This window comes from Triticum urartu, chromosome 4A, assembly GCF_056163025.1.
Source record: "Triticum urartu cultivar PI428250 chromosome 4A, HENAU_Tu73, whole genome shotgun sequence".
NCBI classification, from domain to species: domain Eukaryota; kingdom Viridiplantae; phylum Streptophyta; class Magnoliopsida; order Poales; family Poaceae; genus Triticum; species Triticum urartu.
In genome coordinates, this window is record NC_141876.1 from 18,621,102 (window position 1) to 18,693,190 (window position 72,089).

General features: G+C 47.1%; 2 protein-coding genes, 1 non-coding gene and 2 pseudogenes across 3 annotated transcripts; 1 reads left to right on the top strand and 4 right to left on the bottom strand.

Moving 5' to 3' along the window:
• Positions 1–22,240: 22,240 nt before the first annotated feature.
• Positions 22,241–22,702, bottom strand: LOC147974507 (uncharacterized). Its single transcript, XM_087520060.1, has one exon. The coding sequence runs from the start codon at positions 22,700–22,702 to the stop codon at positions 22,241–22,243; it is 462 nt and encodes a 153-aa protein (XP_087376186.1).
• Positions 22,703–23,048: 346 nt separating this feature from the next.
• LOC147974508 (putative B3 domain-containing protein Os03g0621600) lies at positions 23,049–23,523 on the top strand (annotated as a pseudogene).
• A 1,365-nt stretch (positions 23,524–24,888) lies between these two features.
• Positions 24,889–31,673, bottom strand: LOC125554542 (uncharacterized). Its single transcript, XM_087519490.1, has 5 exons — positions 31,274–31,673; positions 30,489–31,121; positions 30,245–30,411; positions 25,601–25,674; positions 24,889–25,522 (listed from the first exon to the last, which is right to left on the bottom strand). The coding sequence occupies exons 1-5, from the start codon at positions 31,665–31,667 to the stop codon at positions 24,889–24,891; spliced, it is 1,902 nt and encodes a 633-aa protein (XP_087375616.1). The 5' UTR covers positions 31,668–31,673.
• LOC125555142 (small nucleolar RNA Z161/Z228) lies at positions 26,563–26,649 on the bottom strand. The gene has a single exon (XR_007304570.1). It is a non-coding gene; the product is annotated as a small nucleolar RNA Z161/Z228 (small nucleolar RNA).
• Positions 31,674–61,575: 29,902 nt separating the features above from the next.
• Positions 61,576–62,880, bottom strand: LOC147974509 (uncharacterized; annotated as a pseudogene).
• Between the last annotated feature and the right edge of the window lie 9,209 nt (positions 62,881–72,089).

Below are 72,089 nucleotides of genomic sequence, written 5' to 3' on the forward strand. Positions count from 1 at the left end.
CGGTATTTGGCTCGATCGCCGCTAAGAATGCAGCCTCCGTGGCGGAGTCTATCCACCCGTCCATGGATGGCACAATTGGCTCCGAATTGAGGGTCAGAGCGGTTGCCGGTGCGATCTCCTGAACACTGTCCGGTGGCAGAGCTAAATCATGCTCATCGTGACCGTGCGGCGCACTCGGCAGGGGCTCGAATCCGTCGAAGATCAAGTCTCCGCGGATGTTGGACGTGTAGTTTAAGCTTCCAAACCTGACCTGGTGGCCAGGGGCGTAACTCTTGATCTGCTCCAGATGGCCAAGCGTGTTGGCCCGCAGTGCGAAGCTGCCGAAAACAAAAATCTGTTCGAGGAGAAAAGTCTTACCCTGGACTGCATTGCTATCGATGATCGAAGGAGCCATCAAGCCTAACAACGACGACACAGAGGAACTCTCAATGAGAGCACCAATGTCGGTGTCAAAACCGGCGGATCTCGGGTAGGGGGTCCCGAACTGTGCGTCTAGGCGGATGGTGATAGGAGACGGGGGACACAATGTTTTTACCCAGGTTCGGGCCCTCTCGATGGAGGTAAAACCCTACTCCTGCTTGATTGATCTTGATGATATGAGTATTACAAGAGTTGATCTACCATGAGATCGTAGAGGCTAAACCCTAGAAGCTAGCCTATGGTATGATTGTTCTTGGTCCTACGGACTAAACCCTCCGGTTTATATAGACACCGGAGGGGGCTAGGGTTACACAGAGTTGGTTACAAGGAAGGATATCTACATATCCGTATTGCCAAGCTTGCCTTCCACACCAAGGAGATTCCCATCCGGACACGGGATGAAGTCTTCAATCTTGTATATTCATAGTCCAACAATCCGGCCAAAGGATATAGTCCGGCTGTCCGGATACCCCCTAATCCAGGACTCCCTCAAGTTGCCTCCTACGGTGGTGGCTAGTCCTATTTATAGAGGCCCGAGTCCTCTTCCCAAATATCAGGCGGGAAGGGATCCCACAACGGCCAATTTGAAGGGGGGCAGCTAGTACAAGCTATCCTGACAAAAGATGGTCTTCACCTGCCAAAGGCTCTGGTGGTGACGCCGTCGTGGGCTCCGTGATGACCTCCGTCCTGCCGTCCTGCTGGTCTTGGTCTCGTTGCACCGATATGGAAACCTTTGCGTGATGCCTCGGGACCCCTTGCCTGCGCCTGCTCCTTTAGCACCAAAGAGGAAATGAGTACTCTGCGCCCGCCTGGCCTTGGTCGTCATGGCTCACGTCACGGGAACCTCATGAGGTGCCCCTTGCCTTGATCTCTCCGCTCCTCGCGAGCCAACCTAGTGAGGCCGCCCCTGAGGAGGTCTTGTGTTGTCCGCCTCGCGAGGCTTGGCCCCTCGCGAGGGTCTTGAGCGTTTGCTGGTGAAGATGGGCTGTACAGGGCCGCTGGTGGAGCCACGCTCCAGGCCACAGGCAGGCAAGTCTGGGGACCCCCGTTCCCAGAACACCGACAGTAGCCCCCGGGCCCAAGGCGCACTCGGACTTGGCTTTGAGGCGAAGCCAAGGGGCAAGTGCGAAGCGCCGCAGCCCCCAACCGCCTGCGGCCTTGATTGATGCGTGGCGACTGACGGGACTTGGGCGTCCCCGCTTCCCCACGCAGCCTTGATATCCGCCTAGCTAGGCGGCCACCACGACCTGCACAGTTGCTCCTTCGTTGCTGGCGACATGCTCCGGAAGAGGAAGGGATCTCCAAGCTGCGGCGGTGATGCCTTCCGGCCATTGAAACAGAGGAAGTATATCGCCATAGACGAGTGAGTACCTTATCTTTGTAGTTTCTCGAGTGCTACTTCCCCTCATGAGCAGGATTCCTCAGGGTCCCTTCTACTAAGGCGGCGAAATCTCCCGAGAAGCAGCCTTCTCCTACCTCGAGTCCTCTGCTAATCCTGAGCACCTCTAGCCAGCCTGCCACACTCAGTGCAAGGTCGGCCGGAGAGGTGCATGCGCCGGCCTGGCATCTTGACCCCGCGTTCTTGCCATTCCCCCTTTGCGGTGCTGCTTGGGGTGCTGAAGGTGTGCCAAGGGCTCCTCCTCTGGTTATTGACCACGGCTGGGTGACCTCGGCCCTTGGGTCTTCTTCACGCAACGAACCTCCGCCCTTCCGGGCCTCTGTTGAGACTCGAAGGACGACTGGAAAGGGGAATGCCTCCAGCCCCCTGCCGGGGGGAGGCGTGCCTCTTCGGATTTCTTCAGCGACTTCCGGCGCGGAGGACGGGCCTGGTCGTTCGCTCGAGCAGGCGCGCAAGAGGGGCGCTGTCCGTCATGAGCTTTTCCGGGAGACGATGGGTGCGCTGAGTCGGCTTGGGGAGGAGCTTGTGGATGTTGACGCCGCCTTGAGACCGAGGGCCTTCGGCTGGTGGACGAGTGGCGTCAACTGAAGGTGGCCATCAACCTCGGGTGCCTCCAGCACGAGCACGCCAACGCAAAGGCCGAAGCATCCCACACAACCTCACGCGAGGACAGCGCCCGAGCCTTGGAGGAGGCCAGGGAGGCAGATCACCGCCGCGAGGTTGCCGAAAAGCGCTGGCAGGAGCTCCAGGCCCTGAATGCCTCCCTGGAGCAGCAAGTGGAGGCACATAGGGCTGCCTTGGCGTTGATGAAGGGGGCGCCGTCCGACGAGGAGGAGATCTTGAGGTGCGAGGAAGCGCTGATGCTGGAGGCCACGGAGCGCAGCCTCGAGCTTGAGCGATTGGAGACGAGGGAGCGTCAAGTTGCCCAAGCGGGAGATGCTGCCAGCGCGCGCGAGGCGAGGACCCAGGAGGAAGTTGATCGCAGGGTAACCGAGGCTCGCGCTGATCTTGCCAATGTGTACGAACTGAAGCTGAAGCTGAGGGCAGGACCGCCGCCCTCAGGTCGAGGTTGGCTGAGGCGGAGCAGCGCGAGAAGGCCGCCGCGGCTACCTTGATCTCCGTGCAGGCCGAGTTGGCCTCCTCCCAAGCTAAGCTGCTCCCGCTTCAGCAGCGGGTTACCGTTGCCAAGTCCATCGCGCAGCAGAGCAGGGAGGAGGCGATCCGCCGACAAACATTGCAGCGCGAGCATGCCCCATGCTCCGGGACCTCAGGACGAGGGCCAACCTGGCGCTCGGCGCCATCTGCGACGAGCACGCCCCTCATTCCCACACCGAGGACTATGCCGGCCATCTTCGCTTCTTCACAGATGTCGTGACGCGCCTGGAGGACTGGGCCGAGAGGGCTCACGAGCTTGTCGAGGAAAAGAGCCGGGGCCTCCTTGGACGCGCGTTCTCCCGCGTCTTTAGCCATCTTCAGAATGTCGATCCCAACATTGACTTCGGCGCTCCCATCGCCCCCGTTCCCGGAGTTATCCGGGACAACCTGGCACGTTGGGTGGATGATAACATGGATGCTCTGGCCAGAGCCTTCGCTACCGAATACGACGAGGCCGTGGTCGTGGCGGACGAAGGTGGTGTGGTTGATGATGGTGAAGACGACTCTAGCAAAAGCGCCGGCAGCGCGCATGAGAGCGACTCGGATGACGTTGCGAGCGACATGTCCGACTAAGCTCGCACCCCTCTGTTTTCACCCTACACGCAAAGACTTGGAGATGGCCCCGTGGGGTGTGAGAGTGTTTTGATGGGGAGATCCCCCTATGTGTATAAATTGGTGTTCTTCTCTTCTCTTCTCGTCTTAAAGCCGAACTTGGGACGTGCTTCCGCGAGTTGGCGGGCTCCTGAGCAGGGTCGCCACCGCGACTCATCCTGACCTACCTGGTCTTGTGTTGGTTGCAGGGCAGTTGGCACGCCCTTCTCCTGAGATAAACCGCTAGGGGTCCGCGGCCCTGAGCCTCCTGAGCAGCATGCGGCCCTACTGCAGGGAGCTTGGCTAGGGGCGTCCTGCTGACCGCGGCAGGATGCGTACGCGGCGCATACGCTCTTGCCCCAAGGGGGGTCCTGCCGAGGTGGAGTAGACCTGCCTGGTGGGATCGACCGTCCAGCCCCCGAGCCGGAGGGCCTGAGGCGCAAGCCTTAAAAATGAGGTGCATGACCAGAAAGCGATAGAACTAGCAGAAATCAAAGGAAAACTCCCGCCACTATTTGCAACGAGAAAGACTTCAAATTCAAGCCGAAAGGGTGACAAACCAGGTTACAAAGAAAATGGGAGAGGAAAGCAAATAGCCGCGTCCGGCGCCTAGCTAGTCTTCTTGTCTTCCACCAGCGCGGAGCTAAGTGCTACCACTGGGACGTGGGCGGGAGCCCCCGAGGCCCAAGGGTGGCACTCGAAGACTCCGGGGCGTGTACAACCCCACTCATTATTACGTGAGAGTTTCACGAGTGGAGACCTTCACAGGCGTGAGCCTTACTTCATATCGCCTGAAGAGGGCCCCGCCTTGCGCCACCCCCGACCACTATTGGGGCATCCGGAAACCAGGACGAGACCAAGGGACAAGGGGGACGCCAGCGGTGCCCCCGGTGACCATGGGCCCTCTGCCGGGGGGAAGGGCTCGCCAGCGCTCCGCCGGTAGAGGACCTACCTCTGTCCGGCGCCTTACTCTACACGGCATGCGGGAGGCCGTGGCTCCAAGCCCCCCATGCACAGCCCCCAGCGCTCTGCTCCTGTCGGGGACAGAACCGCCGCCCTTGGGTCCTCGACCACCGTCACGGCCTGGTCCACCTCCAACCCATGGTTAGTGCACGCCTGCTCCTGCGATACCTGATGTACCCCGTCGTCGTCACTGAAGGGATCGGCGGAGCCTTCAGGCGACTCGTGGAAAACTCCTGCTTCCAGCGTTCCGCCGTCCCATGCCAGCCCAAGGAGTGTATTGGGGCCCTCCCCGAGCTTGTACTCCAGGTTCACCATGCGGGGCACATAGGCATCGATGGCTGCCCCTCGGGGGCCACCGCCTGAGTGCAGCGCGTCTTGAGCTCCTCGCCGTGGCTCCAGGCCCTGGCGGCCGCTGGGTCACACTCCAGCATGGCTTCATGGTAGGCCACCAGCGCTTGCCTCGGCCCGTGACAAAGTTGCTGCAGTAGGATAGGCGGCGCCGGTGCCCACGCTGGTGTATCCTGGCTCCTCCATTGCTCCGGGGGGTGCACGAGCTCGCCGGGCCCTTGCGCGTGCCTCAGCCACAACCTGAGGAGTGGACAAGGAGTAGAAGGGCGGCGTGCCCCTGCAAGCACAGTCTATCAGTTCGGCAACGCGTTCTAGTAGTGCATCGCGGCTGCTCCCGGTCAGCCTGCACCGTAACAGCTCTCGTGCCATGATGAGCGTGGCCCGCACATTCGCCTGCTCCCGCCGGGTGTGCGGTGATGTCACCGCTGCGTAGCTTGAGGCCCTCGCGGCGGCCCGCGCGCACCGCGGCGTGAGGGTGGAAGATGCCGGTCCGCATCGCCCATGCCCCGCGGTGTTCGGCAGTATGCGGGCCGCCTGGAGTGCGGAGTTGAGGTCTTCCTGGGCGGACGGTGCTGCCCTGACGGGCCAAGCTGCCCAGCTGTCAGCGTTGGTCCTCGGGTCGCCGGATATCAGAACCGCGGAGTGTTGGCGGGTCAGCTGATGGAAGAGAGGCTCCAGCGCACCCTACCTGGCGCGCCAAATGTCGGATCACGGGTTCCGGCAAAAAAACCTTAAGGTTCAAACTCTGGGGTGCGTGCGAAGATCTCTCTCCCCCTAGCTCACGATCTCACCGCAATCTCGAAGCTCGGCCCGCCGAACCCGAAAAACAAGGGACATAAGAGTTTATAATGGTTCGGGCCACCGATGTGGTGTAATACCCTACTCCATTGTGGTGTGGTGGATTGCCTTGTAGGATATGGATGAACAAGTACAAGGGAAGAACAGCCTCCTAAGGAGAGGTGTTCTTGAGCTCGGTGAGCTTGCGTGTGTGAGGATGGAATGGATCCGATCCCAGATGAGTTGCCTCCTACGGTGGTGGCTAGTCCTATTTATAGAGGCCCGGGTCCTCTTCCCAAATATCAGGCGGGAAGGGATCCCACAATGGCCAATTTGAAGGGGGACAACTAGTACAAGCTATCCTGACAAAAGATGGTCTTCGGCTGCCGAAGGCTCTGGTGGTGACGCCGCCGTGGGCTCTGCGATGACCTCCGTCCTGCCGTCCTGTTGGTCTTGGTCTCGTTGCATTGATATGGAAACCTTTGCCTGATGCCTCGGGACCCCTCGCCTGCGCCTGCTCCTTTAGCACCAAAGAGGAAACGAGTACTATGCGCCCGCTAGCACCCGCCTGGCCTTGGTCGTCATGGCTCACGTCACTAGAATCTCACAAGGTGCCCCTTGCCTTGATCTCTCCGCTGCTCGCGAGCCAGCCTAGTGAGGCCACCCATGAGGAGGTCTTGCATCGTCCGCCTCGCGAGGCTTGGCCCCTCGCGAGGGTCTTGAGTGTTTGCTGGTGAAGATGGGTCGTACAGGGCCGCTGATGGAGCCACGCCGCAGGCCGCAGGCAGGCAAGTCTGGGGACCCCCGTTCCCAGAACGCCGACATGTATAAGAATATGTATACATAAAATACTAACCATGTTTAAAACGCGCCCTGTTAAGAAAGTAGCATTAGGATGTTGACAATCCACTGATGCATCAGTTATCCGCATAAATGATTTCTGCCTCATCATCAACCCACTTGATCAAAAACTGGTGCATAGTAGACGACACGCATTGGTTGCATGAACCCAATCACGGCCTAGTATGACGTTGTAGTTACCTTGCACCTCGGCGACAAAAAAAGCAGTAGCCAAAGTTTTGCTCCTGACTGTAAGCTGATGGGGAATGTTGCATGAAAATCAAATTCCTACTAACACCCAAGATCTATCTAGAAGAAGCATAGCAATGAGAGGGGAGAGTGTGTCTACGTACCATCGTAGACTGTTAAGCGAAAGCTTATATAACGCGGTTGATGTAGTCGTACTCTTCGTGATCCAATCACGATCCAAACTGATCTAGCACCAAACGAACGACACCTCCGAGTTTAGCACACGTGCGGCTCGGTGACATCTCCTCCTCCTTGATCCAGCAAGAGAAGGGAAGAAGTAGATGGGATCTCAACCAACATGATGACGTGGTGGAGATGGTGGTGGTGGAGCAATGGCAGCACTTCGCTAAGTGAAAACCGTGGACTAGAACTATGCTGGGAGGGAGAGACGGGGCAGTAGCCAATGCCAATGTGTTGGGGTGCCTTGCTGCGCCCCCTCCCCTATACTTATAGGTGTGGGAGGGCTGGGAGTCTAGCCCTACTCCTAGTAGGACTGACACCAAGGGGGAGGAGTCCTACTCCTAGTAGGAGTTGGACTCCTAGTCCCTTTCCACATGTCTTAGCCACATGGGACTCTTAGGGGTTGGTGCGCCTGGCCCATGAAGGCCAAGGAGCCCCTTTCATCCCATGCTGGCATGTGGGACTTGGTGGACCCACTTGTGGACTTCCGGACCCCTCCGGAACCTTCTCAAAGCTTCCCGGTAAAACAACGAAAAACTACACCTTTTTCCAGAATCCCGAAAACGACTTTCCATATATAAATCTTTACCTCTCGACATTTCCAAGACTCCTCGTGACGTCAGGGATCTCATCCGGGACTCCATATAACTTTCAGTTACCAATCATCAAATATCCCAATACTACTGTAGCGTCAACGAACGTTAAGCGTGCGACCCTGCGGGTTCGGGAATCATGTAGTCATGACCGAGACACCTCTCTGGCCAATAACCAGTAGCGAGACCTGGATGCCCATATTGGTTCCTACATATTCCTCGAAGATCTTCATCGGTTGAACCACGGTGTCAAGGATCCGGGTAATCCCGTATGCAATTCCCTTTGTCCGGTGATATGTTACTTGCCCGAGATTCGATCGTTGGTATCTCCATACCTAGTTCAATCTCGTTACCGACAAGTCTCTTTACTCGTTCTGTAATACAAGATCTCGTGACTAACTCAAGGCGAGGTTGGTAGCCAAGGGCTACGTCCAGTGGCAAGGGATTGACTTTGAGGATGTGTTCGCGCCCGTGGCGCGGATGGACTTGGTGCGTGTGTTGATCACCCTCGTCGCTCACCATGACTGGAAAATACACCACATGGACATCAAGTCAGCATTCTTGAATGGTGACCTGCTCGAGGAGCTGTATGTGCAGCATCCGCTGGGATACGTGAAGACAAGGTGTTGCGCCTCCGCAAGGCCATGTACGGTCTGCGCTAAGCTCCAAGGGCGTGGAACACGAAGCTGGATGACAGTCTGAGCACACTCGGCTTCGAGCGTTGTCCGTCGGAGCACGCGGTGTACTGACGAGGCACAGGAAACTCACTGCTACTCGTTGGGGTGTATGTGGATGATCTCTTCATCACCGGCGTGAACATGGAGGAGATCGCAAGCTTCAAGCAGCAAATGACCAAGCTGTTCTGCATGAGTGACTTGGGCAAATTCAGGTTCTACCTTGGCATCGAAATCCACCGGGAGCGTGATCGGATCATGCTCTGCCAGACGGCATATGCCAAGCGTCTGTTGGAGCGAGCTGGGCTGTCAGACTGCAACCCAGTCAGCACACCAATACAGGCAAGATTGAAGCTAAGCAAGGACGGTGTCGGGGATGCTGTGGATGTCATGTACTACAAAAGCATCATCGGAGGTTTGTGGTATCTGACCCACACAAGGCCAGACGTAAGCTTCGCTGTAGGCTCTAAGGAGGTTCATGGAGGCCCCTGCTGCAAATCACTATGCGGCGGTGAAGAACCTGCTTTGTTACATAGCAGGGACGCTGGAGCACGGATATGCGTTCAAGCGCGGGAAGGGCGAGCTGAAGCTAACAGGGTACAGTGATTCAGATCATGTCAGGGACATCATCGATCGGAAGAGCACGACGGGCACCATCTTCTTCCTTGATGAGAACCCTATAAGCTGGTAGTCGCAAAAGCAAGGAGTGGTGGCCATCTCTTCATGTGATGCCGAGTACATTGCAACCACCACAGCTGTGTGTCAAGGGATTTGGCTGGCATGGCTGCTCGACGAGATGCTGAACAAGGAGACAGTGCCGTCGAAGCTGTTCGTCGACAACAAATCAGCGATCTCTCTGTCGAAGAATCCCGTCTTCCATGACCGGAGCAAGCACATTGAAATCAGGTTCCACTTCATCCGGGAGTGCATGGAGGGAGGGAAGATCGACATCGACTACATTCGAACCAGTGATCAGCTCGCTGATGTTCTGAAAAAGGGACTTGGACGTCTGGCGTTTCAAGAGCTGAGGAGGAGGATCGGCATGACTGGAGTTCTTAGGAAATAAATCAGCAACGACAAGATTAGGGGGTGATTTGTTGACAACTTAATCTAGTCATTGGTAACAGTAGTTAATTTCCATTTTTCAGTTAAATTCAGTTAGGCATGTGTCGCGACTGTGCGTGCCGTGCATGTAGGGCTAGGACCCGGTCTTGGTGCTCGTGGTATGGCACGGGCGTGAGCCAGATCATGGCGCCGAGGTAGGATCTCTACTGGCCACCGTTTCTTCCTTGTACCAGAAAAAATAGCGAATGAGAAAGTCAGAAAAATCGCAAGATTTTACGCGACGCTAAACACCAGTGTTCATCTCTGTCGGAGCGAGTGTCAGAGAGCGAATTCTGATAGCTGCTGCCTGCGACCCAGCTCAGGATGTACTTCACTGCCATTGTAGCGCATCCGGCAGTTTTTTGGCAATTCTAGAGCTTTGGTTTCTCCTTCGCGGAGTGCAGCTACAAGCGGGCATGGAGGATACTATTTTGTGGAAACACACGGCCTGTGGGAGGTGTTGGGGAACGTATTAATTTCAAAAAAATTCCTACGCACACGCAAGATCATGGTGATGCATAGCAACGAGAGGGGAGAGTGTTGTCTACGTACCCTCGTAGACCGAAGCGGAAGCGTTATATCAACGCAGTTGATGTAGTCGAACGTCTTCACGATCCGACCGATCCAAGCACCGAAAGCATGGCACCTCCGAGTTCTGCACACATATGGCTCGGTGACATCCTCGCCTTCTCGATCCAGCAAGAGGGGCGAAGTAGTAGATGAGTTCCGGCAGCACGACGGTGTGGTGACGGTGTTGGTGAAGAACAATCTTCGCAGGGCTTCGCCTAAGCACTACGAAAACTATGACGGAGGATAAACTAGAGGAGACGGGGTTGACGGCACACGGTTTGGTGTTTCTTGATGTGTCTTGGGTGCTAGCCCTACCCCTCTATTTATATGTTGAGCCTTGGGGTCGAAACTTGGAGTAAAAGCCTCCACAAAGTCAGTTTCACCCGAAAGGCAGGAGTCCTTCTCGGACTCTAGGGCCAGACCCCAGGGTTCCCGGCGTCTGGACCCAGACGCCAGGGACCCTGGCGTCTGGCCCCTGGACTCCGCAAAACTTCCTTTTGCGCTTTCCAAAAACCTCGTGGGCTTTCCCCTTTGGCCCAGATAAAGTGTTCTCGTGCCCAAACATTTCGGGAAACATCCGGAACCCCTTCCGGTGAATTCCGGAACCCTTCCGGAGATCAAACACTACTATCCACATATCAATCTTTACTTCCAGACCATTCCGGAGTTCCTCATCATATCTGTGATCTCATCCAAAACTCCGAACAACATTCGGTCACCAACATACATAACTCATAGTACTATATCGTCAATGAACATTAAGCGTGCGGACCCTATGGGTTCGAGAACTATGTAGACATGACCGAGGCACCTCTCTTGTCAATAACCAGTAGCGGGACCTGGATGCCCATATTGGCTCCTACATATTCTACGAAGATCTTTATCGGTCAGACCGCATAACAACATACGTTGTTCCCTTTGTCATCGGTATGTTACTTGCCCGAGATTCGATCGTCGGTATCTCAATACCTAGTTCAATCTCGTGACCGGCAAGTCTCTTTTCTCGTTCCGTAATACATCATCCCACAACTAACTCATTAGTTGCAATGCTTGCAAGGCTTAGGTGATGTGCATTACCAAGAGGGCCCAGAGATACCTCTCCGACAATCGGAGTGACAAATCCTAATCTCAAAATACGCCAACCCAACAAGTACCTTCGGAGACACCTGTAGAGCACCTTTATAATCACCCAGTTACGTTGTGACATTTGGTAGCACACAAAGTGTTCCTCCGGTAAACGGGAGTTGCATAATCTCATAGTCATAGGAACATGTATAAGTCATGAAGAAAGCAATAGCAACATACTAAACGGTCGGGTGCTAAGCTAACGGAATGGGTCATGTCAATCACATCATTCTCCTAATGATGTGATCCCATTAATCAAATGACAACTCATGTCTATGGCTAGGAAACTTAACCATCTTTGATCAATGAGCTAGTCAAGTAGAGGCATACTAGTGACACTCTGTTTGTCTATGTATTCACACATGTATTATGTTTCCGGTTAATACAATTCTAGCATGAATAATAAACATTTATCATGATATAAGGAAATAAATAATAACTTTATTATTGCCTCTAGGGCATATTTACTTCAGTCTCCCACTTGCACTAGAGTCAAAAATCTAGATTACACAGTAATGATTCTAACACCCATGGAGCCTTGGTGCTGATCATGTTTTGCTCGTGGAAGAGGCTTAGTCAACGGGTCTGCAACATTCAGATCCGTATGTACCTTGCAAATTTCTATGTCTCCCACCTGGACTAGATCCCGGATGGAATTGAAGCGTCTCTTGATGTGCTTGGTTCTCGTGTGAAATCAGGATTCCTTCGCTAAGGCAATTGCTCCAGTATTGTCACAAAAGATTTTCATTGGACCCGATGCACTAGGTATGACACCTAGATCGGATATGAACTCCTTCATCCAGACTCCTTCATTTGCTGCTTCCGAAGCAGCTATGTACTCCGCTTCACATGTAGATCCCGCCACGACGCTTTGTTTAGAACTGCACCAACTGACAGCTCCACCGTTTAATGTAAACACGTATCCGGTTTGCGATTTAGAATCGTCCGGATCAGTGTCAAAGCTTGCATCAACGTAACCGTTTACGATGAGCTCTTTGTCACCTCCATATACGAGAAACATATCCTTAGTCCTTTTCAGGTACTTCAGGATGTTCTTGACCGCTGTCCAGTGATCCACTCCTGGATTACTTTGGTACCTCCCTGCTAAACTTATAGCAAGGCACACATCAGGTCTGGTACACAACATTGCATACATGATAGAGCCTATGGCTGAAGCATAGCGAACATCTTTCATTTTCTCTCTATCTTCTGCAGTGGTCAGGCACTGAGTCTTACTCAACTTCACACCTTGTAACACAGGCAAGAACCCTTTCTTTGCTTGATCCATTTTGAACTTCTTCAAAACTTTGTCAAGGTATGTGCTTTGTGAAAGTCCAATTAAGCGTCTTGATCTATCTCTATAGATCTTAATGCCCAATATGTAAGCAGCTTCACCGAGGTCTTTCATTGAAAAACTTTTATTCAAGTATCCCTTTATGCTATCTAGAAATTCTATATCATTTCCGATTAGTAATATGTCATCCACATATAATATCAGAAATGCTACAGAGCTCCCACTCACTTTCTTGTAAATACAGGCTTCTCCAAAAGTCTGTACAAAACCAAATGCTTTGATCACACTATCAAAGCGTTTATTCCAACTCCGAGAGGCTTGCACCAGTCCATAAATGGATCGCTGGAGCTTGCACACTTTGTTAGCTCCCTTTGGATCGACAAAACCTTCCGGTTGCATCATATTCAACTCTTCTTCTAGAAATCCATTCAAGAATGCAGTTTTGACATCCATCTGCCAAATTTCATAATCATAAAATGCGGCAATCGCTAACATGATTCGGACAGACTTAAGCATCACTACGGGTGAGAAGGTCTCATCGTAGTCAATCCCTTGAACTTGTCGAAAACCTTTCACAACAAGTCGAGCTTTGTAGACAGTAACATTACCGTCAGCGTCAGTCTTCTTCTTGAAGATCCATTTATTCTCAATTGCTTGCCGATCATCGGGCAAGTCAACCAAAGTCCACACTTTGTTCTCATACATGGATCCCATCTCAGATTTCATGGCTTCAAGCCATTTTGCGGAATCTGGGCTCACCATCACTTCTTCATAGTTCGTAGGTTCATCATGATCTAGTAGCATGACTTCCAGAACAGGATAACCGTACCACTCTGGTGCGGATCTTACTCTGTTTGATCTACAAGGTTCAGTAGTAACTTGATTTGAAGTTCCATGATCATCATCATTAACTTCCTCACTAATTGGTGTAGGTGTCACAGAAACCAGTTTCTGTGATGTACTACTTTCCAATAAGGGAGCAGGTACAGTTACCTCATCAAGTTCTACTTTCCTCCCACTGACTTCTTTCGAGAGAAACTCCTTCTCTAGAAAGGATCCATTCTTAGCAAAGAATGTCTTGCCTTCGGATCTGTGATAGAAGGTGTACCCAACAGTCTCCTTTGGGTATCCTATGAAGACACATTTCTCCGATTTGGGTTCGAGCTTATCAGGTTGAAGATTTTCACATAAGCATCGCAGCCCCAAACTTTAAGAAACGACAACTTTGGTTTCTTGCCAAACCACAGTTCATAAGGCGTCGTCTCAACGGATTTTGATGGTGCCCTATTTAACGTGAATGCGGCCGTCTCTAAAGCATAACCCCAAAACGATAGCGGTAAATCTGTAAGAGACATCATAGATCGCACCATATCAAGTAAAGTACGATTACGACGTTCGGACACACCATTACGCTGTGGTGTTCCAGGTGGCGTGAGTTGCAAAACTATTCCGCATTGTTTCAAATGTAGACCAAACTCGTAACTCAAATATTCTCCTCCACGATCAGATCGTAGAAACTTTATTTTCTTGTTACGATGATTTTCAACTTCACTCTGAAATTCTTTGAACTTTTCAAATGTTTCAGACTTATGTTTCATTAAGTAGATATATTCATATATGCTTAAATCATCTGTGAAGGTGAGAAAATAACGATATCCGCCACGAGCCTCAAAATTCATCGGACCACATACATCTGTATGTATGATTTCCAACAAATCTGTTGCTCTCTCCATAGTACCGGAGAACGGCGTTTTAGTCATCTTGCCCATGAGGCACGGTTCGCAAGTACCAAGTGATTCATAATCAAGTGGTTCCAAAAGTCCATCAGTATGGAGTTTCTTCATGCGCTTTACACCGATATGACCTAAACGGCAGTGCCACAAATAAGTTGCACTATCATTATCAACTCTGCATCTTATGGCTTCAACATTATGAATATGTGTATCACTACTATCGAGATTCATCAAAAATAGACCACTCTTCAAGGGTGCATGACCATAAAAGATATTACTCATATAAATAGAACAACCATTATTCTCTGATTTAAATGAATAACCGTCTCGCATCAAACAAGATCCAGATATAATGTTCATGCTCAACGCTGGCACCAAATAACAATTATTTAGGTCTAATACTAATCCCAAAGGTAGATGTAGAGGTAGCGTGCCGATCGTGATCACATCGACTTTGGAACCATTTCCCACACGCATCGTCACCTCGTCCTTTGCCAGTGTTCGCTTAATCCGTAGTCCCTGTTTCGAGTTGCAAATATTAGCAACAGAACCAGTATCAAATACCCAGGTGCTACTGCGAGCTCTAGTAAGGTATACATCAATAACATGTATATCACATATACCTTTGTTCACCTTGCCATCCTTCTTATCCGCCAAATACTTGGGGCAGTTCTGCTTCCAGTGACCAGTCTGCTTGCAGTAGAAGAACTCAGTTTCAGGCTTAGGTCCAGACTTGGGTTTCTTCTCCTGAGCAGAAACTTGCTTGCTGTTCTTCTTGAAGTTCCCCTTCTTCTTCCCTTTGCCCTTTTTCTTGAAACTAGTGGTCTTGTTGACCATCAACACTTGATGCTCCTTCTTGATTTCTACCTCTGCAGCCTTTAGCATTGCGAAGAGCTCGGGAATTGTCTTATCCATCCCTTGCATATTATAGTTCATCACGAAGCTCTTGTAGCTTGGTGGAAGTGATTGGAGAATTCTGTCAATGACGCTATCATCCGGAAGATTAACTCCCAGTTGAATCAAGTGATTACAATACCCAGACATCTTGAGTATATGCTCACTGACAGAACTATTCTCCTCCATCTTGCAGCTATAGAATTTATTGGAGACTTCATATCTCTCAATCCGGGCATTCTGCTGGAATATTAACTTCAACTCCTGGAACATCTCATATGCCCCATGACGTTCAAAACGTCGTTGAAGTCCCGGTTCTAAGCCGTAAAGCATGGCACATTGAACTATCGTGTAGTCATCAGCTTTGCTCTGCCAGACGTTCTTAATGTCGTCAGTTGCATCAGCAGCAGGCCTGGCACCCAGCGGTGCTTCCAGGACGTAACTTTTTTGTGCAGCAATTAGGATAATCCTCAAGTTACGGACCCAGTCCGTGTAATTGCTACCATCATCTTTCAACTTTGCTTTCTCAAGGAATGCATTAAAATTCAACGGAACAACAGCATGGGCCATCTATCTACAATCAACATAAACAAGCAAGATACTATCAGGGACTAAGTTCATGATAAATTTAAGTTCAATTAATCATATTACTTAAGAACTCCCACTTAGATAGACATCCCTCTAATCTTCTAAGTGATCACGCAACAGAACCAGTTTTCAATGGTGAACATCACTATGTTGATCATATCTACTATATGATTCACGCTCGACCTTTCGGTCTCAGTGTTCCGAGGCCATATCTGCATATGCTAGGCTCGTCAAGTTTAACCTGAGTATTCCGCGTGTGCAAAACTGGCTTGCACCCGTTGTAGATGGACGTAGAGCTTATCACACCCGATCATCACGTGGTGTCTGGGCACGACGAACTTTGGCAACGGTGCATACTCAGGGAGAACACTGTTATCTTGAAATTTAGTGAGAGATCATCTTATAATGCTACCGTCAATCAAAGCAAGATAAGATGCATAAAAGATAAACATCACATGCAATCAATATAAGTGATATGATATGGCCATCATCATCTTGTGCTTGTGATCTTTATCTCCGAAGCACCGTCCTGATCACCATCGTCACCGGCGCGACGCCTTGATCTCCATCGTAGCATCGTTGTCGTCTCGCCAATCTTATGCTTCTACGACTATCGCTACCGCTTAGTGATAAAGTAAAGCATTACAGGGCGATTGCATTGCATACAATAAAGCGACAACCATATGGCTCCTGCCAGTTGCCGATAACTCGGTTACAAAACATGATCATCTCATACAATAAAATTTAGCATCATGCCTTGACCATATCACATCACAACATGCCCTGCAAAAACAAGTTAGACGTCCTCTACTTTGTTTGTTGCAAGTTTTACGTGGCTGCTATGGGCTTAAGCAAGAACCAATCTTACCTACGCATCAAAACCACAACGATAGTTTGTCAAGTTGGTGTTGTTTTAACCTTCGCAAGGACCGGGCGTAGCCACACTCGGTTCAACTAAAGTTGGAGAAACTGACACCCGCCAGCCACCTGTGTGCAAAGCACGGCGGTAGAACCAGTCTCGCGTAAGCGTACGCGTAATGTCGGTCCGGGCCGCTTCATCCAACAATACTGCCGAACCAAAGTATGACATGCTGGTAAGCAGTATGACTTATATCGCCCACAACTCACTTGTGTTCTACTCGTGCATATAACATCAAACCATAAAACCTAGGCTCTAATACAACTGTTGGGGAACGTAGTAATTTCAAAAAAATTCCTACGCACAAGCAAGATCATGATGATGCATAGCAACGAGAGGGGAGAGTGTTGTCTACGTACCCTCGTAGACCGAAGCGGAAGCGTTATATCAACGCGGTTGATGTAGTCGAACGTCTTCCCGATCACAGCACCTCCGAGTTCTGCACACGTACGGCTCGGTGACGTCCTCGCCTTCTTGATCCAGCAAGAGGGGCGAAGTAGTAGATGAGTTCCGGCAGCACGACGGTGTGGTGACGGTGTTGGTGAAGAACAATCTTCGCAGGGCTTTGCCTAAGCACTACGAAAACTATGACGGAGGATAAACTAGAGGAGACGGGGTTGCCGGCACACGGCTTGGTGTTTCTTGATGTGTCTTGGGTGCTAGCCCTACCCCTCTATTTATATGTTGAGCCTTGGGGTCGAAACTTGGAGTAAAAGCCTCCACAAAGTCGGTTTCACCCGAAAGGCAAGAGTCCTTCTCGGACTCTAGGGCCAGACGCCAGGGTTCCCGGCGTCTGGACCCAGACGCCAGGGACCCTGGCGTCTGGCCCCTGGACTCCGCAAAACTTCCTTTTGCGCTTTCCAAAAACCTCGTGGGCTTTCCCCTTTGGCCCAGATAAAGTGTTCTTGTGCCCAAACATTTCAGGAAACATCCGGAACCCCTTCTGGTGAATTCCGGAACCCTTCCAGAGATCAAACACTACTATCCACATATCAATCTTTACTACCGGACCATTCCGGAGTTCCTCGTCATATCTGTGATCTCATCCAAAACTCCAAACAACATTCGGTCACCAACATACATAACTCATAGTACTATATCGTCAATGAACGTTAAGCGTGCGGACCCTACGGGTTCGAGAACTATGTAGACATGACCGAGGCACCTCTCTTGTCAATAACCAATAGCGGGACCTGGATGCCCATATTGGCTCCTACATATTCTACGAAGATCTTTATCGGTCAGACCGCATAACAACATACGTTGTTCCCTTTGTCATCGGTATGTTACTTGCCCGAGATTCGATCGTCGGTATCTCAATACCTAGTTCAATCTCGTTACCGGCAAGTCTCTTTTCTCGTTCCGTAATACATCATCCCGCAACTAACTCATTAGTTGCAATGCTTGCAAGGCTTAGGTGATGTGCATTACCGAGAGGGCCCAGAGATACCTCTCCGACAATCGGAGTGACAAATCATAATCTCGAAATACGCCAACCCAACAAGTACCTTCAGAGACACCTGTAGAGCACCTTTATAATCACCCAGTTACGTTGTGACGTTTGGTAGCACACAAAGTGTTCCTTCGGTAAACGGGAGTTGCATAATCTCATAGTCATAGGAACATGTATAAGTCATGAAGAAAGCAATAGCAGCATACTAAACGATCGGGTGCTAAGCTAACAGAATGGGTCATGTCAATCACATCATTCTCCTAATGATGTGATCCCATTAATCAAATGACAACTCATGTCTATGGCTAGGAAACTTAACCATCTTTGATCAATGAGCTAGTCAAGTAGAGGCATACTAGTGACACTATGTTTGTCTATGTATTCACACATGTATTATGTTTCTGGTTAATACAATTCTAGCATGAATAATAAACATTTATCATGATATAAGGAAATAAATAATAACTTTATTATTGCCTCTAGGGCATATTTCCTTCAGGAGGTACTCTGCGTCTTTGGCTTATAACGTGCACTACTTGACCATCACCCGTTCTGCCATGTACAAGGTTGTTTGGAGATTCTGCCCCCCCCCCCCCCCGAAAGTCAATTTTCTTGCATGGCTTGCCATCCAAGACAGGTTATGGACATCCGTTTGCTTGGCCAAGCGAGGGTGGCCAAACAGTGGTCCGTGCACCCTCTGTAGGCGTGAACAAGGACGGTCGAGCACATTTTCTTCCAATGTAGATACACTTTGAGAGTTTGGGAGATGGTTAGAGTTTGCCTTCAACTCATTGATTTGGATACTTTTGGTTGGGCGACTTACACGAGCATCCATGATTGATGGTGTGAATCGGCTTCCGCCCATAGTGCACACAAGAAAGTGATGCCTTCTATCTTTATGCTCGTTTCAAAAGCAATTTGGGATGAGAGGAACGCACGGGTTTTTCGAGGCCGCTCCGCTCCAACGTTTAGCACTCTCCAACCAATCAAGCACGAGGCGAAGCTATAGATCCTAGCAGGGGCGAAACATTTGGGTCTTCTGATGCCGGGAGAGTAACGGCTTGTATTTTTCTTTTTGGCCTTTGGCCGGTGCCTGGATACCTTGTTAAACCTCCTTCTCATTTAATGAATGGGGCGCATCTGGCAGTAATGACGACCATGCTTAGCTATTTCAATTTTTCTTGCAAACAACAATTTTCAGTTTGCTTAGGTCGCGGACATCTCCTGGACCATCTCATATATTATCTGTGTACGAAACCTGCTTCTCCTCTTTTTTTTACCAGGAACGTTTCCCTTTTCTGATCAAGAAATTGTTTGGCTTTCAACTCCATGGTACTGTAATAAACTGATGCTGAGGATGCTTCATTTTACATGCAGACATATTTCAGCTGTATTGGGCTTGTATGCTTGCATGCACCAGTTTGATGCGCACTGCATGGATTTGAATAATCCCCATCGGGAAGGGATTAAGTGAATTAACCAAAATGATAGGAATTAGAAGGGATCACGATTGACTAGAGGATTGCCCGGTGGCATATGACTTGTATAAATTGGGTCGATGGCTTAGGCCAACTCCAACGCACGACCCCAAATGGCTCGTCCATGTCCGTTTGGGGGTAAATGGACAAAGCAGGACCTCCAACACGTGACCGTAAATAGACCATCGTTCGTTTTCTGTCTGCTTCCGACCCACTCCTGGCCCAAGATTGAGACGAGTTTGCGGCAGAACGGACAGCACGCGCATGGGCGTGACGCGTGCCCTTGTCCTCTTGGCCCGCCCGTCGGTGGCACAGGCGGCCACTTTCCCTCCCTTTCCTCCAAAACGCTCCCGGGCCTCACCCTCCACTCTCGCGCATCCTCAGCCTTCCCCCTCCCTCCATCCACCATGGCCGATGAGGCGAATCCCGGCAACCCACCACCGGCCACCCACCCCGTGGCGAAGAAAACGAAGCCTGTGAAGAAGCTTCGGTCGGAGCTCACATCGGCGGAGGCCGCCAAGCTCGATGCCGAATCGGCCAAGAGGAGGAACCGGCAAACTGTCGCGACGGAGAAGAAGGCCGTCGTCGAGTATGCCGCCAAGTGTTCCCTGCGGCGTGCGTTGCAGCACCAGGCCAACCTTGACGACAAGGAGTCCACCGTCTCCAAGGCACACACCCTCCTCATGTTGGGCATTGTTGGGTGCTCATCAAAGATTGCCCCAAGTTCAAGGACCAATACAATGCTCTTAAGAAGAATATAGGAGAGAAGGCGGCCATGGATGATGAGGGAGACGTGCTCAAGAGGCCGAGGGGCAAGACAAGCTCAAAGGCCAACGAGAAGCGTGATGTGTCTTCTATAGCCTTGCAAGGAAATTCGGAGAACATGATGAGCCAAAAGGAAGTGCGGGAGGAGAGCAGGTGCAAAGGGAAGGAGGAGCAAATGAAGATATACCTAGATCTTCAAACGAAGAATCTTGACATGGAGGAGGCCGTGAAGAAGAGGAAGCTCGACATAGAGGAGGCCGCTCAACTCAAGAAGCTAGAGATCGAGGCCACCAATGCCGGCACAAAAGCCAAGGAGATGGCACTAGTGTTGATGAGCGTCAACAAGAACAACATGTCACTAGAGAGGAAGGCTTGGTTCATGAACCGGCAGAAGGAGATGTTCGCCCGCGACGGCCTGAACTAGGTGAGACCTCGGCCACGCTGGCCGCGATGGCGGTCCTTTCTTAAGGCTGGCTGGTGTGTCGGCCCCTGGCTTTGTTGCCGGCGTGAAACATGTACTTTTTAAAGGCTGGCTGTGTTGCGGCATGAGACTATAGGCCGCTGGCTGTGTTGCCGGCCAACGTGAACTAGTGCGAACCGTGGCCGCGACTTAAATCCTTGGTTTCTCATGTTTGCATGCACGGGGACAAGATGCGTCAAAGATGCGACCGCTCGTTGGGCGTCCTGCCGACGCAAACTCAAATCCGGGTGGATACGACCCAATTGTCACCCTCAAACGGACGAAATCCAGACAAAACGGACGTCTGTTTGGGTCATGCGTTGGAGTAGGCCTTAGTATGGAGCAGACCATGTGCCACAAGCTCCGGTCCAGAAAAAGTAGAAAGTAGCGTCGTTAGAACACCATTGTGGGCCACAACATTAATGGACAACCGGCAAGAAGCACTGGCGCATTGAATATTGATGCAATGAAAAAGAAATGCATCATGCAATACGCCTGTGTTCACTGATCCCTATGTGGACCAACGGCTCGGATAATGATACCATATGGTAATATGACCCATGTTGAATTTCCGCTATTCCTATGCATACAACAAGGAGCGATTGCTCTAACAAGATTCGAGACACGAACCAACCTGTAGTTGGATGGTTATGTGAACAGTGGTATCCCCAGCCCACCAGGGTTCAAGTCCTGGTGCTCGCACTTATCCTACGGTGACTTATTCATAAAATCTCAAGATGATATGCCGGCTCGATCTCTCAGAGATGCTCATAGGGATAGGATGTACGCGTGTGTGTTATAATAGTACGAGCACTTGCGTCTGTACTGTGTTTAAAAAAAGCAAGATTCGAGATGAGGAGGCGTTTCCGCTTTGGAGCTTTTTTAATTTTTTTGAGCTGGAATACTCTTTATTCCATTAACCAGAACGGCCAGTCAAATTGCTGGCAATTAACGCATGAACAAAGACTGGAGCCCCATCCGGCCACAAGGCTGAGGATGCATGGCTCATACGTGCACCGTGAGCAGCTAGGGCGTGTTTGGTAGCCTGCATGAGGCCCGGCCTGGCTCGCGCGGGACGAAAACGGGTCGATTGGTTGCCTGCTTTCACTGTTCGGCCCGCATGACACGAACCTTAAAGCACTCCTGGGCCTGGCTCCCTGGGAACGCACGAATCAGCAGTTTCTCCAAGGCCATGCCTGAGCGGTGCACGTGGGCGGCGACGGCTGCACGCGCGCGGCCACGCTCGAGAAGCCACGTTGCTTCCCGAAGCGCCGGCAGTTATTAGCCTCACCGCCCCTCACTGCTCCCTCTCCCCACTCTTCCCCACTCTCCCAACTCTCACCGGCGGCGGCGGATCGGAGCAGAGCAAGAAGACCACCGGACTCCATCACCGGCGAGCGGATCAGCAGTTGGCCCGCGGCAATGGCGGTAAGCACTTCTCTTTGTTCGACATGCAAAACTTTTTCCTGTTTGATCCGGCGATAGATTCGATCCACGGCGGAGGGGAATGGGGAATAGAGGTAGATAAGCATAGGGGTAGTTCATACTAGTTCATACCAGTTCATACGAGTTCATATATGCAAGATCGGAATAGAGGTAGATGCGGATGCAGAAGGGGGATTGGGGGATAGGGGGTACACAACGGACACCGGCTCACCGCGGCGGCCGTCACCGGCGTGCGGAGCGGTGGGTCGAGCTGCTGGCCTTCATCTTCTTCTTCATCGCCGTGCGGGCCGGCGGGTCATCGTCGTCGTCCTCGGCGGAGTCGGGGTCGATCTGCCAGGTACGACGGCCTGGCTCCGGCGCCCTTGCTGGCATCTGCATTGCTTCTTCTTCCTCCTTAGGCTCCCCACCGATGACCGCCGGTGGCGCGATAGCCGTCTCCCAGTACACTGCGGCACGGCTGTCATTAGGAGCCCAGTAGTTCTTGTACTTGCACCACTTCTTCCTCTGTTTACCGTCGTCGGAGACGGCCTGATTCATGGCCCAGCGAATGATGTCAACTGCCATCGCACCCTTCGCTGTGTCAGGAATCAACGTCTTCAGCTCTTCTGCAATGGCCTTCATGAACACTGCATTAGATTCCTTCTGCATGTCAAGCATGGAGCCGAAGTTCGAGCACACCTCCATGGTGTTCTCGAACTTGGTGCGGTCACCAGCCGACCACCCGAGGAAGAAGGCCCTCCAACCAATACCCCAAGGGAAGGGGTTGGCTTTGGAGCTGGAGCTAGAGCTCATGGCGATGGGGAGGAGGAAGGTTGACAGTTAGAGAAGAGAGGGAGTGGGTAAGTAGTGGTGGGCAGGGTGAGTAAATATAGGGGCGATGGAGAGGAGGAGAAGAGTGACAGTCATGCCGTTTTAACTACTTGCTCTTCAATAAGCCATGAAATCTGTGTTGTGCCTGACTCCATGAATTGTGTGTAGATCGAGGAGAGCAATGAGATGGGGCAACAAGGGCAAGCAACCCCTTCACCTAATGCCCGACGAGGTTTTGCTGCCGCCCACCACCGAGGAAGACCCGAAGACACCTGAGGGTGGCGACGATGAGGGCATGGAGGAGCCCCCCTAGCAACAAGCGCCGCAACTACGACCACTACCATCAGGAGTATGGCCCAACTCACTTCTGCAAGGTCATCCTTGCACCGAAGCTTGAGTGCATCCCCATGCCCCTGGACTTCACCAAGCACTTCATCGCGGTGCTGACGGAGTTCAAGCTCAGGAACAACACCGGCTGCTCCTAGAAGGTGACAGTGAAGCTGATGAATGGCAGGGTGACCCTAGATCAGGGTTGGGCCACCTACGCAGCCGTTCATCAGATCAAGATCGGCTACATGGTGAGGTTCAAGCTCCTCACTCCGGACACCCTCAAGGTCACCATCTTCGACGACGATTGCATTGAGGTCGTCAACAAGTGCGGGAAGCACGACGAAGCCTTCGCCGCCAAGGAGTAGAGTCGGGGCCTCCCTAAGTACTATCGAGTCTGCTTTGAACTGTTTATGTTTATGGTTTATGCATAGAACTGTTATGAAGTGTGGTACTGCTTATCAAAAATATGCTCTTAAGTAGTTGATCCTCTTTTTATACTCTGCTCTGCTTATGATGTGTGCTACATGGTTGTGCCGAAGTGTGCTGGTAACATCACCAACTAGCCAAAGAGGTTACCACACACCAGACGTTGCATACAACCAAACACCATGCCTTGGGTTTGTCCACTAACATGCAGGCAACCGAACACCAGTAGTGTGGTTCTGCCCATGCAGGCAACCAAACAACATGCAGATGATGCATTTGAGGCTGCATTTACATAGCCAGACTGAGTTGAGAAGGCTATGCAATGCAGCTACTGTTAGCTACATCAACCAAACACGCTCCTAGAGAATCAGCTACAGTATTATAGCCCCTTGGGCAAAAAACAATCTTAAAAAAGAAAAAAGTTTAAACTAACAAAGATTTTAATCTCTCTGAAGACAATACCGATGGAAGAGCGGTACTGGTCTGTCCCTTTGATTGCATGCATAAGGAAAAGCCAACGGCAGCCGACCCAATTTTCGGCCGGCCACCATGCAACCATTGGATAGGGCGTTCCCCCATTGGCGTCTCTGTCCCGGCCGCCATGTGTGCCCATTCGGCGAGGGAGGACAAGCGTCCCGCCAGCAAGCGCTCCAGCATCGATCGGAGTAGCTGGAGAACTTGCAAGAAACCGGAAATGGTCAGTTGCTTGACAAAGTCCTCCCAGAATCTTCCCAACGGTAAACAAACCATGCAAGTAGACCTCACGTAAAAACATTTTTTTGTGTTCAGTTGCGCTCCTGCACATGCAAGACCTAGCCGCAACTATGCATAATCGGCTACGGTGACACTTATCAGGATTATTAAAGACAAAGCCAAAATCTCGATCAGAATTCACCGAAACAAACAGTATTTTTTTTCTTTTTTTGAAGAGCTACGATACAGGCCAGAACAAACAAAGGTAACACAAACACAAACACTGGAAAATGAACAGGAATGACGTAGAAAGACATCTAACAAAAATAATAAACCAACCGGAAATATATGACAACTCACACAGCCAGAAAAAGAAGCAACACATGTATGACCTGAAGCTGCTTTCAACGAGATTCCACATTTACCAACCAACCATTATGCACTCATTGGAGCAACAAAAAAACTCGCAGATGGGGAGGGACTGGATTGCGACATACCCACAGGCTAGGTTATTACATACTCTGTAGTTCTATAATAACAAAATGGCTCCCAGACTTCCACATTGCCCCTTCCCTCTCCTGACCTCCCAGACTTCCACATATGCCATTGCCTCAATCCTCTCGGTGTCCGCGTGGCCACCTCCCTGCGCCCCTGCCCCTGTTGTTCAAGTTCCTCGGCTGGTAGTAACCATCGTCGTTGTTGTAGTACCCGCCGCCACCACCACCACCCCGGCTATTCTGGTACCCGCCGCTGCCACCACCACCCCGGCTGTTCTGGTACCCGCCACCGCCACCACCACCCCGGCTGTTCTGGTACCCGCTGCTGCCACCACCATCCCGACCATTCTGGTATCCGCCACCACAACCCCAGTCATTCTGGTATCCACCACCACCTCCACACCCATTTTCGTATCCGCTGCCCATGCCACAGCCACCACCACCACCTCCACGCCCATTCTCGTATCCACTGCCCATGCCACGGCCGCCACCACCACCACCTCCACGCCCATTCTCGTATTTGCTGCCCATGCCACGGCCGCCTCCATGCCCGCTGCGGCCATTAGGGTAGGCCCCCCTCCAGCCACGATCACCACCTCGCTGGTTCTGACAAGATTGCCGAGGGTGCTGAAACTGTCGCTTTTTTGGCTCGGCATACATCTGATCTTGTTCTTTCACATCAAATTTCTCCTGCTCTGCCTTAGCCACGCGATATTCCACATGAGGGTTCACGAGGGTTTTACCATCATGAAGTTGGCATGTTAGTATCAGCCAGATATATATTATATACACAAAAAAACACTCCATAGGTCATCCAGTCATTACCACATTTTGCACATCGGCTGCATTAGACTGATGATCATTGTCGATTTCTGTGGCATGTGAGGAATCTTCCTCGTCCTCCTGTCAACAAGTAAACATACCAACAAGATCAATATAAGCTTTAATCATTTCTACTTTCAGAGGTCAACAAACAAAATACTTGACCCCTCAAAATGTCTCCAATTAAAACCGTGTAAATTTTAAATATAAACACTCATCTAATAATTACAAAATGTGTACCATTTTTCAGTCTATCATAGCTCAGCTTCTGGGTGTTAGAACAAACACAAAATGAATAACCAAGCCAACACGACTAAGAAACAGTAGAAGCACTTCACAGTAACCAAAATAATAAATCTAGCAAGATATCTTGTTTTAATCTCATCTGCAGAAAACACTTCGTACATGGTAGTGCTTTAGGTGAACATTCATAGTCATGACTGATCACATATGCTAGTATCAGAAAATTAGTAGTGCTTTTGCTTTCTGGATATAGTGGTTGATTATTTGCATCCAGTGCAATTAAAAAAGGCATCCCTGAAAAGAAAATACTATAGCTGGCAGCTTAGCCTCCTAGCAAAGTGCAACTGCTGTCCTGCTTGAGATATATTTACTTATTATACGACTGACCCTACAGAGGCAAGGAGTCCAATCGAGTAAGTTAAGGGCATTGAGTTTGGAATCAGACTACGGCTAACCAGGAGGAACCATATAGTCCTCTAGGAAATGTGACCCTCTCATCAAGAATAACAATTACATGTACCTATATTTTCTTCTCTATATCAATCTACACCAACTACCAAGACACTAGCATGGGCATGGCTCACAGGGCAACCACCAGCAAATAACGCCAAAAATCTTCAGTGAAGACCGAGGCAAAAGTTTCAGGAGTTCGGGTTATTCTAAAACTTGCATTAACACAATGCTCTCCGGGAAATCAAATCCTTTATGCATAAAAAACCGAAATGCCATCAGCAAAATATGTATGCACCATTACACACTAAGTGTCCAGACGACCGCTGTGAGTTGGATAAGGTCTCTCATCATATGGCACAAAATAAAAACAGTACTTGAATTCCCAGCAACCCAAAACAATGGGAAAACACCACAAAAGTTAAACTATAACCCAAGTTCATGATTGGCTATTTGGAAAATGCAAGACAGCACAATTTATCCAGGAGAACTACATAATTATTAATGCATCATTTCAAATGTGTACCCCACCTCAGTGATTTATCATAGGTATGTACTCCCTCCGTCCGGAAATACTTGTCATCAAAATGGATAAAAAGGGGTGTATCTAGAACTAAAATACATCTAGATACATCCCCTTTTATTCATCTTGATGACAAGTATTTCCGGACGGAGGGAGTATGTAGGTGCATTTTAATAGTACTCTACACCAAAGAACTGTGATATTACCAAAGGTGTAGTAAGGTGATGACAGTGCTGTCTAGCTTTTGTTCCAATAATCATAATACTAAAAGGTGGAGATGGACATTGTACAGTTTCTAAATATAATGTCTGAGGCAACATGCAGTAGGTGATGCTTGGACGATTTACAGTGAATATACCATGATTTTTAGTTTTAAAAGCATAAAGAACTGTACACGTACACACAGGTTTAAATCTAGGGAAATCAATGCAGAAGCGATGCCAGCATAAAATTGTTACTAAAAATATCACAATGTTGTTATAAAGAATGGAGAACTGTGAACGTGAACTCTTAGGTTAGAAATCCCATTTTGCAATTTAGGAAAATGACACTACCTTTAGTGTTAGCACACACAAAAGAGCAACACTATAACTTCTATACATATTTAAATTGCAAGTGATATTATGATGAGCCCTAGAGGCTGGAGCTTTACCCATGTCATATTAATGCTGAGTAAATAATTACATACTATCTCAACAATCAAGCTTGCGCAACGAACTGCAAAACTGGCAAGAACAATAGGGCTATAGATTCTGCAACTAGCAGCATTGCAATGCGCCTAGGAGATTGCGTCTAAAAATAATAAGAATTCCTCAAATGGAAGTCAAAGAAGATCCCTCGAGACTTAACAAAGATTACGAATGATCTATAGTTATGAAAGAGAATCTGCAACTCAGAAAAGTAATCTAGCAATAATATCGAAGTACACAGCTAGGATGCCAAAGAACATATATTACCAGACCCAAAGAATATACAACTATTAAGTTGTGTTATCAAAGTAATGTTGGTCACAAGTCCTAGACTTGTAATCATAAAGTAGATAAGCAACAAGAAGTAAGAATGACAGATAGGAGTAAAATGGTCCTCAGGTCCCAGGAGCATGTGCTCCTTAAGTGGACGGTAAATAAATAATTCTGAGTGTCTAAAATTCAGGTAAAATTGCACATGCAAATGTTTGAACCATTCAGATTCCAGTAGGTTTTCTTGGAAAAACGAACACTTTTTTGCGCCTGGGCAAAAGAAACAAATCTGGGCTCTAAAATGTAATCTTTAGAGGCACAAAACTTGTACAAAAAAAGAGACCCGGTGCTAGAAGCTCCTACGCCAGGTGGGGCCTGGGCAAGGATTATACGAGGCAAGCCTTACCCCTGCACACTGCAATGCAGAGAGGCCGCCTCCAAACTTGTTTTACACAATGGGTACAAATATTGTCAGAGCGCTAAACTTGGTTTCTCCACTCATGCTGCAGAAATGCCAGCTTTTTCCGTTAAATTTACAAACGTAATAAAATACAAGAGAATTTACATGTGTATCCTTTTCAGAATGTTTTGATATCAGGGATTGGGATTGCTATTCTTTTCAACCAGCATTTTAAGTAATGGCCAACAAAGTAAAAAAGGAACAAATGTACAATAAACAATCATGTTATTGCATGACTGGAATATGATGAATTCTAGCACGTGATATTTATAATCTTTAATACAACAAAAACTCAATTACTATGTTTGCAAATTGCGAAGACCCATCAAAATAGAGACCATCCTGTACCTAGATAGTGGTAGCACTACACATAATATTATACAAAGATCATAGTGTAGGATCGAAAGTATGTCTAGAGGGGGGTGATTAGACTACTTGACCAAATAAAAACTTAACCTTTTCCCAATTTTAGTTCTTGGCAGATTTTAGCTATCTTAGGACAAGTCAAGCAATCATCACACAATTCAAGCAAGCATGCAAAGAGTATATTGGCAGCGGAAAGTAAAGCATGCAACTTGCAAGAATGTAAAGGGAAGGGTTTGGATCTGGTGGAAAGAAGATTTGAGTGGAAAGCAACTTGGGGAAGGCTAGAGATCAAGATTCATATGGTTGGAATGGAATATCTTGGTCTCAACACATGAGTAGGTGGTTCTTTCTCAGAACATATGAGTTGGAATGGTGTATGTGTTCTGATGGCTCTCTCCATGAATGAAGAGGAGGTGGAGGGGTATTTATAGCCTCCACACAAAATCCAACCGTTACACTCAATCTACCAATCTCGGTGGGACCGAATCATCAAACTCGGTCGGACCGAAAAGGTAAACCTAGTGACCGTTAGAGATTTCGGTGGGACTGACATGCAACTCGGTAGGACCGATTCGGTTAGGGTTTGGGCATAACGTAATCTCGGTGAGACCGATTGCACAAACTCGGTGAGACCGAGTTTGGCAATAAGCTAAACAGAGAGTTGGTCAGGTAAACTCGGTGGGACCGATTTGCTCTTTCGGTGAGACCGAAATGTTACAAAAAGGAAACAGAGAGTTTACATTGCAATCTCGGTGGGACCGATTTGCTCTTTCGGTGAGACCGAAAAGTTATGAAAGGGAAACAGAGAGTTTGCAATCCCATCTCGGTGAGACCGAGATCCTTATCGGTAGGACCGAATTGCTAGGGTTTGGCAGTGGCAAATGACAAGTGAAACTCGGTGGCGCCGGATTGAAAGAATCAGTATGACCGAGTTTGGTTTAGGGTTTAGGTCATTTGTGGCTATGGAAAAGTGGTTGAGGATTTTGGAGCATATCACCAAGCACATAAAGCAAGAGGCTCATTAAGCAACACCTCATCCCTCCTTGATAGTATTGGCTTTTCCTAAAGACTCAATGTGATCTTGGATCACTAAAATGTAAAATGAGGAGTCTTGAACTTTTGAGCTTGAGCCAATCCTTTGTCCTTAGCATTTTGAGGGTTCCACTTTCACATCCATGCCATGCCAATCATTGAGCTTCCCTGAAATAATCATCTTGGAATAGCATTAGCTCAATGAGCTATATGTTGTTATCAATTACCAAAACCACCTAGGGATAGTTGCACTTTCACATAGTTTTTAAGTTATTATTTTCAGCATTTTTTCCAGAACACCAATGCACAGGCACTGTCTGTTATATCTAAGCAACGGCGCACAACATCCATATGAAACAGCATAATATACACCCCAAATGGATCGACCTTACAGTTTTCCAATTAAAGCTATAATCCACATTGATCATTACTACTGAATCAGCACAAAAAGCACCAGCAGCAGCAACAATGATGATAATAATAATACTAGGAGCACTGTGCACTATAGCAGATCAATCGTTGACAAAGATCAGAACAAAGTTTCAGGGCAATGATCACTTCACCATGCTAAGCATATACTATTAAATTACTAAAGAGTGCAATTTGCTATTTCACCTTGTGATTTTCAGCAGCTAGGGTCTCCTTGAGTGATGGTGCCTCTGGTGAGTCGGTCATGCTCATCTGTGCCTGCAGACCTTCAGCTCCATGGTTCCCAGCAACTGCAGGTGCTGTGTAGTAGTCTGATGCCATGATCCTGTCTAACTTGGACCTCACCGCAGCATCTACAGCAAAAGGCCACAAATTTCAATCAGCAATCACCTCAAATCAAACCAAATTACAAACCTATATCAACCCTCACATGTAACAGAGGAGCCAGGGTGGATCGGCGCATCAGCACGGGTTAGCCATAGGCAGGCATGATGGGCACAGTCCTGGAGTGCGTCATGGTGGGAGACACCATCTGCGGAAGAAGGGCGAGCCGCGGCAAGGGCCGCCACAACAGACACTGCGTCAAGGTCGTTCTCCACGAGCAGGTCCACGGTATCATCCCATACGTAGCCGTGGGTGATGCAGCTGCTCCGTTCGTTCTTGCACGCAACCATGGTGGCGATGAACTCGTTCGGTGACTTGACATAAAAAAGGGAGCCGAAGTAGATGAGCGCGAGGAGGTCCTGGATGGACAAATCGGAGCCAAAGGATGAGGAACCGGCAGCAGGTGCAGGGACGGTGGAGAGCTCCTTGGTGAGAGCAGTGGAGAGTGGTACGCGGAGGCGCTCAAGCTCGTCAATGAGCGCGGCGATGACGGGCTTGGAGTGCATGAGCTCCTTCTGCTCCTGGTTAAGCATCTTGCCGGCAGCGACGGACTCCTCCATCTGCGCGATGCGATTCTGCTTCTTCCGCAGCACACGGAGACGCTTCGACACCACCGAGAGCACCGGCCCTTCCTTGATTTCAAATATTGTCCCTTTGGTTTCAAATTCTTTAACCAACTCTGCAAAAAAATGCAAAGCATAATGTAAGGCAACAGTAATGTTTTCATCAACAAAAAAGCAACTAATTACATGTGTTATCAGACTACCATATTAACTAGTGCTTTTCCGGTTATTACAATTTTTTGTTAACTCGTTTATTAGGGACGAGTACCTGAAGTCGTGCCAAAAGAGCTAAAAAGAACACACGGTTCATATGTTGGTTCGAACCACGCAGTCTTTTGAGGAGCACACTGCGCACCAGACTCGAGCTTCAAACTTTTGGTGTCCACAGTAAGTACATATGCTGTCGGATGGCACATGCTCTCCTTCGCCATAATGTAAATAACATTGTCATCAAGCAAGCTTAATGTAGGACCAGCACTAGTCAATTTCTTCCAAGTCAAATTGTTTTCCTCATCAAACATCCCAGGCAACAAATTCGGCAAACTTGAGTCGGTGAAAGATATCTCAGACGTATCAATCGTCAAGCCATCACACCAAACATCTGAATAAATTGATCTAGTCCATGTTTTAGCCATCCAGCCATAATCCTTTGCTCGCTTCATGTTGAAGAAAGCATCTTGCACATGAAAATCTAACTCAACACATTTGATCAAATCATTGAATATCGTCACATGACGGTGTGGTCTTGGAGTGAGATTCTCAAACATCAAATGGAACTCAGACGTATCACACGGTTCCGGAACTGGCAACGGAACAAAACGGATGGTAGGCTTTTTATCCAAAACATTGCATAAGAGAATTCCCCACCAAAGATCAATCCAACCTATGATACCCTTTTCTGCATATGCCATGCTCATGGTATTAAGAAGCAATAGCTTATCCCTGGCATTCCTTGTCTCATTATCCTCAGCGATACAAGCGACCTGAGAGTGCCAATCATTCGTGTCAGATCGATATATGTGGAGTGTGTAATGTTTGCGAGACTCAAGACTGAAATATTCAACATGTGGGAAAATGACAGCAAAGTCTTCACTGTTATCACTAACAGGCAAGATGGCAGCCATGTTTGGCGAAAAAGAAGACGGTTATGGCCTTGCAAGAAGAAGAAGAAGAAGAGAGGCGAAATCGGGCCCTGCTTTGTAAACAAAATAGTCAATGAACCGCAAGTAACGGTTGACACTGTCCGAGAAGGTGATAGCCAGCAGTACAAAGCCTCCAGTTACACCAAGTATACGAGGCGGTGCTGCCAAGCGATCCCCGGTCTGATCAACGCAGCTGACCAGGCACAGTGAGATGGCTGGAGGGTCAACTGCTTCAAAAGAAACCTCCAAGTGAACCCCTTTGCTATTCTTGGATTTTGCGGTAGTGGAATTTTTCAACTCGCCCACTAAACATTTTTTATCCAAGAGGATTTGGGGGTGGTGGCCACACGGAGAAGGATGGTCTTGCATTGCCATGACGGAAGTGAAAGGGTGCCGATGAAGATATGGATCGTGGAAGGCGGCGAATGGCCTAGCCCTGGGAATTGACGGGAAAGAAGCTCGGGGGTCGATGTCAGGGAATCAGGGTAGATGAGCTCGGACTATGGCTGCTTGGGAGTCAGGGCAGACGGCCGGAGACGGAGCATCGTGGAAAAGGCCAAAGGTGGGAAGTGCCGGGATGGCGGTGGTGGCGGCGGCGGCAGGCAGTCGAGGTGCGCGGCGGCAGGCGGTCGAGGCGCTCGGCGGCAGGCGGTCGCGGTGCGCGGTGACGGCAGGCAGTCGCGGTGCGCGGCAGCGGCGACGGTGGAGCCGAACCCTAGCGAGGCGGCGGCACGAGGGAGACAGATTGAGCGAGGGGAAGAACCAAAGGAGCGAGACAGATCTTTTTGACAGATCGGTCGCAACAGATCCCTTTAGTTGTATTCCGACCTTGGCCTATCAGTTGATAGTCAAGAGTAGGTGTGCATTCGTGTTTATCGGTGCCTTTTATTCTTGTGGTCCGTCAAGCCATTCTATTTCATAATGACTAGGAGAAGCAAACTCCAGTACCTCATCCATATCTAGGATTGGGTCAAAGTAGTTGTATTTCGCATATCAAAATGCCAATCCAGCTTTTGATTCTATTCTATCCTGAAGTATTACCGTATTATGTCAAGAATGTCATGGGAATTGCACACCATCTTATGAATTCTTGACACAGTGATACTTCTCGCCATCATTATTCATTCCTCGGTGTCGTGTTGTCGCAACCGGAATGCCGACAAGTGAATCATGACGTGTGAAATCAATACTCCTAGAAACTCCGTTGCTTGATAGTTAATGGACAATAATTTCATTCTTAGCATGTTGGCTATTGAATCATCATTCTAAGATTGATCGTGCAACCTAGTCCATTTTCCCTGGTGCACTCCTCGATCAATGAGATAGGATTGTGTCAATCCATCACTCTCTTGATCACATCGTCTTGCCCTGAAAAGCAAGATTGTTCTCGAGCTTAGTAACATATCGGTGGTTCGTGATTTTCCGAATATCTTCTCGGAAGTGTTACCAGGTTGTCACCTGACCGCTATGTTGAGTTCGTGATCAAGTTGGTCTCTTGTAGCCACGCTTTTCTCCAAGAATCTGTGTGGGATACCCCTGAGCTAGTTGGTTAAGCCAAACAACAACTTGGAGAGTTGGAAGATAAAAGCTTGTCTGACTTAGCTCATCACTAAGGGATATCCTTGTGTGTGTGTGTGTGTGTGTTGAAGAAAGATGATATCTTCATCGACTATTCCCCGTGATCAGTTGTTGAACCTATTGTCTTGTCCAAACCTTGATTTGGGTGTGGACTATCATCAAATCAAGTTAGAACCAACGATATTCGTAATGTTGTCTTACTCATAGTTGATTCCTCGAGCATGCACCATTACATCTTTTGGTCTGACCAATACTATCACATTGTTCACATAATGGTGGAAGTCCAGTGATATGGAAATTCTGATGAGTTGCTGTTGAGCCCATCAGCAGCATTTATTCTCCCCCATGATTCATGTTGAACATCAACCTACTGTTGAAAACTTTGTAAGCAATTCGTGTTTCGTTCATGAGGTATATGTTTGGATGAAAGAAGTGAATTCCTCTAGTTCATGTGCATTTGAAGCAAGTTGCCGCCGTGAATTCGAGTAAGTTTGTTTCTACTTCCTCTGGAATCATCCCAAGTCAGTCATGCATGTGCTAAGTATTCTATGGTATGATAGACCGATCATCTTCATTCCATATGTATTCCCTAGCACACCAAGCCACTAATTGATTTGTTCGAGAAAAAGGAGTTGCTGTGCGAATACTAGTTCATGCACAAGATTCAATATCCTCGATGGTGGTTCCCAACCAGAACTCGATAGTGTTTTATTATAAGACTACAATGTGGCCATTATTGTCGTGGACAACATGCTCACATGTATGTAGCAGAACTAGCTCATGTTTTGGAGCTTGCCATCGTAGTTCATTTCCCGAGAATCTCGCAACGTCATCTTGTCGATTTGTGTTGCAAACTTTCTTCTCCAGACATGTTGTCTGAATTATTCCGTTACCAACCAGATCTGAATCTCAGGCAGATATGATGGTTTGGTCATTCCCAGTATTTGCATTTTGTTCCCAGCTTGCACCGTCTTTGTGCCTTTTCACTATGGGCTGCCTTCTTAGTAATTTTTGTTCAGGATCATCCTCAAAAGTGGTCCTACCATGGGTCCCATCCATTTCCGATGATAAGCAAAATCATCCATTGCGTTGTCTTCAACAAGGTAGTCCACATCATCCATCCTAGTCCGAGTATGCCATTTCTTCAAGCTCATTCAAATGATCAATTGTAGATTGCCTTAGGATGATATAAAGAGTTTCAATGATCTCTGAATCAAAAGTAATTCTTTTTGCCACATAAGGGAATAGTTCTTTGAGTCACCTTCCCTGAGGTGCCCCGTTATGGATTCATGGCAATTTTCTCGCCACTTTGAAACCCTCGTCAAATTGTTTCTTCTGTCGCTCCTGATGCAAGTTTTGTCTCTCAGCTCCAGAGATGTTTCTATGTCTCATTCCGTGAGTTGATCTTGTGATCATCAAGATGATCCTAAGTTGCTCGAACCTCAAGAAGATCGATTCCTCCAAGATCCTCCCTTTCTTCTCGTTGTCATGTTGGATGTAGTTCTCAAAGCAAGATGTCGAGATCAAGGCGATGCAATGGATCCACATCCTCGAGAAAGACATCTGGATCGTGAAGATTGTATTAGCTTGTGTCCCTTTGTCTTCTTACCTCACGACTTGAATCTCGGGACGAGATTCTTGTTTAGTGGGGGTGAGTTGTCACATCCCTAGTTCTATTAATGCCTAGTGCTAGCATCTGGAGTTGCATCATGTTTAAATTTCAGTTAAACCTGAAATGGGGATTGCCTAAACCCTAGCATTAAAGGAATTCACTAGGTTCAACCAAAATATTCCCCGTAAATACAAATGGCTTTCAAAAATGTTCATCATTCTTGGAAAATGCTGGAAACAGTAACCAGAGGTGATGCACATTTTTCCATGACATATTTGGGCTCTGGATTAAATCATACTCTATTTGCATTTGGGCATTTAAATGCTATTAAATATTTTAAATGCTCAAATAATCATAAACTATAATGTTTACTGTAGGATATATTCCCAACAGTGATCATGAGTAGTTTCATGATTTTTGGAAGTGTCTAAGTATTTTTAATAAAGCCCTAAAGATTACAGGAAAATAGAAAACTGAAACAACAAAGAGAGAGAGAGAGAAAGGAACTTAGCTAGGCTTACCCCACCCGTGCAGCCACCTGGCGGCCCAAGTGGTCGGCCCAGCCCACCTGGCCACCTCCCCTGCCAGTTGTCTTCCTCCTCTCGCCAGAAGGCAGAGGGGAAGCAACGCACAGCGCTCGCGTGTGCGGGCACGCAGCTGCCTGCCTGGCCCTCCCTGGCCAGCGCGACGCTGGGATCGTCTCCTCGTGGCCTCCGGAACCCACCGACCCCTCGCTCACTCTTTCCCCTTCGCCCGCTCGCTCTCTTCATGCCATGGCCGACGCACACCCGAGCTTGTCGCCACCGTAGTCGCGCCCACAGCCGCCCTCGAGCCTCTCCGACCTATCCTCGAGCTCCGCCACTTCTGCCTCGTCCTCTCCACCAAGCTACGCGATGCCGGACGCCCCCGAACGCCCTCACCGCCATCTTCTTCCACCTCGGTCGCCGAAGATCCCTCTCGGTGTCCCGCTCAGCCTCGACTCTCCCCGGCCTCGCCGACGCCTCTGCTGGATTCGCCGTGAGCTCCTTTTCCTTTCCCCTCTCTCCCCGTGCTCGTCCGCGCCCTCTAAACCACCGCAGCCGCCGTTTCGACCGAAGCCGAAGCTCGTCGCCGCCGGCCATGATGTCACCGTCGTTTTAGCCATCATAGCCCGCGCCTGAGCGCGTCAACGCGCTCGATGCCTTCCCAGGAGCACGCCGCTCCCACCAGCTCCTCCTCCTGTGCACCACAACGCCAAACCCGCAGGTGCCCGAACGCCGGCTGCCTCCACGAGCTCGACTCCGGCGAGCTCGTTCCACCCCGCGCCTCCCGCGTGCCTCCCCTGGATGCGCGCGAGCAAGGGCAACCCTCTGGTGCCCTTGGCTTGGCCCAAAACCGCCCGTAGCGCCACTCCGACGATCTTCCGCCATGGTTTTGGTCGCCGCCGGCAGAATTCCGGCGAAGCCGACGTGGCGCTGTCATTAGCCACTGATGACGCCCTAACTAACCCACCTAGCTCACTAACACCTGGGCCCCACGCCCTAAATAATCTAGGTTTTATTTCTGTTTAGATTAGTTTATAATCACGCGGGACCCACCAGTTAGAGTTGACCGTGCTGACGTGGCTGTTGACCTGACCCCACATGTCTGTGACCCAGACAGCTCTGTGTCACTGACCAGTGGACCCCACTGGTCAGGTTTGACCTGGACCGGGCGTGTTGACCTGCTGATGTCACACTGATGTCATGCCGACGCAATAAGCTATTTTCTGGATTTAATTTAATTCAGCAAATTCCAGAAAATACCCAAAACTTCTAAAAATCATATAAAATCAACTGTAGCTCAGAATGAAATATTTTATATATGAAAAATGATCAGAAAAATGCAATCTATCCATCTGCACCATTTTCATGCATGTTTGAACAACTTAAAGCTGCTGTATAAGACAATTTGAATAAATGGCATTTGAAATGCCTCACATGGAGTTTGAATTTGAACCCATGGTTCAAACCAACTTCATTTAATATGGTTACTAGTTGCATTAGCTCAATCAACAGCATATTGTCATAACATTATCATGCATCATAATTGTTGCATTGCATTGATTGTGTTCCTCTTTGTTCGCCGGTATTTGTCCCCTCTCGATAGATGTGATTCCGACGATGAGTTCGATGACACCGATGAAGAACTATACTATCTTCAGAAGTGCCAGGCAAGCAAAAACCCCTTGTTCATTCCGATACAAACCCACTCTATCGCTCCTGCTCTCTTTTACTGCATTAGGACAACATCGATTCAACTGTTACATGCTGCGGTAGTTGAACCCCTTATCCTCTGCATGACCTGTCATTGCCACAGTAAATAGATGAACCCACTAGCATGAGTAGGAGTTGTTTGAGCCTTGATGTGCCTACTCATTCATGCTTGTTTGTCGTGCCTGCTACTGCTTAGAGTTGAGTCGGGTCTGATTCATCGGGAATGAATTGGAATGGTGGTGAACATGTCCTACTGTGTGTGAGCTAGGTGTGTAAACACGATTTGGTAAAGGTAGCGGTGAGAGGCCATGTAGGAGTACATGGTGGGTTGTCTCATTGAAGCCATCCTCAGGAACTGAGTTCTGTGTTTGTGATCCATGAAATAGTTACTACCACACATTGGGATCCTTAATTGACTCTCTCGGCTTCTTAATCACCCTTGTCCTCTGTCTAGGAGTTGCAAGTAGTTTCTGGTGTTTGTAGTATGCTGGGGGCCGCACGCAGCGCTGACCATAGGGGTGGGCTGTGTTGCGGTAGGCACGTGGCATGGTGTACCGGGCGCCCGTTTGGTGTCTCGGGAACCCTGCTCACATCGTTTGGGGCCGTATATGGAAACCTCAGCCGGACTCCCTGTGGATGGAACCTGAATAGGCGATAAACCTGGACTAGAGACTTGAGTGTTTAGGTAGGCCATGGCCGACACCCTCACTGGGCTTCCGCTTGAAGGTTGCCGAGTACATGTCGTGTAAACGGCGATAAGTGGTGAGAGCGTGTGTGAAGAAGTACACCCCTGCAGGGTTAACATCATCTATTCGAATAGCTGTGTCTGCGGTAATGGACTTCTGGGTTGCGTATAACAGTTCATAGACAAGTGGAAGTGGATACTCTAAAATGCGCAAGATAAGCGTGAGTGCTATGGATGGCGTTCTTGTAGGGAGACGGGAGCGGATCCATAGTGGTGTATTGATATGGTGAATATGTGGACTCGTGTGCGCCACCTCAAAAGAGTTACTTGCAGTCGTAGTTCAGGTTAGCCACTGAGTCAAAGCTGGCTTGCTGCAGTTAAACTCCACTACCCCCTTTGTTGATACCGATGCATATGTAGTTAGTTCTGATGTAAGTCTTGCTGGGTACATTTGTACTCACGTTTGCCTATTTTATGTTTTTGCAGAGAGACTTCATTCTTGCTAGTAGTACCGCTTGGACTTCAACGTTTAGCTTGTTACCTCAGCTACGATCTTGTGCCTCGGCAGGATCTGGTAGATAGTCAGGCTTCTCAGCCTTTTTCATTTGTAGATGTCTGTACCCAGACATGTTAAGCTTCCGCATGTGCTTTGACTTGTATGCTCTGAACGATGGGTCATGAGACCCATGTTTGTAACATCTGGCTCTTCGGAGCCTAACGAATAAATACTTGAGTCGTAGAGTTATGTTGTGATGCCATGTTGTATGTACTCATATCGGGCATATTGTGTGTATGATTGAAATGCTTGGTATGAGTGGGATCCGACAATCTAGTTGTTTATCCTTGGCAGCCTCTCATATGGGGAAATGTAGTCTAGTGCTTCCTGAGCGATAGTAGTCCACTACAGTCCGGTTCACCGGAGTCCTGCTAGCCCAGCACTACTGCTCTGAACACTTGACTGGCCGGCATGTGTTTCACTTCGTTCCTGTGTCTGTCCCTTCGGGGAAATGTCACATGGTGACATCCGGAGTCCTGCCTAGCCTGCTATAGCCCGGGTTACCAGAGTCCTGTTAGCCCAGTGCTACAGCCCGGATTCGCACGCTGCTGACCGACATGCTCGAGGTTGATTCATGTATGCCTGTCCCCATGGGTTAGTGCCGCTTTGGGTTCACGACTAGCCATGTCGGCCCGGGTTCTCTGTCATATGGATGCTAGCGACACTATCATATACGTGAGCCAAAAGGTGCAAACGGTCCCGGGCCATGGTAAGGCGACACCCGTGGGAATACCGTGCGTGAGGCCGCAAAGTGATATGAGGTGTTACCGGCTAGATCGATGTGACTTGGAATCGGGGTCCTGACATCGGGTTACCTCGTAACCATCACATGCATAAGCTTACCATCACGGACATCATACGATCATCTCAGAATCCAATCAAGCTTGGTATTACAATACTGTAGTAATCAATACATGATCACAAGGAGCTTGACCTTTACCCGTGATTCTCGCATAACACCACAAATATCCCACAACTCGGTATCCTCGATACCACGGTGATCCTCTCACGATCACAAACAAACTATTTCTCATCCTCGAACCAAGGTTATTATTAAGCACATTATTATTACAGTTGACCCGTAATGTGACCAACTACAAACTGGCCCCTTATCCATGGACGCGGCTATCGATAGATTTAATACACACTCTGCAGAGGTTAGTACATTGTACCCACACCACGGAACCCATGGCCTCGCACTCCCATTCGAGTGGACCAACGGCGTTCTAACAAAACTGTCCTACTGCCATGACACTGTCTAGGCCACTCCGACCAACTCCCCTTTGGGCTAAGTCATGGGTGGCCCCGTGCCTACCAAAGGCATCAACGGCCACTGTCGTGGCAAAACAATAAACGGTCCCAAACGGGGACACGTGCACATAACCAAACTCGAGCTCACAAGGCTTATGCCGTCCTACCCGGCCAAGGTAGCGGCCGCGCATAACCTTCCCTCGTTGGAGGCAGAGGCATGACAATAGACCCAGTTAGGACCTTCCCATAAAAGGCAAATGTGGCTGCACTGGTCAGCTCGATATGGTGGCACCATGACTCAGCCAACAGTTGTTCAAGTTAATTTAAGTCCGGTTAAACTTGAATGCAAATGATGCTGAGCCATATTAAAAATAACATGATGCACCATAATGCATGAGCATGATATGAACATAAGCATGGAGGTGCAACATAATCATCGAGCATATCCACAACATTAAATCATATATCCGAATGAGCAGGGCATACGGACGAGCATGAATATCACAAGCATAACACTACTCATAGCATAACATGATCACTAGCATCAACGATAAATACCAAGCAAGAACATAGCAATAATACTACCAAGTAAGCATGTAAACAAATAGTGCAACGGAAACATGCATAGCAACGGTTCTCGGTAACCGACATTAGTCATGCACCGCAGGACATGACCAACCCAATATGTACTACTATCAAGCATGACAATATGAAAGTAATACTAGCAAGTAATTCATGATAGCAAAGTGCAAGAAAGCATAGCATGGCAGTGAACACAAATCCATAAGCATCACGGAAACAGCGATAACCGTATCAAAACAAGAAGACATTTATTAAATATTCAAGTTGAAAACCATGGCTACTGCAGGGCCATCATGCAAGTGGGTGTTTTGGCTTGCCTGGGGGTTACGGAGACTCCAGGAAGAAGTGCGGTGAAGCCGCGGAACGAAACGCCGAACGGTTCTCTCTCGGAGGGGGATGATTAGAGGCAAGGGCAAAATGGTCATTTTCACTGTGGGACCACCTAGTGATAATGTTACCAGCAGAAATATCTTGACGAGATGAAGGAGTGAGCGTTGGTTTCACCTCAATCAGAGTTACGGTCGCGAGACAAGATGAAGGAGTGAGGTCGGGCAGGCTCTGGAGCGTCACAAGCAACCTTAAACAGGTCTCTAATGGTGGACAGTGGCTGGGCATGGCACGGGGACGGCTCTAGTGACACATTTATGGCGAAACAGGAGGGGGCCCGAGCACGGGGTGACGAAGTCAAGCACGGGGAAGCTCCTGGATAAGGTTTGAGGTCGAGAAGAGGAGGGAGACGACGGGAACAGCGCTGAGGTCTTGCGAGAGCGCGAGTTTTGGCTGGCACGACCCGTGGTCACTGCGTGAGCTGGTTCAAGCGGCGTGTTCTAGACAGGCCAACCATATCTAGTGGGTAGACCTCAGTGCCCTTAGTATATATGAAGAAAAAAATTGGTCCAGGGGCAAAGAAGAGATTTGCACCTAGCTCCAAAAGATTGCAACAGTAAGGTGTTTGTGCTGAGGTGAGGAGGATACAAGGGGGGATATACTTGGGGCTTTGTCACGGTGTGATCACACACTAAGATGATCACCTCTGTAAATTTTCAGCTCATTAGGATGAATATTAATGGTACTTGCTGTAGAAACCACCATAATGGCCAGAATTAGAGATGATGAAGTTGCACTCACATGAAGAGGAAAGTTGTCTAAAATTGGGCATGGCCTAATTATTTGAAGATATGAAGATGCTCAAAAAGTTTCAGGCCATTTGGATGAACCAAACTAGCAGTTGCTTCACAATGCTTTATTCTGACTAGAAACTTGGAAAAATTGCACAGGGCAAATTGTTTGATGAATTGAGGCAAAACTTGGTGGAGAGAGTTGATATGGATAGTAGAATGCCCTGGAAAATTTTCAGCTTAAATGAAGCAAGATAAAATATGGTTGCTTCACAAACTGAAAATCTGACCAGAAACTAAGATTTGGGGCTGGGCTCACATATATACATTGAATGAGCTCAAATCTTGTGTAGAGATTTTATTTGATGATATGAAGGACCATGCAAAATTTCAACTCATTTGGACCATCCTAGCTAGTACTTCCTTCACAAACAATTCCCTCAAACGGGAATTTGAAATTTTTTCTCAGGAATATTCACTTGGCAAATTAAGTTGAATTTTGGCATGAGGCAATTATTTGGACATTAAAAGGTGTCCAAAAAGTTTGGGGTCAATTGGGCAAAGGTAAATGACACTTGCTTCACAAACTGCCATTCAGGACAGAATAGGAAAGGAATTGATTGAGCATGATGAGGAACATGGCAATTGAAATATTTCGCCATATTTGAGGAAGATATGACCCAAGCAATTTATGAGAATTATTTGGGAATTTTAGGAGTGATGGAAATATAGGTTGCTTCACAACCTAGGGCAAATTGGGTTATTCCTTTAATAGAAAAAGGAATATTTCCAAGGAAAAGAATATTGGGGTTGGGCTAGGATGAAAATGGCAAGGTCTTGGGATGTACTTGAGGATGACAAGCCACTCTGGAAAGAAAGAAGAGGACATCTTCTTCAGTTTCCAAACCACATAGCCACGGAAAAAAAAACTCAAGCAAAAATCTCAGAAAATCAAAAGAAAAGAAAGGGCCAAAAATCAGGGTGTGACAGCCATTGACCCTCTTTCGGAGACCACCTGGCCATTCTATCACGAAGATAGGCACGAAGAAATCCTCGGGATGATGACAGCGTGCGGTCGGTGGGGGGTCATCCCCGAGGGTATGGAGGGCGTGGAGGACCCAAACCCATTCGCCTTTCAAGTGATCCCGAGCGATGCCAGTTCCAAAGACTCCAGAGGTGAGGAGGAGCTTGACGGCGTGGCCAACGAGGAGGCCCCGAAGGGGGATGAAATGGTGAAGCCTCCGCCAATGGCGAAGAAATGCGGGAGGGCTTTGGCGGGGGAGTAATCGGCCCGGAAGGCAGCAAATGGTGCCGCCTAGTCAAGATCATTGGTATGGGTAGGTTAGTTGTCCGCTCGTAGATGATGTCATACGACGCCGGCTCGTCCTTGGCCCGGCGCCCGATCTTCACGACATGGTAGTGCGGGGGCGACGCCGTCTTATCCTTGACACGGTGTCCGATCTGGACGCCGCGGTTGCGTTTGGGTGATGCCGACTCGTCCTTGACCCGCTGGAGCGGGGACGCTGGCCGGAGTTGGTTTCTCGGTGTGCGGTGTCTGCATTGAAGCGGCGACGCCCGAGAGGTCACATTCGTCAGCTTCGCCCTCCCATACGATCAAATTGGGGGCATCAATGTCGCCCACTGCATGCTCTAGGTCAGTATGAATGCGGCGCTCGCGTTCGATAAAAAGCACGGGAGAGGCGGTGGTTTTTTTGGTGGGACAGGGCAGTCAGATAAGGGTGTGGCTGACCACAAAGCCCCCGCCCCTGTTCTTATTGTTTCTGCAAAGGGCGCCTACGGGCGCGCTAGTTGGGCTCCGCCCATTTCCCTTTTTTCTTCTATTTTAAACGTTCAAAAAAATAATGCAGCACCAGACTTCAAACTCGCGACCAGCTTCTTCGAAGAAAACGACGGTAACCCTAGGTCATCGAAGGACTAGTGCTTTCTAAGGTTTTTTTTCCTTTATTTTATTTCTCTCTTCAATCGCGAGAATCCACCGGTATTGGGAAGCTTACACAAGCTTCCCAAACCAGCTTTTTACCGATTCGCTGGTCATTTCGGGGGTGGTTTTATTCCAGTTTTCTTTTTATTTATTTCTTAAATAAATCATGTTTTAAAAAACTATGAATGTTTTTAAAATTCGATGAATTTTTTTTCAAATTTGATGAATTTTTAAATTCAGATGCTTTTTTAAAATCAATGAACTTTTTTTAAATTAGATGAACTTTTTTCGAATTGAATGATTTTTTTAATTCGGTGAACTTTTCAAATTTTATGAACTTTTTAAAAATTTCTTGTGCAGTTTTTAATCACGGATTTTTTTCTAAAGCCAACCAGGCAATTGTTGATAGATCAACCGTGACCAGTCAGCAGCAAAAGCAAGCAACACCGAAGGGACGTGACCACGCGAGCACACTTGCTTGGGCCGGGCCCAAGAGTGCACCTGCCGTGGGTGCCGAAACTCCTAGTTGGCGCCTTTGGCGCTGACTAGGAGCTCCTAGGGACCTTTGTGAAAAAAGAAGGGTCGACAAGAAAGAACAGGGATAATATGGCCCATCAGCCCAATATAACCCAAAAAACAAAGTGTTATTTTTCATAAATCCTTCTTGCACTTTATTTTTTAGAGTAGACGTAGAAACTTTGAAGCTGGTAGTTTAGCAAAGCTTTCCTTACTAGATCTTGGTAGACATGTGTGGCTTGATGTACCCCCACGATTGTTGTCGAATAAAAAGGAACTAGGTTTACTCAACGCGCGGATTACCGATCAAACAGGGCGTTGTAGGCGTCTCATCTAGGAGCTGGCGCACGCAGCGGCTTGGTATGGGCCGACCCAGTTACACGAGTTGGGTGGTCGCCCGCTCGTTGTACGCTCGTTTTACGGTTGTCTGGTCAACGGTTCACTTCGCTAAAAAGAAAAGGTCAACGGTTCACCATTTGAACCAAGAAAAACCATGATTTTAGTTCGCAAAAATAAAAAAAAGTTATGAATTCAAAATGTTCACAGATTATGAAAAGTTCATCAAATTTGAAAAAATAAATGTTTTGAAAAAGTTCACCGAGTTCAATAAATCATAGAATTTGGAAAAAAAACATCAATTTTAAAAAACTTCATTGAATTTGAAAAAAAATCATCAAATTTGGTAAAAAGTTCACCGAATTTGAAAATAGGTTCATCGATTTTGGAAAAAGTTCATTGAATTTGAAAAAAATCGATTCTGGAAAAGGTTCGTTGATTTTGAAAAAAGTTCACCGAATTTGAAAAAAAGTTCAGCAAATTTGAAAAAAAATCATCGATTTCTTTTTGAAAAGTTCATCACTTTGTCTGCAGAAAAAAAAACACATGTCTAGACCGTCAAACGAACTAATACAGGCTCATGTTGGATGGCGGCCTATGCCTATGTTGGATGGCTTCGAAGGTCCGGACGTATGCAAGTGATTTGAGGGTTTAAACCGTCAAGCGGATCAATACATGCTCATGTTGGATAGTGCTCTCCAGCTAGTGCTTTTTAATAAGAGGGTGATGACTCAACATAAAAGTAATGGATAGGCCCTTCGCAGAGGGAAGTAGGGATTTGTAGAGGTGCCAGAGCTCGGTTTTAAAATAGAGATAAATTGTATTTTGAGCGGTATACTTTCATTGTCAACGTAACAACTAAGAGATGGCAATATCTTCCATACTAAACACATTATAGGCGGTTCCCAAACAGAATGGTAAAGTTTATACTCCCCCTCCACCAACAAGCATCAATCCATGGCTTGCTCGAAACAACGAGTGCCTCCAACATACATCAGGTCCCAGGGGGAGTTTTGCTTGCAATTAATTTTGAGTTAGTTTGCATAAAGTATGGGACTGGGCATCCCGGTGACCAGCCATTTTCTCGTGAGTGAGGAGCGGAGTCCACTCCTCTTGAGAATAACCCGCCTAACATGGAAGATAAGGACAGCCTTTGTTGATACATGAGCTATTCGAGCATACAAAACAGAATGTTTATTTGAAGGTTTAGAGTTTGGCACATACAAATTTACTTGGAACGACAGGTAGATACCGCATATAGGAAGGTATAGTGGACTCATCTGGAATAACTTTGGGGTTTAAGGGATTGGATGCACAAGCAGTATTCCCGCTTAGTACAAGTGAAGGCTAGCAAAAGACTGGGAAACGACCAACTAGAGAGCGACAACAGCCATGTACATGCATTAAAATTAATAAAGATTGGATGCAAGCATGAGTAGGATATAATCCACCATGAACATAAATATCGTGAAGGCTATGTTGATTTGTTTCAACTACATGCGTGAACATGTGCCAAGTCAAGTCACTTAAATCATTCAAAGGAGGATACCACCCCATCATACCACATCATAATCATCTCAATAGCATGTTGGCACACAAGGTAAACCATTATAACTCATAGCTAATCAAGCATGGCACAAGCAACTATGATCTCTAATTGTCATTGCAAACATGTTTATTCATAATAAGCTGAATCAAGAACGAGGGACTCATCATATTTACAAAAACAAAAGAGGTCAAGTTCATACCAGCTTTTCTTATGTCAGTCAGTCCATCATATATCATCATAATTGCCTTTCACTTGCACGACCGAACGGTGTGAATAATAATAAGAGTGTATGTGCATTGGACTAAGCTGAAATCTGCGAGCATTCAATAAACAGGAGAAGACAAGGCAATATGGGCTCTTGGTTAGATCAACAATAATGCATATAAGAGCCACTTCAACAATTTAATTATGGTCTTCTCCTACTGACCCCCAAAGAAAAGAAAAGAAATAAAACTATTTACACGGGAAATCTCCCAACAAGCAAAAGAAGAACGGGAAATATTTTTTAGGTTTTCTTTTTTAATTATTACTACTACAGCAGAAAAATAAACTAATACTAATTTTTTTGGTTTTTCTTAAGATTTACTAAACACACAAGAAGAAAGCAGGAAAAAGAAAATAAACTAGCATGGATATTACACTGAAAAAGTATGAGCACCGACATCTAGCAATGAGTGTGTGTGAACATAAATGTAATGTCGGTGAGAAATACGTACTCCCCCAAGCTTAGGCTTTTGGCCTAAGTTGGTCTATGGCCATGGCTGGCCTGGCGGATATCCATAGTAATAGTTGTTGGGGTCGTACTGTGATGCGGAAGAATAGTTGGGATCATACTGTGATGAATAAGAAGACTCTGACTGCCACTGGCTGACAGTCAGCTCTGGATCCCAAGAATAAACAGATTGTCGTGGAGGCTCATCTTGTGGTTCCTGTTCTGGGGCTGGTACAAGATTCTTGTAAGCTTGGACGGCAGCCCACATAACGAGGTAGGGTCCTACAAAATTAAACAAAGAAGGAGCGGGCAGGGTAATAGTCTCAGGGTGATGTTTGTTAAAGAATAATTGATACTTAAGCTCTCCTGCCCTATTCTTAACAAAGAAATCATGTGCCACCATACTTTTATGATCTAGATAAACACGGGGCAGCACATTTTCTTCCTTCTCAGCATGCCTAATAGGTATGTTAAAATGTGCAGCTAGGCGTGTGGCATAAACGCCTCCAAAGATGGGACCCTTAGTACGGTTCATACTTAACCGTCTAGCAATAATACCGCCCAAACTAAAAGTGTTATCACTGTATAAACCGTGGTGAAGAATAATTATATCAGGGATACTAAGGTTTCCACTGTTTCCGTGTCCAATTAAACAACGACTAGCAAATAATGCAAAGTAACGTAAAACAGGAAAATGCATGCTAGTGATTCATGCATCAGAAACCTTTCTAGTTTCTCCTACAGTGATAGTATCAATAAACCCAGCCACATCATCATGATGTGGTTCTTCTGTCTTGCCCTCAAAAGGGATTAAACAAATCCGACAGAAATCATAAAGTGACATCTCCTTATGCTCATCATATAAATGAAACTCCACCGTAGGTGGTGAGTTCCTAGAATGAAAATGAAAGTTTTAAACAAAAGTATTTGTGAGCAAGAGATACTGATCGCATTGGTCGTGGAGGAAAGCGGTGAGGCCTGCATTGTGAGCCAATTCATGAAAATCTTCATAGATACCGGCTGCTCTCAAGAAATCTTCAGAAGGCCATTCACACACCCGAATCTCCGCGGTGCGCGGCAAATTATACTTAGGCTTCGGTGCCTTTTCCTTTGAGCTTTGGCTTGATGAGCCCCTAAAAAAATCTCCTCATTATTTTTCTGAAATAATCTGAAATTCTTAGTAACTTCAAAATAAAAGTAACCAAACTCAATAAAACTGATAGCAACTACTCCTACAAGTGCCTAGAGCCTATATCAAGCATTAGAACTACTTGGAACCATATAAATTTGACATGCAAGCTCAAGAACATGGTCACCTATGCAGCGCAAATTTGAAAAGAATAAAGCACTAGAACAAGAACTAATTGGACCAATGGAGGAGTCACATACCAAGGGACAATCTCCCCAAGCAGTTTTGCGAGAGGTGCTTTGAGCAAGGAGATCGAAAATCACAGCAAAAGTGGCTGGAACTCGTGCTTGAGTTGGTTTTCAGGTTTGTGTGAGATAGAGGAAGAAGATGGGTGCTGGGATAAGTGGAGGAGGGCCACCGTGGGCCCACGAGGCAGGGGGCGCGCCCTATAGGGGGGGCGCCCACCACCCTCGTGACCAGGTGGCAGCTCCTCCCGCGGTACTTTCTTGCACAGTAAATCCTCAAATATTCCTGAAAAAACCATATTAAATTGGCATGTCATTCTGAGGACTTTTATTTTCGAGATATTTTTATATTGTACGGATAAGCCAGGAAACAGACAGAAAAATACTATTATTACTTTATTTAATATAAATAACAGAAAGTATAGAGAGGGTACAGAAGTTTGTGCTTCTAGTTTCATCCATCTCATGCTCATCAAAAGGAGTCCACTAACAAGGTTGATCAAGTCTTGTTAACAAACTCATTCCGATAATCATGAAACCGGAGAAATTTCAAATAACACTAAGTTACCTCAACGGGGATATGCACATCCCCTATAATAAGTATATCATATTTCTTCTTGACAATAGGAAGAGGAAATTCAAAACCTCCAAATATAATCGATGGAATTTTTCCAATAGAGTTGATACTATAAACTTGAGGTTGTTTCCTCGGAAAGTGTAGCATATGCTCATTACCATTAACATGAAAAGTGGCATTGCCTTTGTTGCAGTCAATAACAGCCCCTGCAGTATTAAGAAAAGGTCTTCCAAGAATAATAGACATACTATCATCCTCGGGAATATCAAGTATAACAAAGTCCGTTAAAATAGTAACGTTTGCAACCACAACAGGCACATCCTCACAAATACCGACGGGTATAGCAGTTGATTTATCAGCCATTTGCAAAGATATTTCAGTAGGTGTCAGCTTATTCAATTCAAGTCTACGATATAAAGAGAGAGGCATAACACTAACACCGGCTCCAAGATCACATAAAGCAGTTTTAATATAATTTCTTTTGATGGAGCAAGGTATAGTAGGTACTACAGGGTATCCAAGTTTCTTTGGTATTCCACCCTTAAAAGTATAATTAGCAAGCATGGTCGAAATCTCAGCTTCCAGTATCTTTCTTTATTAGTAATGATATCCTTCATATATTTAGCATAAGGATTTGTTTTGAGCACATCAGTTAATCTCATACGCAAAAAGATAGGCCTAATCATTTCAACAAAGCGCTCAAAATCCTCATCATCCTTTTTCTTGGATGGTTTTGGAGGAAAAGGCATGGGTTTCTGAACCCAAGGTTCCCTTTCTTTACCATGTTTCCTAGCAACAAAGTCTCTTTTATCATAATGTTGATTCTTTGATTGCGGGTTATCAAGATCAACAGCAGGTTCAATTTCTACATCATTGTTATTACTAGGTTGAGCATCATCATGAACATCAGCATTAATATTTTCATTAGGTTCATGTTCATTACCAGATTGTGTTTCAGCATCAGACATAGATATATCATTTGGATTATCAGGTGGTTCAACAATAGGTTCACTAGAAGTTTGCACAGTTCTATCATTTTTCTTCTTCTTCTTTTTAGAAGAACTAGGAACATCAATATTATTTCTTTGAGAATCTTGCTCGATTCTCTTAGGGTGGCCTTCAGGATACAAAGGTTCCTGAGTCATTCTACCAGTTCTAGTAGGCACTCTAACAGCATAATCATTTTTCTTACTATTCATTTCATCAAGCACTTCTTTTTGAGCTTTAAGTACTTGTTCTAGTTGAGTGGTAACCATAGAAGCATGTTTGCTAACAAGTTTAAGTTCACCTTTAATATCAGCCATATAATCACCCAAGCGTCTAATCATATAAGCATTTTCTTTTAATTGTCTACCAAAATAAGCATTGAAGTCGTCTTGCTTAAACATAAAGTTATCAAACTCATCCAAGCACTGACTAGCAATTTTAGTAGGAGGGACTTCGGCTTTATCATATCTATAGAGAGAATTTACCTTTACTACCTGAGTCGAGATATTAGGATCAGGAGGTTCTTCAATAAATAAAGAATTGAGATCATATGTTTCTTCAACAGGCGGTATATTAAGACCATGTATTTCTTCAATAGAAGGTAAATTCTTAACGTCTTCAGCTTTAATACCTTTTTCTTTTATAGATTTCTTTGCCTCTTGCATATCTTCGGGACTGAAAAATAGAACACCTCTCTTCTTCGGAGTTGGTTTAAGAATAGGCTCAGTAATTGGAGAAGGAGTTGGCTCAGGAGGTGCCCAATTATTTTCATTTGCCAACATATTATTCAATAGAATTTCAGCTTCATCTGGTGTTCTTTCCCTGAAAAGAGAACTAGCACAACTATCCAGGTAATCTCTGAAAGCATCGGTTAGTCCATTATAAAAGATATCAAGTATTTCAGGTTTCTTAAGAGGATAATCAGGCAAAGCATTAAGTAACTTGAGAAGCCTCCCCCAAGCTTGTGGGAGACTCTCTTCTTTAATTTGCACAAAGTTGTATATTTCCCTCAAAGCAGCTTGTTTCTTATGAGCAGGGAAATATTTAGCAGAGAAGTAATAAATCATATCCTGGGGACTACGCACACAATCAGGATCAAGAGAATTAAACCATATTTTAACATCACCCTTTAATGAGAACGGAAATATTTTGAGAATATAAAAGTAACGCGATCTCTCATCATTAGTGAACAGGGCAGCTATATCATTTAACTTAGTAAGATGTGCCACAACAGTTTCAGATTCATAGCCATAAAACGGATCAGATTCAACCAAAGTAATTATATCAGGATCAACAGAGAATTCATAATCCTTATCAGGAACACATATAGGTGAAGTAGCAAAGGCAGGGTCGGGTTTCATTTTATCTCTAAGTGATTCTTTGTTCCATTTAATTAATAACCTCTTAAGCTCATATCTATCTTTGCAAGCTAAAATAGCGGCAGAAGATTCCATATCGAAAAGATAACCCTCAGGAATAACATGCATATTTTCATCATCACTTTCATCATCGTATTCAGATTCAATAATTTCTTTTTCTCTAGCCCTAGCAATTTGTTCATCAAGAAATTCACTAAGGGGCACAGTAGTATCAGGCATAGAAGCAGTTTCATCATAAGTATCATGCATAGGAGAAGTGGCATCATCAATAACATGCGACATATCAGAACGAATAGCAGAAGCAGGTGTAGGTGTCGCTAACTTACTCATAATAGAAGGTGAATCAAGTGCAGAGCTAGATGGCAGTTCCTTACCTCCCCTCGTAGTTGAGGGATAGATCTTGGTTTTTGGATCTCTCAAGTTCTTCAGATATAAATTGTCCAGCAGATATAAATCCCAAGTGACTCAAAGAATAGAGCTATGCTCCCCGGCAACGGCGCCAGAAATTAGTCTTGATAACCCACAAGTATAGGGGATCGCAACAGCTTTCGAGGGTAGAGTATTCAACCCAAATTTATTGATTCGACACAAGGAGAGCCAAAGAATATTCTCAAGTATTAGCAACTGAGTTGTCAATTCAACCACACCTGGAAACTTAGTATCTGCAGCAAAGTGTTTAGTAGCAAAGTAATATGACAGTGGTGGTAGCGGCAACAAAAGCAAAGACAGCAAAAATAATGTTTTTGGTATTTTGTAGTGATTGTAACAGTAGCAGCGGAAAGTAAATAAGCGAGAACCTGTATATGGAAAACTCATAGGGACCGAATCAGTGATGGATAATTATGCCGGATGCGGTTCATCATGTAACAGTCATAACATAGGGTGACACAGAACTAGCTCTAATTCATCAGTGTAATGCAGGCATGTATTCCGTATATAGTCATACGTGCTTATGGAAAAGAACTTGCATGACATCTTTTGTCCTACCCTCCCGTGGCAGCGGGGTCCTATTGGAAACTTAGGGATATTAAGGTCTCCTTTTAATAGAGAACCGGAACAAAGCATTAGCACATAGTGAATACATGAACTCCTCAAACTATGGTCATCACCGGGAGTGGTCCCGATTATTGTCACTTCGGGGTTGCCGGATCATAACACATAGTAGGTGACTATAGACTTGCAAGATAGGATCAAAAACTCACATATATTCATGAAAACATAATAGGTTTAGATCTGAAATCATGGCACTCGGGCCCTAGTGACAAGCATTAAGCATAGCAAAGTCATAGCAACATCAATCTCAGAACATAGTGGATACTAGGGATCAAATCCTAACAAAACTAACTCGATTACATGATAAATCTCATCCAACCCATGACCGTCCAGCAAGCCTACGATGGAATTACTCACGCACGGCGGTGGGCATCATGAAATTGGTGATGGAGGATGGTTGATGATGACAACGCTGACGAATCCCCCTCTCTGGAGCCCCGAACGGACCCAGATCAGCCCTCCCGAGAGGTTTTAGGGCTTGGCGGCGGCTCCGTATCGTAAAACGCGATGATTTCTTCTCTCTGATTTTTTTCTCATCAAAACTCAATATATGGGGGTGGAGTTGGAGTCGGAGACGCAACAGGGGGCCCACGAGGTAGGGGGCGCGCCCTAGGGGGGGCACCCCCCCACCCTCGTGAGAAGGGTGTGGCCCCCCTGGTCTTCATCTTTAGCAAGGATTTTTTATTATTTTTTCTAAGATGTTCCGTGAAGTTTCAGGTCATTCCAAGAATATTTGTTTTCTGCACATAAAACAACACCATGGTAATTCTGCTGAAAATAGCGTTAGTCCGGGTTAGTTCCATTCAAATCATACAAATTAGAGTCCAAAACAAGGGCAAAAGTGTTTGGAAAAGTAGATACGATGGAGACGTATCACATGACTCAGCCAACAGTTGTTCAAGTTCATTTAAGTCCGGTTAAACTTGAATGCAAATGATGTTGAGCCATATTAAAAATAACATGATGCAACCATAATGCATGAGCATGATATCAACATAAGCATGGAGGTGCAACATAATCATCGAGCATATCCACAACATTAAATCATATATCCGAATGAGCAGGGCATACGGACGAGCATGAATATCACAAGCATAACACTACTCATAGCATAACATGATCACTAGCATCAACGATAAATACCAAGCAAGAACATAGCAATAATACTACCAAGTAAGCATGTAAACAAATAGTGCAACGGAAACATGCATGTAAGCAATAATACTATCAACGGTTCTCGGTAACCAACATTAGTCATGCACCACAGAACATGACCAACCAATATGTACTACTATCAAGCATGACAATATGAAAGTAATACTAGCAAGTAGTTCATGATAACAAAGTGCAAGAAAGCATAGCATGGCAGTGAACACAAATCCATAAGCATCACGGAAACAACGATAGCTGTATCAAAACAAGCAGACATTTATTAAATATTCAAGTTGAAAACCATGGCTACTGCAGGGCCATCATGCAAGTGGGTGTTTTGGCTTGCCTGGGGGTGACGCAGACTCTAGGAAGAAGTGCGGTGAAGCCGCGGAACGAAACGTCGGACGGTTCTCTCTCGGAAGGGGATAATTAGAGGCAAGGGCAAAATGGTCATTTTCACTATGGGACCACCTAGTGAAAATGCTACCAGCAGAAATATCTCGACGAGACAAAGGAGTGAGCGTTGGTTGCACCTCAATCGGAGTTACGGTCGCGAAGTTATGAGGTGTAGAAGATCAGGGACCAATCTATGAATATTTTCATCACCAACGGGTCCCTGAGTGAATAAGACAGAGGCATATATTAGTGATTACGCTTTCTGAATTGGAAAACGTATTCTTGCCTGGAGGAGGAAGAAAATACGCTTTCACTGATGGAAAACGCGTTCGGGTAAAACCCGTTTCCACTTAAACACGTGGACCCAGGGGGAGACACTTACAGGAGGGGCCCAGCGGCAGGGGGGCGCTGGCCTCGGTCGTCTTCTTCCTCCCGTGCCTCTGTTCCTCTCGTGGAATAGAGTAGGGGACAGGGGAGGAAGCGGCCAAGGGGCCGGCGGGCGCAGGCCACCTCCGGCCGAGCCGAGGCCACCGGCGGGTGCGCGGGACCGAGGCGCCTCCATTCAGGGAAGACACAACCGCCGGGGAGGAGTGAGGTGGAGGGGAGAGGCGGCGCCAGAGGAGGCCAGGGGCGGCGGCCGTGGTGGTGTTCCGGCGAAATGGGCGAATCCGACGAGGGGGCAAGGGGGTGGGAGTGGAACGAGTAGAACTCGTTGGATGTGGTAGGAGGAGGATAGGAGGCTCGGTTTGGTCGGAACCAAGCCGAGGCCGAGGCGGCCATGGAAGACAGAGGCGAACTCCGGCGAGATGTGGCGATCCTGGTGACCAAATGAGGCGAGGGAGAGATGGGTGAGGTGCGGGAGAGATCGTGCAGGCTCTATAGCTTCAACAGGTCTCTAATGGTGGACAGTGGTTGGGCATGGCACGGGCACGGCTTTAGCGATGCATTTATGGCGAAACAGGAGGGGGCCCGAGCACGGGGTGACGAAGTCGAGCACGGGGAAGCTCCTGGATAAGGTTTGAGGTCGAGAAGAGGAGGGAGACGACGGGAACAGCGCTGAGGTCTTGCCAGAGCGCGAGTTTTGGCTGGCACGACCCGTGGTCACCGCGTGAGCTGGCTCAAGCGGCGTGTTCTAGACAAGCCAACCATATCTACTGGGTAGACCTTAGTGCGCTTAGTATATATATGAAGAAACAAATTGGTCCAGGGGCAAAGAAGAGATTTGCACCTAGCTCCAAAACATTGCAATAGCAGGTGTTTGTGCTGAGTTGAGGAGGATACAAGGGGGTATAGATTCGGGACTTTGTCATGGTGTGATCACACACTAAGATGATCACCTCTGTAAATTTTCAGCTCATTAGGACGAATATTGATGGTACTTGCTGTAGAAACCACCATAATGGCTAGAATTAGAGATGATGAAGTTGCACTCACATGAAGAGGAAAGTTGGCTGAAATTGGTCATGGCCCAATTATTTGAAGATGTGAAGATGCTCAAGAAGTTTCAGGCCATTTGGATGAACCAAACTAGCAGTTGCTTCACAGTGCTTTATTCTGACCAGAAACTTGGAAAAATTGCACAGGGCAAATTGTTTGATGAATTGATCCAAAACTTGGTGGAGAGAGTTGACATGGATAGTAGAATGCCCTGGAAAAGTTTCAGCTTAAATGAAGCAAGATAAAATATAATTGCTTCACAAACTGAAAATCTGACCAGAAACTAAGATTTGGGGCTGGGCTCACATATATACATTGAATGAGCTCAAATCTTGTGTAGAGCTTTGATTTGATGATATTAAGGACCATGAAAAATTTCATCTCATTTGTACCATCCTAGCTAGTACTTCCTTCACAAACAATTCCCTCAAACGGGAATTTGAAAATTTTGCTCAGGAATATTCACTTGGCAAATTAAGTTGAATTTTGGCATGAGGCAATTATTTGGACATGAAAAGGTGTCCAAAAAGTTTGGGGTCAATTGGGAAAAGATAAATGGCACTTGCTTCACAAACTGCCATTCCAGGACATAATAGGAAAGGAATTGATTGAGCATGATGAGGAACATGGCAATTGAAATATTTCGCCATATTTGAGGAATATATGACCCAAGAAATTTATGAGAATTATTTGGGAATTTTAGGAATGATGGAAATATAGGTTGCTTCACAATCTAGGCCAAATTGGGTTATTCCTTTAATAGGAAAAGGAATATTTCCAAGGAAAAAAATATTGGGGTTGGGCTAGGATGAAAATGGCAAGGTCTTGGGATGTACTTGAGGATGACAAGCCACTCTGGAAAGAAAGAAGAGGACATCTTCTTCAGTTTCCAAACCACATAGCCACGGAAAAAAAAACTCAAGCAAAAATCTCAGAAAATCAAAAGAAAAGAAAGGGCCAAAAATCAGGGTGTGACAGCCATTGACGCTCTTTCGGAGACCACTGGCCATTCTATCACGAAGATAGGCACGAAGAAATCCTCGGGATGATGACAGCGTGCGGTCTGTGGGGGGTAATCCCCGAGGGTATGGAGGGCGTGGAGGACCCAAACCCATTCGCCTTTCAGGTGATCCCGAGCGATGCCAGTTCCAAAGACTCCAGAGGTGAGGAGGAGCTTGACGGCGTGGCCAACGAGGAGGCCCCGAAGGGGGATGAAATGGTGGAGCCTCCGCCAATGGCGAAGAAATGCGGGAAGGCTTTGGCGGGGGAGTAATCGGCCCGGAAGGCAGCAAATGGTGCCGCCTAGTCAAGATCATTGGTATGGGTAGGTTAGTTGTCCGCTCGTAGATGATGTCATATGACGCCGACTCGTCCTTGGCCGGGCGTCCGATCTTGACGCCATGGTAGTGCGGGGGCGACGCCGTCTCACCCTTGACACGGTGTCCGATCTGGACGCCGCGGTTGCGCTTGGGTGATGCTGACTCGTCCTTGACTTGCTGGAGCGGGGACGCTGGCCGGAGTTGGTTTCTCGGGGTGCGGTGTCTGCATTGAAGCGGCGACGCCCGAGAGGTCACGTTCGTCAGCTTCGCCCTCCCATACGATCAAATTGGGGACATCAATGTCGCCCGCTGCATGCCCTAGGTCAGCATGAATGCGGTGCTCGTGTTCGATAAAAAGCACGAGAGAGCGGTGGTTTTTTTGGTGGGACAGGGCAGTCAGACAAGGGTGTGGCTGACCACAAAGCCCCCGCCCCCTGTTCTTATTGTTTCTGCAAAGGGCGCCTACGGGCGCGCTAGTTGGGCTCCGCCCATTTCCATTTTTTTCTTCTATTTTAAACGTTCAAAAAAATAATGCAACACCAGACTTCAAACTCGCGACCAGCTTCTTCGAAGAAAATGACGGTAACCCTAGGCCATCGAAGGATTAGTGCTTTCTAAGGTTTTTTCCTTTATTTTATTTCTCTCTTCAATCGCGAGAATCCACCAGTATTGGAAAGCTTACACAAGCTTTCCGAACCAGTTTTTTACCGATTCGCTGGTCATTTCGGGGGTGGTTTTATTCCAGTTTTCTTTTTATTTATTTTTTAAACAAATCATGTTTTAAAAAAACTATGAATGTTTTTCAAATTCGATGATTTTTTTTCAAATTTGATGAACTTTTAAATTCAGATGATTTGGGCGGTCTTTGGCGCTGACTAGGAGCTCCTAGGGACCTTTGTGAAAAAAGAAGGGTCGACAAGAAAGAACGGGGATAATATGGCCCATCAGCCCAATATAACCCAAAAAATAAAGTGTTATTTTTCATAAATCCTTCTTGCACTTTATTTTTTAGAGTAGACGTAGAAACTTTGAAGCTGGTAGTTTAGCAAAGCTTTCCTTACTAGATCTTGGTAGACATGTGTGGCTTGATGTACCCCCACGATTGTTGTCGAATAAAGAGGAACTAGGTTTACTCAACGCGTGGATTACCGATCAAACAGGGCATTGTAGGCGTCTCATCCAGGAGCTGGCGCACACAGCGGCTTGGTATGGGCCGACCCAGTTACACGAGTTGGGTGGTCGCCCGCTCGCTGTACGCTCGTTTTATGGTTGTCTGGTCAACGGTTCACTTCGCTAAAAAGAAAAGGTCAACGGTTCACCATTTGAACCAAGAAAAACCATGATTTTAGTTCGCAAAAATAAAAAAAAAGTTATGAATTCAAAATGTTCACAGATTATGAAAAGTTCATCAAATTTGAAAAAATAAATGTTTTGAAAAAGTTCACCGAGTTTCAATAAATCATAGAATTTGGAAAAAAAATCATCGATTTGAAAAAACTTCATTGAATTTGAAAAAAATCATCAAATTTGGGAAAAAGTTCACCGAATTTGAAAATAAGTTCATCGATTTTGGAAAAAGTTCATTGAATTTGAAAAAAATCAATTCTGGAAAAGGTTCATTGATTTTGAAAAAAGTGCACCGAATTTGAAAAAAAGTTCAGCAAATTTTAAAAAAATCATTGATTTTTTTTGAAAAGTTCATCACTTTGTCTGCAGAAAAAAAAACACACACGTCTAGACCGTCAAACGAACTAATACAGGCTCATGTTGGATGGCGGCCTATGCCTATGTTGGATGGCTTCGAAAGTCCGGACGTATGCAAGTGATTTGAGGGTATAAACCGTCAAGCGGATCAATACATGTTCATGTTGGATGGCCGCTTTTTTTTTAGAACAGAGGCTCAAGAAAGAGCCCGGTTTTGAATTAACAAAGCCATCAACCAGTCAGGATTACAAACTCGAAACCAACACAAGAAAGCAGAAAAACGACAAGATACAAAGGAGTTGGATGGCCGCTCATGCCTATGTTGGATGGCTTCAAAGGTCCAGACGTATGCAAGTGATTTGACTGTCGACTTTGGAGATGCCTGACTACGAGAGCAAGATACAAGCAGTAATGTTTCACTACTGAACGAACAGCGCGTGATTTGAGGGTCTAAACCGTAAGCAGACCAATACATGCTCATATTGAATGGCGGTCCATGCCTGTAGGAAAGTGATTTAAGGGTCAACTTTGAAGATGTAGGCAAGTGATTTAAGGATCGACTTTGAAGATGCCCTGACTACGAGAGCAAGATACGAGCAGTAATGTTTCACTACCGGACTAACAGCCCGCGACCATGGAGCCAGATAAACCAGCGCACGCACCGCCGGACGTAAAGGCTTCACTAAAATTAGTTATCAACTACATCCAGTTACCACTAGGAAATTAATGATAAAAAAGATTGGGTTTAGGCTTAGTTTAGCAAGTCTATATATATAGACCTCACATGGCTAGCATAGAACATAGTGGACACACACGGCCAACAAATATAGTCGATACAATGCAGAAGATTTTTAGTAATACAAGTCCATTGGCAATGCAACACATCATACGCATCACGGATGAGGTAGGAAAGACTTCTTAAGATTTTTTTGGACCGGGGCTTTGACCATGCCTTCGAACAATTTGAACTCAAACTTCTTTCCAGCCTGCACACCAATCATAGCAGCCTGCTGTACAAGCTTCTTACTTAACATCCCTAATTGTTTCAGCAGCATTCGATATTTGCCTGTATAAACGACAGTAAAAAAATCTATTAGATGATATGAAATATCTACTTGCAGAGGTTAAATCATCTAAACATTGACTATAAAGACCCATAAACAAACTATTATCCAATTAAATTAAAATTCCAACAACCGCTCTGCTCTTACTAACATTAGCAATTTTGTTCACGCCCTCTCTTTCTGAGTGTATTGAGTATTCTTGTCATACAACACCCAGTTTCCGGAACTTGCAAGTTCTCTTCCATTCCATGCAACTCCCTGTGTTTCAAATTCTAGATTTGTCCCAAGTCTAACATTTCTATCTTTGGCCATCAATTCCTATAAATTTGTACAGTATAATGACGAGCCTAATTCTCATGGCAAATCTAAAAATATAAATCTTATAATCTCAAACTATAGAGTGAATTTCACTTTTTATCCATAGTCTAACATTTGTGACAGCAATTACCACATTTAATAGGAATTCCTCCTGTTTATCCTATTTAGTCCAACTCTAATATCTGACGAATGGTACGAATATAGGGACAGTATTGAATGCATTCACCAGTTAACATTCCCATTTAGTGAAACATTTGCCAGTTTATTCAGTTATATTTGGTAGGACTCGTTCATCAGGTCTACGTGGGCATGCGCGACTTCAACAATCCTAGCTGCTTCTACTACGATCTTGGTTGTTGCTACTGTCGCTTGCTTCATCGATCGCTTGGCCGAAACCTGAAAAGAGAAGCTAGAGCATGCACACTTGTCCTGTACATGCATGGCACACAGAAATTTTATGCTACGTACTAGTACTAGAACAAAAACAATAATTACCAAAAATACAACCAAAATACTCTACTTAAGTGGACTACTACTAGTGCCCTATTATGCTCTGGCTAGCTCTCGCGTTTAGTTCTATCTGGCTAGCAGAAGGTGAGAACATTGTGGCAGCAACAGTTGCCACACAAAGGTACAGATGAGGACCTGAGAAGGTAGTCGGATATTAAATATGCCAGGGCAAAATATGTTTCTGATATTGCAAAGCCACATAGAGCTGATAACTCGGTGCAACCTTACAGAATGGGTTAAGTTTAAAAGGGGGTGAAAGCTGACACAACTTTTACTAAATGGGATAAGTGGGAAGAAATTCTGCTAAATGGGCCAATTGTTAAACTAGGGGGTGAAAAATGGAGTTCACACTAAACTATACGCATTTCTAGAAACCGATAGTTATTCAAGAATCAAGATAGAAAGAAAGGTTTGACTTTGGACAAAACTAGAATGACAACTAATATGAAGTAGAGGGAGACCCTAAATGTACTGCCATTTTTACAGGGGCCACAGATCCACTGCAATATTTCCCCTCAAATAAGCCAACCATAGGGATTGCCAATTTTGTCCCACTAAGAAACAGCTGGGTTAGCTAAGCTTACCTATTTTGCTTATTTTGTGTGATGGAAATAATTTCGGTTCCATAAAAGAAATAAACGATTAACACAAAAGCAAGATTATGTACCAAGCAGGTGCACACAACAAAGGAAAACATTGCTTTATTGGTGCACATAGTGCATCTTATTGTTTATAGACAATGGCCAGGGAAATTGTCACGAAACACACAATGCATGGAAGCTGAATCCTGGGCATGAGATAACCTACCAATGGTGTGCAATATTTTCCCCTCAAATAAGCCAACTATAGGATTATTTCCTTGGTGCACCGTTTCAACAACGGCTGTGGATCAATAGGGTTTAGTTACACCACATGGCGTGCAAGATACAGCACATGGCGCACTCATGAAATCATTCATGTGCAACACACCATAAGCAAGCAGAAACATCGGTTAGGGAACAATGCGGTGAAGTTAAGCTGGACAGTCTTTTACTTTTGTGCATTGAATGAAGCCTTTTTAATACATCTCATCAAACAGAAACCACAGAATTTAAATGTGGTAACAGGGAGCAGCAAGTGCTGAATTTTTGGATGGAAACGTAAATGCTAACAAGATAAATGCAGACACAATGTTCACCATCCTGAAACAAATACAGTAGTTATTCTGAAACAACAAATCAGATAGATCTAGAGAATACTAGCTGGTAGCTGCACATGATCAAACCAAATAATAAATAATGAAAACCAGAATTGTAATGGACGATGGAACACATTCTTTTGTGAGATTAACATGCACAACATAATAAGAACATAGATGTAACAAATCAACACCCACTCGGTAAAAGTACCTAAAGTACTCTCCTGCTGCCCGTACAAGCTGGTTTACCATTGATACTTCAGTTTGTACCTCATTTTGCTAAGCAAGAATGTGAAAGCTCTAAACAAAATTACCTGGTCGGTGAGAGAATGCCCAGATGCTTGGAGATCCCACTCTCAAGGTAGGTGAAATGATAACCCAGGCGTCTTCCAGAGCCAAAATTAGCCACGCCTTTTACAGTCTTGTTCCTCATATCAAGAGCAATCACACAGGCCTTAACCTGACGGGGATCAAGTGTGTGCATGAGGTAAACAACATCACCATCATGCAAGCTAAGAGCAGGATAGCCTACACAAATTTTCTTCAGGTTTGGCTTGGTATCATCACCCTCCTGCGGATTAGGTAACATTTGGGCATACACAGGGTTATCCACTGGGACATCATCACAGCATCTGATAGTGCAGTCCTCCTCCCAGTTACTACCAGAACCAATGCTTGAAATTTTTATCTTTTTTGTTGCAGCAATCCAACCTTCTAATATCGGGGAGCTTCCAGTGTATGAGCTCGGTCTGACATTATTGTGCATCTCGAAATACTTGATGTAACCTTGGAGGACAACGATGTTCCGAACAGACAACGGATAACACTGTAGTGGCTCGGGCGACAGCGGCGAAGGCAGCGGGACGTAGCGAAGGCTCTAGTTGCTGTCAAGGAGGAGAAGGTCACAGATGATAATGCCGCGCCTAAGGTCGACCCAACCAACGGAGCCATGCTCCCCTCCGATGGTGATCCCCTTGTTGAGATAATGGAACTCAAAATCCGGCGGCGAATCAAGGTGCATCAGCTTGGTGCTCCATGTCTTTGTCTTGGAGCTGTACAGGTGGAGATTAAAGTGCCCGTTGGTGAACTCCGGCTCAACGAAGGCCCAGCGGAGCACGGCGATGAAGAACATGTCCTGGTCGCGGCGGCGCAGCAACACGACCTCGTGCTCGAAGAAGGTGAAGTCGGGGGGCGAGTGGATGAGCTTGACCGACGGCGGAGTATTCTTGGTGCCGGCCTGGTAGACGAAGTAGCGGATGTTCTTGGGGTACAAGTACTGGCGCCTGGGGCAGATGATGATGTAGAGCAGGGCGAGGCCGTCCTCCGTGTAGCAGACCTTGGGGATGCTGCCGTACGCGTCGGGCTTCAGATCTGGGCAGTGGACGGTGAAGCAGGAGACGCGCGGCGGGGCAGCCGGCCAGAAGGTGACCAAGATGCGCTTGCCCTTCTTCTTGGTCCTACTCCTGCGGCCATTGGCAGTGGTGGCGTTGGTGCGGTCGCTGAGGTAGCCGAACGAGTCGATGAGGATGGTCTCCGGAAGAGGAGAGTCCGGATCCTTGGGGTGGATGGGCGGAGGGATCGTGAGCAGCCAGAATTCATGGTTATCCATGCCCATGGCAACCGAGGAGGTCGATGCGGAGGTGGCGGCCGGAGGAGGAATGGGAGTGGAAACCCTAACGCAGGGAGGAGAGATGAATCTAAGGATGGGCTCGCTGGCACACACTAAACGAGTCGATATTTTATCTCGGGGACTCAGGCGCACAGAGGAGGCAACGACTGGGCCGGCCCGACTCTGTAGCGCTCGGTACTGTAGCAATCAGCTCATTGTTGCATCATTCTCAAAAACAAAAAGCTCATTGTTACCACATTCTTTCCTAAGGGGCGACCGAGAGGCGATCGCAAGGAGGGTCCACCACGTTCTTTCCTAAGGGGCGACCGAGAGGCGATCGCAAGGCGATCGGGAGGCGGCGTCTAGGTTTAGGTTTTCGAGCGTAGGGTGGTGGTGATCTCGGGCATCGGATCTGTAGCGATGGCGCTGCGGTCTCCGGTGGCTACGGTGTTTTGGCTCCCACTTGAAGGCGGGGCTCATGGCGTCGACTTCGAGTAGGGGAGGGAGGTCTTCCTCAACGGCGGCGACTCCGACGAAGGCGGCCCAACCGGAGGTGGCGGAGCAGATCAACATGGTGAAGGGGGGATCTTCTGTATCCCCAGATGGCAAGACGTCGGAGGCGGCTGCATACCTGTCGGCGAAGATGGGGGGCCTGGCGCTGACTGAGAAGGAGGCGGCGGGTTTTGTATTCGGTGAGCCAGGATCATCGAGGAAGCAGGTTCCAAAGTGGGCAGTCGTAGGGAAGTCCTTTTCCCCGCGGCCGCTGAATCGGCACGCCTTTGAGAGGGCGATGCAGCGAGCTTGGGGTCTCCACAGGGAAGCGCAGTTTAAGGATCTGGGCGGCAATATTTTCATGATAAAATTCGGTAGCGAGGGGGACTGGAGGCACGCTCTGAATAATGGTCCATGGCAGTTTGATTTTAACATGGTTGCACTTAAAGATTACGATGGCCAAACTAGGCCGTCGGAGATGATCTTTGACTCCATTGATGTGTGGGTTAGAGTGGATGATTTACCTCTGGACAAGAGATCAAAGGAGTTTGGAGAAGCTCTTGGGAACTGGATTGGGAAAACTGTAAGGGTTGATGTGGGTGAAGATGGTATGGCGAGGGGAACTCAACTTAGGGTAAGGACAAAGATTCAATTGCATGAACCATTAGTACGTGGTTTTTACCTGAAAAAGAAGAGGGAAGGTGAAGAGCTCAAAGGGAAGATCCCGGAGGAGGAAGAACAAACCTGGTTTGATTTTGCATATGAAAAAGTACCTCACTTTTGCTTTGACTGTGGACGACTTGTTCATGTGGATGGGAGGTGTGATCCCCCTGTTGATCCACTCTCACAATGGGGGGAATGGCTACGGGCATCCCCGGGAAGATCTTCATCGGGGCCGAATGAGAAGAAGCAAGGCTGGGGCGGATCTGGTAATGGGGGCAGTAAGGAGGGCTCCATGTCCAGTGCAGGTGAGTATGGATCTAAAGGCGGAGTGTTTGTTAGAGATCTACCAACGAGGAGGCCTTTATACAGAAACTATACGCCCTCAGCTGACTCCCACACTGGTGGGACAGGGCATAATAAGAATGAACAGGAGGAGGTGCAAAGCCCAAATAAACTGCGCACTGGCGCGGGGGGTGGAAAGGAGAGAGACCTAAGGGATGATCTGGAAGACAAGAGGGAAAGAGATTTGCGCAATGAGCTTCACCAGAAAGTGAGGGATGGTGTCATATCCCCTAGGAAGCAATCTGACTATGTGGGTAAGCAGCGAGATCACGGTGAAGCTTCGAAGGGGGGTCAGTACAGGAAGCCGGGACATTTCTTTCGCCGGCCAAGGTATGATGGGGGGGTGTCCCGACAGCGGGAAACCTACCAGATGTATGTACCCCGGGAGAGGAAACGTTCACCAAGGCAGGTTTGGATTGAGAAAGGTGAAGGGACAAGAAGGGATGGTGTGGATGGTTATGATGGAGATAAGAGGCAGAAGGTTTCGTCAGTTTTTGAAAGAATAGGTGAGACGGGAGCTTCATCGGCGGACCCCGCTAGCCGGGGCCGCCGGGACCAATGATTCTCTTGGCCTGGAACTATCGGGGACTGGGGTTGGACCCGACAGTTGGCGAACTACGAGACCTAGTACGGTCATACAACCCAGCGGTGGTGTTTTTGAGCGAAACAAAGAAGAAGGCAAAAGCAATGGAGAAGGTACAATGGAGTTTGGGTTTTCAGAATGGTGTGGCAGTTGATTGTGTAGGGAGAAGTGGGGGCCTTGCGCTATGGTGGAGAGATGATGTTCAGGTGACGGTGCGGCCATGGTGCCAATATTATGTTGATACAAAGATAACATATGAGGGTCGATCCTTTAGATTCACTGGAATCTATGGGGAACCTCGAACGGAGTTAAGGAACAAAACTTGGGAAGCCTTGCGGTATCTGAGGAGACAAGACAATCTGCCATGGCTCTGTGCAGGTGATTTTAATGAAATACTCTTTCAAACAGAGCAGAGAGGAGGAAACTTGCGAAATTTTAACCAAATGGAGAGTTTTAGGGAGTGCCTAGCTGACTGCGGCTTGGCTGACTTGGGTTTCACCGGATACCCTTTTACATGGGATAACAAGCAAGATGCTAATGCAAATATACAGGTAAGACTGGACCGAGCCACTTGCAATGATGATTTCCTACAAATGTTTCCGGAGACGGTAGTAGAGCATGTGATCACGGAAGAATCGGATCATGCTGCACTGATCGTTCGGGTGGTCGTGTCACTGGATGCGAGCTGCAAGAGGCTGGAAAGAGGTTTCCAGTATGAGGAGGCGTGGACGCGCCATGAACAGTATGAGGAAATGGTGTTGAGTGCATGGGAAGAGACCAATCATGTGTTGGGAGGAGCGGCCGACATGAGTAAAAAACTAGGCGCAATGTCCAAGGCCATGCAACGTTGGAGTCGAGAGGTGTTTGGTTCACTGAGGAGGCAGATTTCGAAACTGAAAACACAGTTGCAGGATGCTAAACAGAGGTCGCTCCACACGGATTTTTTTGGGGAGGTAAAAGATATTGAGGGGCAACTGCATGATCTGTACGAAAAGGAGGAAATATACTATAGACAACGGTCCAGGATAGATTGGCTACAATGGGGGGATCAAAACACAAAATATTTCCAAAATCGTGCAACACACAGAAGGAGGAAGAACACGGTTAAATGTTTACTCAAGGAGGACGGGACGCGGTGCACATCAAATGATGAAATGAGGGAATTGGCAGCCAAGTTCTATGCTCATCTCTTCACTACAGAGGGGTCAGCGGAGGAAGACAGACTGTTACAACATATTGAAACTCTTGTGTCAGCGGAGATGAATACAAAGTTGACGGCGGAGATATCAGACACAGAAATTGAGAGGGCGCTGTTCCAAATGGGACCAACCAAAGCACCTGGACCGGATGGTTTTCCGGCGATGTTTTATCAACGACACTGGTCGTTGCTAAAAAACGACGTGTGCACAGAGGTGAAAAACTTTCTGTATGGGGCAGCAACACCGAAGTGTTTTAATGATACGGTCATTGTCATGATTCCCAAGGTCAACTCACCGGAGTTGATGGCACAGTTTAGACCGATCAGCTTATGTAATGTCTTGTACAAAATGTTGGGTTTCGTAGTAATTTCAAAAAAATTCCTACGCACACGCAAGATCATGTGATGCATAGCAACGAGAGGGGAGAGTGTTGTGTACATACCCAACGCAGACCGATTGCGGAAGCGCTGACACGACGTAGAGGAAGTAGTCGTACGTCTTCACGATCCAACCGATCAAGCACCGAAACTATGGCACCTCCGAGTTCGAGCACACGTTCAGCTCGATGACGATCCCCGGACTCCGATCCAGCAAAGTGTTGGGGAAGAGTTCCGTCAGCACGACGGCGTGGTGACGATCTTGATGAACTACAGCAGCAGGGCTTCGCCTAAACTCCGCTACAGTATTATCGAGGAATATGGTGGCAGGGGGCACCGCACATGGCTAAGGAATAGATCACGTGGATCAACTTGTCTGTTTCTGGGGTGCCTCTGCCTCAGTATATAAAGGAGCCAAGGGGGAGGGGGCGCCGGCCAAGGAGGAGGGCGCAGGAGGAGTCCTACTCCTTCCGGGAGTAGGACTCCCCCCCTCCCCCAATCCTATTCCAACTAGGATTCCCAAGGGGGAAAGAGGGAGAGGGGTGGCCGGCCACCTCTCCTAGTCCTAATAGGACTAGGGGAGGGGGGAGGTGCGCAGCCACCTTGGGCTGCCCCTTTCTCCTTTCCACTAAGGCCCATGAAGGCCCATATGGCTCCCGGGGGGTTCCGGTAACCTCCCGGTAACCCGGTAAAATCCCGATTTCACCCGGAACACTTCCGATATCCAAATATAGGCTTTCAATATATCAATCTTTACGTCTCGACCATTTCGAGACTCCTCTTCATGTCCGTGATCACATCCGGGACTCCGAACAACCTTCGGTACATCAAAATGCATAAACTCATAATATAACTGTCATCGTAACCTTAAGCGTGCGGACCCTACGGGTTCGAGAACAATGTAGACATGACCGAGACACGTCTCCGGTCAATAACCAATAGCGGGACCTGGATGCCCATATTGGCTCCTACATATTCTACGAAGATCTTTATCGGTCAGACCGCATAACAACATACGTTGTTCCCTTTGTCATCGGTATGTTACTTGCCCGAGATTCGATCGTCGGTATCCAGTACCTAGTTCAATCTCGTTACCGGCAAGTCTCTTTACTCGTTCCGTAATACATCATCTCACAACTAACATATTAGTTGTAATGCTTGCAAGGCTTATGTGATGTGTATTACCGAGAGGGCCCAGAGATACCTCTCCGACAATCGGAGTGACAAATCCTAATCTCGAAATACGCCAACCCAACATCTACCTTTGGAGACACCTGTAATGCTCCTTTATAATCACCCAGTTACGTTGTGACGTTTGGTAGCACCCAAAGTGTTCCTCCGGCAAATGGGAGTTGCATAATCTCATAGTCATAGGAACATGTATAAGTCATGAAGAAAGCAATAGCAACATACTAAACGATCGGGTGCTAAGCTAATGGAATGGGTCATGTCAATCAGATCATTCAACTAATGATGTGACCTCGTTAATCAAATAACAACTCTTTGTTCATGGTTAGGAAACATAACCATTTTTGATTAACGAGCTAGTCAAGTAGAGGCATACTAGTGACACTCTGTTTGTCTATGTATTCACACATGTATTATGTTTCCAGTTAATACAATTCTAGCATGAATAATAAACATTTATCATGATATAAGGAAATAAATAATAACTTTATTATTGCCTCTAGGGCATATTTCCTTCACAAAATTGCTACGAAAGTCCTAGCTAACCGGCTCAAGGTGATCCTCCCAATAATGATCTCGGAGCAGCAAAGTGCGTTCGTCCCAGGGAGGCTTATCACCGATAATATTTTGGTGGCGTACGAGTGCGTCCATGCGATAAGGAAGAGGACAAGGAAGAGACCGTTATGTGCTGTAAAGCTAGATATGATGAAGGCGTACGACCGGGTCGAGTGGTCTTTTCTGGAGAGGATGATGATAAAGTTTGGTTTTGCTGATGCATGGGTTAGAATGATCATGCGCTGCGTCACATCAGCCCGCTTCTCTATGAAGCTTAATGGAGGGATTTCACACATTTTTTTGCCGTCAAGGGGTCTTCGTCAGGGGGACCCTTTGTCACCATACCTGTTTCTTTTTTGTGTGGAAGGTTTTTCAGCGCTCTTAAAACAGGCGCAACAGGCGGGTGATCTCAAGGGGGTATCGTTCGGGAGCACTGGCCCCACGGTAACCCATCTTCTGTTCGCAGATGATAGCATTGTGTTCCTTGAAGGCTCTCGAAATAATTTTGACACGCTTAAGGGCATTTTGCGGGATTATGAGTTGGCTTCAGGTCAGAAAGTGAATCTACAGAAGTCTTCAATTTTCTTCGGGAAAGGGAGTTCTAACACTCACAAAGAACATCTAAAGGAGGTTATTGGAATTCAATCAGAAGCGTTGAGCGAAAAATATCTGGGGCTCCCTACGGTAGTGGGCAGCTCAAAGGAAGGAACGTTCAAATATGTGAAAGAAAGTGCTAAGGGAAAGGTTACTGGATGGAAAGGACAGGGTTTGTCCAAGAAAGCGCGGGAGGTGTTGGTTAAATCTGGCCTCCAATCAACCCCAACTTTTACCATGAGTTGCTTCCAACTCACCAAGAAATTGTGCGGGAACCTGACTTCTATCTCTTCGAACTTTTGGTGGGGTGAAGCAAACGGGGAAAAGAAGGTTCATTGGATAGCATGGAAGAAGATGTGCATGAGCAAGAAAGATGGAAGAATGGGTTTTAGGGATATGGAAGCTTTCAATCAGGCTCTCTTAGCAAAACAAGCATGGAGGTTGCTGCACTCCTCGGCTTCACTTTGTGCCAATGTGTTGAAGGCTAGATACTACCCGCACGGGTCCATTCTCAATGCTACCTGCCCGAGTGGAGGCTCGTACACTTTCAGAAGCATTCTATATGGCAGAGATCTTTTGATGGATGGACTGCTATGGCGAGTGGGTGATGGTACAAACATACGTATTCATCATGATAATTGGATACCAAGGCAAGGTCATCTTCGGCCACTGGGCCAGGTGTATGTACATGGAATAACGCGAGTTTGCGATCTGCTGAATGAAGACGGTGATGCGTGGGATCGTGCCAAGTTGGATGTAATGTTTTCCCTAGATGATGTGCAAGATATACGCCAGATCACCATCGGAGGCCATGGTATGGCGGATGTTCCCGCCTGGAATTTTACAAAAAATGGGCAGTTCACTGTCCGTTCGGCCTATCATCTATGCATGGAAAAGAGGCGAGCAAGAACCGGACAGCCGGGCTCTTCGTCGTCTGTAGCGAAGCACCAGGGGTGGTTGGCTTTGTGGGGTGTCAATGCACCTGGCAAAGCGATTATACATGTGTGGAGGCTGGTGAAGAACGGATTAGCTGTAGGTGCAGAGCTTCTGCGGCGACATATCAAAGCCGGGGTGTTCTGCCCGGCTTGCGGGCGAGAGGAATCATTGTATCACCGGTTCTGGTCTTGCTGGCACTCGGTGAGGTTTTGGAAAGAGTTGGGCTCGGTGTTGGGGGTAAGGGTGGCGATCCCACCTGTCCGGGTGTGCTCCCAGAGTCGACTCACGGACTGGTTGCTACAGTGGCTGACAGGGGCAGACGAGGATTCAAAGTCTATGATGATACAGGGCCTTTACGCGTTGTGGCTTGCTAGAAATGACACACGGGAGGGAAGAAGGATTGAGGATCCGGCACAGTTGGCGGCGCGAGTCAAGATACTGATGGATGAGTGGAGGACGAGCCATGAGGCCCGAGCTCCGACAGTGAAGCAGGTCATCAAAGAACGATGGAAACCACCGGAGAGTGGCTGGATGAAAGCTAATGTGGATGGGGCCATGGTCAAGGAAGGAACGGGAGGTGGGCTCGGTGTTATCTTCAGGGACGAAAACGGTGCATTCCGAGGGGCGGCCTCCCACTTTCTCCCAGACTGTCCAAAAGCTGAGACGGCCGAGTTACTGGCGTGTCGGAGAGCGGTGCAGTTGGCGATCCAACGAGGTTTTCAGAAACTGCACTTGGAGACGGACTCACAGGCAGTAGCCAAGATGATTGGAGAAGAAGGACGCAACTTATCGCCGGTGGGACAAATGGTAGAAGAGGTGAAGAATATGATCCGGACTAGGGAGGAATTCAAGATCAGTTGGGTCAGGAGGACGGCTAATGGAGCAGCTCATATACTTGCTAAGCTAGGTGTTACTTCTCGTGCTTCAGTTTTTTGGGACTTAGATCCCCCAGTTTGTATTCTAAGCACTGTTTCAGACGAGATCCCCACGTTGAGTTAATAAAGAGGGTTTTAACGTTCAAAAAAAAAAGATCCTCGAACGCTCGGGGCGGCCGCCCCATGTAGTGTAAGGCTCGGTAGCGAGTTGTTTCCAGTGAGTTTGTTTTTCCTTTTTTGAGGTTTTTTTCTGTTTTATTAGTTTTCAGTGGGTTTTTATTTTGGTTTTCCAGGAAAACACGAGATTTATTTATTTATTAAAAATATATTTCTTAAAAAAATACATGGAATTTTTGAAAATTTGAGAATATTTTCTAATATGTTTGTGAGCATTTTATGAAAAAATATAAACACTTTTTTATATTTCTGAACATTTTTAAGAAATTTTTGTAAATGACGAATGTTACAGTTTTTAGTAATAGACTAGCACAAGTGTTTTCGTGGCTCTCTTGGTAGGTTTTGGAATATTTGAGAATACATAGGCGGAAGAAATAGGTCGGCGGAGTCACGAGGGGCCCACAAGGGTGGGGGCACGCCCTACCCCCTGGGCGCACCCTCCGTCCTTGTGGGTACCTCATGGCTTCCCTGACATGTACACCAAGTCCTCTGGATGTCTTTTGGTCCAAAAAAAATCATCGCGAAAGTTTCATTCCGTTTGGACTCCGTTTGATATTCCTTTTCTGCGAAACTCTAAAACAAAGGAAAAACAAGAACTGACACTGGGCTCTAGGTTAATAGGTTAGTCTCAAAAATAATATAAAATAGCATAATAATGCATATAAAACATCAAAAACAAATATATAATAGCATGGAACAATCAAAATTTATAAATATGTTGAAGACGTATCAACGCCTTCGTCGCTGGTACCCACCCCTCTCAACCAAAGCTTTCACCTATAGCCCACAGACCCTCCACCTCGATGAGCCTCTTAGGAGAAGGCTAAACCACCGATACGTGCCACATGCCAGTGGAAGACCACGTGAACCGAACAAGGAGCAAGTTGCTCGATGCCTCTCCATCGCACCACGTCAACAAAGTGGCTAGCTCGCCCAGAGGCCACCCGCACCTCCACAGCCCAAGCACGCCTGCGACGACACTGGCAGAGCAAGGCACACGCCACCACTGAAGCGTTTACCACTGAGCCCCACCTTCACGACCTCATAAGACTAACTCCGCCGCGCGACCCTATCCCGTCCGGCCCCGTCCGTTTGGGGTAAAAGGGACAAACCGGACGGCCCAGCGCGCGACGGCCTGGACCCATCTGGTCCGTTTTGTGTCCGGGCCGACCCATTTCGAGCGCAAACATGCGCCGGGTTTGGGTCGCGGCGGACAGCAAATGGACGCGGCGCT

Bases quoted from the DNA above. Each gene is read 5' to 3' on its own strand.
- LOC125554542 (XM_087519490.1), bottom strand. From the start codon at position 31,667: ATGAAGCGAGCAAAGGATTATGGCTGGATGGCTAAAACATGGACTAGA. The intron at 25,675-30,244 runs GTGAAATAGCAA...TGTTGACAGGAG, and splicing joins TAGCTGCTGAAAATCACAAG to GACGAGGAAGATTCCTCACA. The intron at 25,523-25,600 runs GGTAATGACTGG...ATGCCAACTTCA, and splicing joins GCAGCCGATGTGCAAAATGT to TGATGGTAAAACCCTCGTGA.
- LOC147974507 (XM_087520060.1), bottom strand. From the start codon at position 22,702: ATGGAGGTGTGCTCGAACTTCGGCTCCATGCTTGACATGCAGAAGGAA.